This window comes from Colletotrichum aenigma (genome assembly GCF_013390185.1).
Source record: "Colletotrichum aenigma strain Cg56 chromosome Unknown KSG_Cg56_contig08, whole genome shotgun sequence".
NCBI classification, from domain to species: Eukaryota; Fungi; Ascomycota; class Sordariomycetes; order Glomerellales; family Glomerellaceae; genus Colletotrichum; species Colletotrichum aenigma.
The window spans coordinates 920,014-988,375 of NW_023500914.1; the positions used below are offsets into that span (position 1 = coordinate 920,014).

At 48.5% G+C, this 68,362-nt stretch overlaps 10 protein-coding genes across 10 annotated transcripts in view, besides 1 other annotated feature; 2 read left to right on the top strand and 8 right to left on the bottom strand.

Annotated features, from left to right (window-relative positions):
* Positions 1 to 344: 344 nt before the first annotated feature.
* On the bottom strand, positions 345 to 1,960 carry CGCA056_v011812 (uncharacterized protein; the record flags this gene model as incomplete). The annotated part of the gene is made up of 5 exons (XM_037327057.1): positions 345 to 390; positions 518 to 846; positions 896 to 1,074; positions 1,198 to 1,730; positions 1,785 to 1,960. 5 exons carry the CDS (start codon positions 1,958 to 1,960, stop codon positions 345 to 347), a joined length of 1,263 nt encoding a protein of 420 aa, XP_037174484.1.
* An 11,218-nt stretch (positions 1,961 to 13,178) lies between these two features.
* CGCA056_v011813 (uncharacterized protein) lies at positions 13,179 to 14,941 on the bottom strand (the record flags this gene model as incomplete). Its single annotated transcript, XM_037327058.1, has 4 exons — positions 13,179 to 13,885; positions 13,941 to 14,206; positions 14,267 to 14,529; positions 14,579 to 14,941. The coding sequence occupies 4 exons, from the start codon at positions 14,939 to 14,941 to the stop codon at positions 13,179 to 13,181; spliced, it is 1,599 nt and encodes a 532-aa protein (XP_037174485.1).
* Positions 14,942 to 15,532: 591 nt separating this feature from the next.
* On the bottom strand, positions 15,533 to 16,666 carry CGCA056_v011814 (uncharacterized protein; the record flags this gene model as incomplete). Its single annotated transcript, XM_037327059.1, has 1 exon — positions 15,533 to 16,666. The coding sequence occupies one exon, from the start codon at positions 16,664 to 16,666 to the stop codon at positions 15,533 to 15,535; it is 1,134 nt and encodes a 377-aa protein (XP_037174650.1).
* A 257-nt stretch (positions 16,667 to 16,923) lies between these two features.
* On the bottom strand, positions 16,924 to 18,811 carry CGCA056_v011815 (uncharacterized protein; the record flags this gene model as incomplete). Its single annotated transcript, XM_037327060.1, has 4 exons — positions 16,924 to 17,421; positions 17,470 to 17,585; positions 17,639 to 17,847; positions 18,402 to 18,811. 4 exons carry the CDS (start codon positions 18,809 to 18,811, stop codon positions 16,924 to 16,926), a joined length of 1,233 nt encoding a protein of 410 aa, XP_037174284.1.
* Positions 18,812 to 20,598: 1,787 nt separating this feature from the next.
* Positions 20,599 to 25,119, bottom strand: CGCA056_v011816 (uncharacterized protein; the record flags this gene model as incomplete). Its single annotated transcript, XM_037327061.1, has 2 exons — positions 20,599 to 22,992; positions 24,961 to 25,119. 2 exons carry the CDS (start codon positions 25,117 to 25,119, stop codon positions 20,599 to 20,601), a joined length of 2,553 nt encoding a protein of 850 aa, XP_037174739.1.
* Positions 25,120 to 30,061: 4,942 nt separating this feature from the next.
* Positions 30,062 to 31,324, top strand: CGCA056_v011817 (uncharacterized protein; the record flags this gene model as incomplete). Its single annotated transcript, XM_037327062.1, has 1 exon — positions 30,062 to 31,324. The coding sequence occupies one exon, from the start codon at positions 30,062 to 30,064 to the stop codon at positions 31,322 to 31,324; it is 1,263 nt and encodes a 420-aa protein (XP_037174487.1).
* Positions 31,325 to 33,262: 1,938 nt separating this feature from the next.
* On the bottom strand, positions 33,263 to 36,114 carry CGCA056_v011818 (uncharacterized protein; the record flags this gene model as incomplete). Its single annotated transcript, XM_037327063.1, has 2 exons — positions 33,263 to 35,892; positions 36,039 to 36,114. The coding sequence occupies 2 exons, from the start codon at positions 36,112 to 36,114 to the stop codon at positions 33,263 to 33,265; spliced, it is 2,706 nt and encodes a 901-aa protein (XP_037173985.1).
* Positions 36,115 to 41,077: 4,963 nt separating this feature from the next.
* Positions 41,078 to 42,823, bottom strand: CGCA056_v011819 (FAD-linked oxidoreductase; the record flags this gene model as incomplete). The annotated part of the gene is made up of 1 exon (XM_037327064.1): positions 41,078 to 42,823. One exon carries the CDS (start codon positions 42,821 to 42,823, stop codon positions 41,078 to 41,080), a length of 1,746 nt encoding a protein of 581 aa, XP_037173986.1.
* Positions 42,824 to 56,719: 13,896 nt separating this feature from the next.
* Positions 56,720 to 56,734: a sequence feature (Short protein (CGCA056_v011820, KAF5512475.1) was converted to a misc_feature.).
* Positions 56,735 to 58,150: 1,416 nt separating this feature from the next.
* On the top strand, positions 58,151 to 59,402 carry CGCA056_v011821 (uncharacterized protein; the record flags this gene model as incomplete). The annotated part of the gene is made up of 5 exons (XM_037327065.1): positions 58,151 to 58,385; positions 58,432 to 58,797; positions 58,854 to 58,964; positions 59,019 to 59,228; positions 59,323 to 59,402. 5 exons carry the CDS (start codon positions 58,151 to 58,153, stop codon positions 59,400 to 59,402), a joined length of 1,002 nt encoding a protein of 333 aa, XP_037174092.1.
* Positions 59,403 to 63,006: 3,604 nt separating this feature from the next.
* Positions 63,007 to 68,362, bottom strand: part of CGCA056_v011822 (Serine/threonine-protein phosphatase 6 regulatory ankyrin repeat subunit B) — a gene marked incomplete at both ends in the record, with an annotated part of 6,203 nt that continues 847 nt past the window's right edge. Inside the window, 4 exons of the mRNA XM_037327066.1 lie at positions 63,007 to 63,011; positions 63,052 to 66,289; positions 67,437 to 67,942; positions 67,994 to 68,362. The exon at positions 67,994 to 68,362 is cut by the window's right edge and continues 847 nt beyond it. Coding sequence (XP_037174314.1) covers positions 63,007 to 63,011; positions 63,052 to 66,289; positions 67,437 to 67,942; positions 67,994 to 68,362 — 4,118 coding nt within the window. The remainder of the gene's footprint in view (positions 63,012 to 63,051; positions 66,290 to 67,436; positions 67,943 to 67,993) is intronic.

Below are 68,362 nucleotides of genomic sequence, written 5' to 3' on the forward strand. Positions count from 1 at the left end.
CGCAAGAATAGCATCTTGTCTGACGAAAGAATGAGACATCGCCGGGAAGAAGCCCCTGCTGGCATGAAGGATCTGTTGAGGCTCAAAGCTTGGCTTGTTAATCTTCTTTCAATGTCAACGACTGTCATCACTTGACGGGCGGGCCGACTTGTTTCGACTCGTCGCCTCCACGGTGGCGGCGTTTCAACTCTGTAGGTTGCTTGTGTATATATCTTGGCGACATATAGACTATAGTGACAGATGGCGTTTCTTGACAAGGCTGTCTTGACGCCCTGGACTGCCTGTGCTCCGACAAAGTATCTCTCAAGTCATATCTTGTACAGCATCTCTTCCCGAGGGGCGTCTTAATAGCTAGACTGATCGTTCCAGTACAGAGTCTCATGATAAACCCTGCATATGGGTCAGTGTACGCGTGCTATGGTGATCCAGCCAAACCTTCTCGGCTTGATATACAGATGAAGCGAGCATATCGCAGGATGGAACGAGCTTAAACAGGATGTTGGCAAGGGAAACTTACTCAGGTCCGGTAGCGTAGAGTGGCCAACCAAGCTTCAAAGTGATGTACTGGATGAGGTGGCTGGCAACCTTGATCTGCCCGACATCCGTGGGGTGCCACTGTGGCGCGATATCGTTGTGCTGCAAGATGCCGGTTGTGTTGAAGAAGTGCACAAATGGCTTGGCTGGTTTACCTGTGGTAGATGTCGTGTTGGTGATGGCATCCCAAGTGATCGGGTCGCCGAGATACTCCTCCGTGTTGAAGTACTCATACACGCTGTACACTTCGTCTCTCAGATCCGTGTTTTGGCCGTAAGTATTTCCATCTTGGAAAAAGCCTTGCCACATTTGCTGGCCAAGTCAGCTTGAGGGGCTACATTGAGGTGAGACTTGTTCACACCATGATGATGACCTGTGCTTCGGGCCACTTTCCATGAACGCCCTGGATGAGTTTCTTATAACTCTCCACATAGGTAGACTTGGTGACATTGTTCGCGGCGTTGGCATCGTTGGTTCCAAGGTTGATGACGACGAGGTCTGCAGCTGGGTTTCTGGAAAAGTCCCAAGGCTCAGGGGTTTCTACATTCGTCTTGGTCAGTTGTGTGATTCTTGACAATAACCCAAGTTGAGAATCGGGAGGGAATCTCGGACTCGAGGCGGCAAAGGCTATTTGATGCCCAGGCGTTAAGGCATAACACATACCTCCCCATACCTCGGCTGCCCTCCCACCAGTGTCAGATGTGTAGAACCATTGATGGGACTGCCCTCGAGGATTTCCCCAGCAATCTTGATCAGACACACAGATGCCTGGATACGCTGTGATTGAGTACTCAGTGTTTCCGAGACCTGCACCGACGCCATACGCAAAGCCCGCCAGAGCTTCATACGTGTTGTACATGCCTGCCGATAGACTGTCGCCAATGAATTCGACCCGACGTGGGTAGTCTGGAATCCTGACAAGCTTCTCGCCGGCAGCCACATGAACCTTGTCAATCTGTACTCCATATGCCCAGTTCGTCACTCTCATCTCGAAAGTAACGGGGCTGATGGGACCTGTGAGTTCAATTCCCGGCGTCTCGGGGCTCACAAAAAGGTGCGTGGCGCCCGCCGTGACATTGGTGTGCATCCAGTCTAACCCAGCAATTCTGTAGGCAACCAGAGTGCTGTTGATCGTCTCGTTGCCGAAAGTGACAGCGACGCTCTGACCTGTGAAGCCAAACTTGATGCCTGGACCGCTGCGACATATTAGATACTCAAGAGTTTCTGTACTTTGGGGAGAGCAGACTCACGCCCACCAAGATATCATCTTGGAGTCCCAACGGCCCTTGTAGGAGATTTCTTCCGCGTCGGCATTGTAAGTCTCATACTGGCCGTCTGCTAAGTTCACTTTGGTATCCGGGAAATCAGTGATTCTTGGACGACCATTCTCAAGAATAGTTGCTGTCACGGCAGATGCGCAAAGCATGAGTGTCGCTAGTGATGGAACGAACATCATAGCTACAGGTGCCTCTCAGTCAATCGACTGGAGTTGTAGAACGAGTATCAGCTGCCTTAATCAACGCAAAGGCCATGATGCGCGCAATTGACACTTCTTATATGAATGCGCGGCCTGCAGCTATGCCTAGTTGATGTTGGCCCCTCATTGCGATATCGACTAGAGATCCGGGACGGCATAATAAGGACCGAGATGAGCGGGAAATCCGTCACTTTGGCCCAAGACTTGTTGGGGTGCATGCAGAGAGTATTCCGGCTATTCGGATCGCGAACCGCTTCCGATAGCTGATCTATTTTTGAGGGCAAACAGCGAACCGTCGCCAAAGTTGCTGAGGGATGAACACGCTAGAGGTTCTCTCAAAGTGCACGAAGTTGCTCTCTTCAAGCATTTTGACAAGACGCTTCTTGTTCTGAGCAGGTCGAAACCAAACAATACGAAACAAAAGAACCACGGCTTCGGTAACCAACAGCTGGCGAGCCTCAGTCAGCTGGGGTTGTCGGATTCGCGATTCGGCTCATCGCTAGAGATATCCGGCGGAAGGAGACACTCCGTGTCCAATTGGTGCGAGCATGTGGTCTGCAAGGTGTGATGTAATGTGGGTCGTCGGCGCAGGCGATCTCCTGCTGAGAGGGACGTGGATTCCGGGGGAACATGTGCGCCAGTCCGGACCGGCCGCACGGGGCGGGGCTTTGGGGGCACTGAAGGACGGCAGAGCCGTTGGGTTGTATTGAAGCTAGACGGGTTCACCTCTGGGGAAGTCGGCACTTTTTAGCGACAGGCACCTATGTGCCAAAGCCGTAGCGTCCGGTCTCCCTCAGGCAACGTGGTGGTGGGTTGGCCGGGACACATGGTCATCGGCCTTGTTCTGTGTGCGCTCATCGGATGGATGTGCAGACGCGCGCGTAATGTGAAAAAGCCAACCTTTCCTGGGTTGGACGTCACATAAAATCCAGGAGAGAATCAACAGATGAGGGCGGCTAGCAGCAGCGATCGTCGAGATCGAGGCTGACGCCTACGAAGCGCTGAACAAGGGGGAGGGGGCTCCCCAGAAGCAAGCGCCCTGCAAGGTCCGATGTGATGTGCATACGGGATCTCGATGATTGCAGCAATCAATCTGGCTGCCCGCGTCCTCTGCATATGACGAGGTACGGGATCGCACATTTAAGCAACATTTGACCTGCAACCGTAATGAAGGTCGTGCGTTTCAATTGGCGCTCGTCATCGGGCAAAATTGTCTTTTTCTGCATGTTCTCCTGGCATGGCTTGTTAGCACTCGACCGACTGCTGCTGAGAAGAAAGGTCCTACCAACACCAACACGAACCACCGTCAGGCCACGGAGAGTGCTGATTGTCGAGACGGTACGGAGGTGAGGTGTCTGAGCCACGTGTGAGGTGTTTTGAATATTCCGCAGACCGGTAGTATCAAGTAAGGTAGGACGCCGGTGAAGTAGAAAAATCAGGTGTTCGGCCAGCAAACACGCTACAAGCAGGCGGCGTCGAGTTCGGCGACGCCTGACGGTAGCAGGCCGTGTTCCCCGGAGGGCCGGTTGGAGGATGGAATGAAGCTATCATCCCTGCGGCAAGCTTGCCCAGCGTGACGAGTCTCAGGGAGAGGGCACTGGCCGCCTGGGTATCCCCACGGGAAAGGAACAGATCCCTTTGGACAGCTCGGTTGCCGTGGCTCGTGATTCTGTTCCAAGGTTTCGAGACGAACAGACCGGCAAGTTGCAGTCGTTCATTGATGCTCCATCAAGGTCCATGTCTCTCTTCGCAGGCGAGGTTGCGAGGTTGGGATGGGGAATTGCGGCCGAAATGAAGAAACGGTGTGAGCCAGTTCAATTTCGGGGAACTCAGAAGATGCCACCCGGTGTTCAGCGCAGCGCAGCATCGGGGACGCGCACAAGGTGAGAAGAAGAGGTTCGGCCGAGGGACATGCATCAGGAAGAAGATTGCCTTGAAAGGTTGGTGGTTTGATAGAGGAAGGCAGGTACGAAGCAAGGTACCTACCTACCTACCTTACCTTACCTTAAGTTACCTAGGGAAAGAAAGCATCAGGTGCGCCTTCCTTCCTCCCGGGCACTTGGAATTCTGGCAAGCGCGACCCCATCGTCACACCGAGCTGCATGGGCCCAGACACCATCTACTTCCTTACCTTACCTTACCTGCACTTTCCTACCTCACACTCGTTGCTCTTGCTTCCTGCCTCCTTCCGTGTAAGAAGGCGCCAATGACGGGGCCGACCTCCCGGTGTAGCTTCCTTGACCGTGTCCTCACCTTAAATATCGTCCCTGCCTCTTTTGCCTCCTCGCATCCAAGGCGACCTACCGTACGTACCTGGGGGCCTTTGGTTCTTCTACACGACTCCTCTCGACTTTGGCTGCCTCTCCGTCTCTCGCCGCCATCATCGTCCTCTCTGACTGCTGCTTCTCACGTCACCTCACCAACTAATTACCCGACAACCCCTCATTTCCTTTGAACCATCCGCAACCGAGGTGTTCGCAGTGTGCGTGGTGTCTCAGTTGCAAGATAGCGCAACGATTCCCTCCCACCAGCATCCATCACACCCACCGAAATCCCATCATCACGAGCGCCGTCAATCGCCATCCAGATAGGAAGGCCAGTAATCTCTCAATACCACCACGGCGGAATCCCGGCGCTTGTCTCGAATTAACAACAGCCCCGAGGGCTGCCACACTGTTCCTGTTTCCCTCTGCACACCATCTGCATCTGGAATCATTCTCCCGCATCCATTGCGCGACTTGATGCTGCTGGAGGCTCGACACACTGGAAACCTCAACCAACAACTCCCTGTCCTGCTCTCATTGCCGGCTCAATTCCCGTCTCGTCTTCGCCATTATTAATGGCTAATCACCCAAGACAAGCCCTACAGCCACCTCGCATCAAGTTTGCTTTTTGCGCCGCTGCAGCATTACATCGTCGCCGTCACTAGCAGTTGCGGCGTCCCAGGACGTGGGAGATCGCCTGTCAGCTGATACCGAGCTTCCTCCATTGCGCAAAGGGAAAAAAAGAAACCACACCCGCAACCAAGACATCCAACAAGTCCTCGCTTCTTCCAATTCCCGTGCCGTCATCAGGGACCGTCTTTCCTTGTGTCCCTTGCGCGCCGACGCTTTTGCGCTCTTTCCCCCCCAACAGGTCATAGCGGCCGAGACCTGGCCCGGGCCTGAGTTTGGGTCACCAAAGTCGGGACCTGTGCGGGTAGCAGAGCATCGCGGTGTTAGAGCGTGCGAAGTCACCGGTTGTGTATCACCAAAAAAAGGTCCCTGACTTTCAAGCACTGTCTCTCGGGCTCCCTCCTCCTCTTCTCTTGCCCTAAAAACCCCCCTCCTCGAATTCTATTCCAAGACAAAACCTCTTGTCTGCGACTCTTGGCTACGATCATCTCCGTCTTGCGAAATCCTCCAGCCTTTCGCGCTTTCGCAAAGCACTCGGTGCCAGCACGACGACGAGCCTATCGATCCTCCTCACCCTTCCCGGGCTCGAACTCCGACCTCCGACCTCCAGCAATGCTCTCTGTTGCCTCCTCGAGATCATGACTTTGTGCGCGCTGAAATCGCACAAACAAAGGCCGCTACATTTCTCTGCCCCAAGTAAGAGCACATGCTATTCGTCGCATCCGCAACCGCAGCTGCAGCTCTCTCTTCCGCCCCCGACTGTCGTCGACCCCCTCCTCTCCCTCGAACCCCACCTCCGACAGGCACAAGACTCCGAATTTCATCGACGCCGCTGTAACACCGCTGGGGAAGGAAGTTCCATCGACCATACCCGTCCCACACCGAGGCGCATCACCCACGAACGCTAGTCGAGCAACCGACCAACTGCGCACGGTGCGCTGCACCGAGCCATGTCGACTACCCATACGAACGCGGTGCCGGACTCGCAATTGGGGCTAAGCTATGAAGAGGTTCAATTACTGCGCCAAGGCCAGGCCGCGCTGGGCCAGGGAGCTGGAGGGGGCGGTTCGAATTCGTCCCGCGCGGCGAGCCGAGCTTCATCCCAAGGCTTGCTGCTGCTGGACAGCACCTCTTTAGCAGCGCTAGGACGGTATTTTGACCGCGTCATGAACCAAATCGAACAGCAAATCATCTACCTCAGCGAACAAAGCCAAATGTTCACCATGGCTCAGTTCGACCGAGCAGGCAACCTAATCGAAGGCGCCGACGCCGAAATACAGCGTTACCACGAAATCCTCCGGCAACTCGACGAACTCGAGCTCGACTTCGATCGAATAAGACACATCAAGGAGATTGTGAGGGGATACAGATCCAGAGTTGAAGAGATGGAGCGTGAACTTGAACGAAGTAGTGCCTCGTCTTCACGGCACAGGGAGGGGCACCACCATTCCTCCCACCGACACGGTCACTCCCACCGCCATGGCCATGAAAGCTCCCGCAGACACAGGCATTGAGTTGCTTGGCAAGCTGCGTACCTGCAGACTTGATGGCCCACGATCTCAGCTGGCAGGAAGCTTACTATATGGACGTCCTTACACTGTGCATGGGGAAAACTCGTCTGAGGATGTCTCATATTATGTTGGGGGTAAAATGTTGGTCACACGGCCGCCAAAAATCACAAAAGGTCAAAAGGCCCCTCGTCCCAAGCGGGAACACACAGCACCGCGGGAGCAGGCGCCTGAGCCACACTGATGGCGGGGCTTTCGTGTACTCTGGGTTGTGCGAAAAGACTACATCAATGATCAAGACGGAGGGCCTCGCGGCTGGATAAGATGGAATAGCCTCACGGCTCGTTGGTTTACTTTCATGGCGTTGAATTTTCTTTCCTTGTCAAGCCTCTATGTTTCGGCGGTTCATGACGACGTTTTCATCAACAACTCGGTTCTTCAAAGCTGGAAAAATACCCATCTTCCTTTGTATTGCGAAAAACAAAACTCAAGCCTCACGGCGATGTAACATGTTTCGATTCTGTTTCGATGGCAAGGCCAGCTTGCCGCTACCTAAGATGACGAGTCACGTTTTCTACTCTGTAGTGTTGGTTTTCTATCTCAGCCTGATCTCAGCCTGATGGAGGGAGGCCGGACGAATTGCCCAAGACTAGAGGCTGACGTCCAATCCCATTCGAGTTTGTATGAAAAGTAATCACCCCCTTTTTCGGCGTACCATTTAATCAGACAATTCTATCTTTCTCAACCTCTGTGTCCGCACTGTGTGCAATGAGGAGAGAGGAGGGAGATTTCTGCCCCTGACGCAGTTGGATCGCAGTTGCGAAGCGCTTAAAACCAAGGCTCGGGGAACCTCGGCTCAGAGATGGCCGGCGGAAATGTCCTCCCCTGGCTTTTTACTGAAGAATTGGGCCATAGGTCTGCTGCTGCGTTGTATCCTGGCTGCGTGTGGCGTCATGGTCAATGTTTCCTCTCAGTATCTCGTGAGGGACATAATCCTGGCCACGCGATATGGCGATTTTACGCCATTGGCCGAACTGTTGTCCAGGCATGATGACATGATGAGATGGGGCTCCGGTGATATACCTATTGGATACTCGAGTTATGGTTATTGGATGTTTCAGAGCCATCAATCATCTTCTTCTTTACTACCTATCGTCTGTTTCGTAATCTATCTCGTTGTTGTTGTTGTCGTCGTCGTCGTTGTCCGTATCATCGTCCGCCTCGAACAGGTCGATCGATTGGTTGACAGCGTCTACGTCGCTAGGCACTGCTATGTTTTCCTCATCTTGTCTCTGCAGATTGAATCTTATCCATGACTACATGTATCATTCGCTTGCGGGTTGTATGTTCCTGTTTACCGCCGGTGGCGGCCATGTCTATACTGTATTGAGACCACAGCCTGCTCCCCAACCAGCATTTCGTGCCTATTCGCAGGCTTGGCAGACACCCCTACTCCAATATCGGCAGCCTGATTGAAAAAATGCTTCATTGAACGCTGGATTGGGAGACCAGCGTCGTTGGTGCGTTCAGCTGAGCTCTCGTGCTTAGGAGCAGTGCCACTAAGCTGACAGCCTTCTCAATATGCACTCTTCTCGCCTCCCCAAGTCGATAGGATTGGTTGCCTTACCTTTAATCCACCTGGCGCAATCCTTCTTAAAGTCCCGGTATCTCTTAAAACTTTTACCAATCCTGAGAGTATGTTACTTACACCTTCATTCCCTCATCGTTCGTTTTTTTGCTATTCGACATAATGGGTCCGACGTGCCCAAACGTCAATTGCCCGGCGTTTATAGGCCTGGAGGATGTTGCGGACCCTGACATGATGGGGTTTGGAGTATTGAATCTCTTCAGAAGACGATCCAAAGCCCTCCGCTGGCAGTTGAGGCAGGTCCTTGTGGCATTTTTCATACCGGCTTTCTTATCCCATGCCATACTAGGCGTGGCGTACCTGTCTCGTACAATGCCGGATGACCAGTACGGGTGTTTCGACAAGAGGCTCGTCTCAAGGCTCGGCGCGATTTTAAAGCAATGGAGACGGCTTTGGAATTTGCTTGAAAGGCATCCCGAGACATGGACCTGGCTGAGAATGGTCAGATATGAGGCGCTACTTCTTACAATCAGCGACCAAGCACTCGTGTCAAGCATTGTGATGCTTATAGCGATGTACTCGCAGATTTGCAGCGTCTCAAATTTCACTTTTCGTATAGGCATCAGCCTGTCGTACTTTGCTGCTAGCATTCACGCATTGACTCTTACCGTCTTGAAGGATTACTTCGCTGGGCACCAGATACAAGCCAAAATCCGCTTGGGCTCAATGTTTTTCACTGCCACGTTCCAAATAGCGAGCGTCTTTCTCTACAGGATTGTCGAAGAAGGCCACCTCAACAACCATGCAGTTTGCGACATCACAAATCCTGATGCGCCTTGGAGCTACACCATCTGGGGCTCACTCGCCGAAAGTTGGTTCATTAGCTACGGCCTCTATAGCGCTATGTTCAATGTTTACGAACCTTACGCACAGTATTACATTGTTCACACCTGGGTTCTGGGTTTGTTACGCCTCGTGTACCGAGATAGCAGGTTTGAAGAGGACAGAAAGGAGCTGCTGGACCGAACAGAAGAAGAGCTGGGCCAGTCTAATGCCCACCAAATCCGCACGCTTCAACAGCATCCTCGCAAACTTTCAACGATCACGCGCGTCATCATCCCGGCCATTGCGATAGACTTTACAACATCAACGTTCTGGACAATATCGAGCTCCGTGCTGTTCACGGTCTGGGCTGCAACCATGTTGGGACAGATCTTAGCTTTTGGAAGCAGCAACAAAGTCTCGGTTGCACCCCTCCTCGAGCCCAAGTTCGGCCAGATCGTGCCAATACTGCTACTTCTGGTCTTCGTGTTCAGCTTCATAGAAGCCAGCGGTAAGTAGCTCGACCACACGTCGGGTTGAAAAAACCTGATGACTAACTCGAGATTCACAGGGACTCCTAATCTACCAACGGACGGACCACTCTAATACAAGTCACAACCATCCGACTCAAGTTCAATTTCCGGTGGTCTCGTTTCAGACTCTCCAGAGCCGAGGACTCCTTACAACTCCCCGAGCAAGGTGTGTATACTGAGCCAACAGCAGCCTGTCGCTGTGGAAGCATCAAGCATTGGGGAGCCGGGCACCATACATGTCCGTCCCGAAGGGACAGACACGCAAGTTAATCATAGTCCAGCCATTTGTCCAACTGATTTGACTCGTGAGATGGAGCTACTTGGACGGACCAACACTCTGCGGCAGGAGGCGGGAGGTAATGAGCTGGCTTCGTTCGAAGAGCTTATGGAGGCCGTTTACACGAAGGCCCCAAAGTGTAGTAGAGTTGCTGTCTGCGCAACATTAGCGGCCCAACTATGCTTTTTTGTTTCTTTGATGCTTTACTTTGACGAGACTGTTACGGCTCTTTTTGCGTTGAAAACACTCTTTGTCTACACGCGAATAGTAGCAGGGTTTGCGCGCTTCAGGGAGGTGAGAAAGGAGCGGAAGAACAGAGAAGCTGCTCAACATCGAGAAGATGAGCGGCGAGAAGAGACTGGAGAGAGAGAATAAGACCAAAACGGATTGAGATTTGGACTCGGAGGTTATCAGATTGACAGTCGTCAGGTCGTCATGGTGCATATTATGGTTGCATGAGTGAAATCATGGGGTTGGGAGTGCTAAGGGAGGAACTGAAGAGAGTTGTCATGTAGCCTATATACCAAGCTTGCTAATTCATCATCCATTACATCGAGGTATACTTCCCGTCCAACAGTCCGTCTCGCATAAGTCACATTGGTAGTCAACGTCTCCCTCGGGAGATTTTCCAATAATCTCAGACTGCATTGAAGGTAAAGTTCTGTGCTTCTCTACTGCTCATCTCCAATACCGATCCGAATGACGGTATGAATAATAAGGTCCCGAGGTCGCAAATCCGGCTTAAATGAGATGGGCTCTTGCAATATCGCACAAATACTGGCGAGGCTGTCGTGCCGACGCCAGAAATATGCTTCCAACTATTGCCGATTCTCAGAATGGATATATCAATGTTTGGGTTGAAGTGCATCTACGCAAATCAATCCCTGGTCAGCTAGCTGGCCCTGCAAGAGCAATATTATTGAATCACAGCCTGGTGTTGAGGGGCGGGATCCTCCCACTTCGCACTGGCAGCCTGCTCCAAATACCGAGAAGGAGCATGCTTGAGTAGGTAGGCTATACTTATCTTGTGCTGCTCTGGTCGTCATCTTGCATGTTGCTGTGCATGATGCTGCATGTGGACTCCCTTGGTCATGTACGTAGAGAGGAAACATCTCCTTGGGGCCAACGCATATAATCCCGTTCTCACCTCCAGAATTGAAGCGGTGATTTTCTCGACAAATCCTTCCTCCCTCAACTTTTGACAAGATGAACCTCACCTGCGGCGGCGATTGCTCGGCAATGTTGGACGACCCAACGGATGCTGACATGGTGGGATTCGGGGTAAGATATCCGCCATAGTTCCTCAGAGCCTGGCTGACGTTCCACAAGGTCCTAGCTGCGTTCATTTTCCCAGTTGTCGCATCACACTTCTTCGTCTTGCTATCATACATCAATAGCGATCCTGAAACCGGCGGACATGTTGGACCGGAGCGCGGTATTCATCCAGATCAACACAGCCAACTGGACAAAAATGTCCTCAACTGGATAAAACCGCGCGTGTCAAGATATAAAATTCTTCAAAAGCTCCAGTACCAACAGATCATTCTACCTCTCAGTGACCAGCTACTCATCACCACACTGGGGCTCATGATTGCCCTATACAGCCAAATATGCACCATGTCACATTTCACCTTTCAGGGGGGTCAGAATCTTGCATGGGTATCAGCAGGAGTTCATATGGACTGCCTCGTGGCGCTCGCAAAGTACTTTCACCAACACAAAACACAAGCCAACATTCGAACATTTTCCATGCTTCTTCTGCTTGTCTTTCTTCTCGTCACAGAGCTGTGTACCTTCATCATGTGGGATAATTATTGGGATGAGGTTGCCTCGTGCGCATTGCACTACCCTGCGCCGACCGACACGACAGTGAATAGGGCTGCTTGGCTGGCCCTCTGCTATTGGGTTGGCGGCGGCTACTACGACTCGATAGTACAGCTGCGCAATGCCACCGAGGTGTTTACGCCGGCTTATACCGCTGTCATACACCTTGCAAGACTGTTTTGCCGAAGTCCTGAAAAGAGAGAGAAATTTAGGAAGCTGGAAGATCAAGAAAGAAAGGAAGTGTGTGTCAAGTATCAAAAACTGCGCCAAAATCTCGAAGAAAGCCAATGCCCGTGGGGGGAGAAGTGGTGGCTTGCCTTCCCAGTGCTGCTTGATGATCTGTCGCAGTCTGTATGCTGGGCTATTTTCACCAACGTCAGTTTCACCGTATACAACATGATCAACTTGATCCGGGATCTCAAAGTCGACGGAGTTGATGCCTCGCCGCTCAAGAAACCAAAGTTCGGTCAGATCGTGCCCCTAATCATGCCTTTGATCATCGTCCTAGGGGTGTTCGAGGCCAGTAGTGGTATGTGAACAAACCCCCTGGAAGGAGTTTCCTACGTTGAGGATGGCCACTAATCACTTGAAAAGATAAGAATGAAGATAGCGAGAAGAAGACCCATGAGAATGGCCAAAGTTCGCAACTGGGGAGCCCGCACGTTTCACAGGGAGATAGTGCCACAACTGAACCCGACTCTGTCGCTTCCCAACAAAACGACGACGCAGCTCGTTCAGTTGAACAGAGACATGGAGATTCTACGCGAGACAAGAAGTGGGAACCTAGGTTACAGCTAGCAGATACTGCATACAAGCAAGTCCCTCTCTTTCCCCGAATGTTAATTCTTATTGCGGTGGCTGGGCAGATTGCGTTCATCGGTTGTCTGTTACACGAGTTTCGTTGGACAATCATCGCTTTCTTCATCATAAATTTCAGTTTCAAATGTGTAAAAACCTCCGTCGCGCTTCGGTGGCTGTGGAGGGCGACGAAGAGGGAATCAGAGGACTCCCAGCAACGCACAAGAAGATCGTCTCAGGAAGCGGCTTAAAATGTGGTGTTAATTACCACCTAAGACAACATTGAGTCATCTTAATATCCTATTTGGCCTGTGTGTTCTCTTCTTATGATGACCCGCGGTGTTCCTCCTATAGGGACCTCTACTATCTTCTACATCTATGTGGCAGTGATCTTCTACATCTATGTGGCAGTGATCTTCTACATCTATGTGGCAGTGGCGTGGAAGTTTCCTACTTCTATGAATCCCCGTCCAGAAGCACCTCACAAGAAATTCTACTGGCAATAAGGTCTAAGCCACCAGCCTACAATGAACAGGTGGCGGTCCATGATTCAACGTCTTCTTGGTTTCTGTAACCTTTCAGATGCAGCATAGTTCGCATCGCTTGTACTGTTACACTGCACCATGTTCCTTTGCCCAAAAGTCATAGTATGGCATACTCCAGCACCATCAGTTGTGCCTTTCGAATAAATTTAGAGAGAGGGAACTCAGAGAGCCAGAGACGACGATAGAGACGACGATAGAGACGACGATAGAAACGACGAAAGAGACGACAATAGAGATAGAAGTAGATACGAGAACAGAGATTGGAGCAGTAATATAAGCTGTAGTCATGATGGTATCTTTCGAGAGTTCTCGAGCATAAAGCTCCATGTCTGTATTACATTCCTGAGCTTAGTGCTACGACTTTGTAGTATCCGCTACTCAGTAACTGTTCACTCCAACAACTCCACTTGAACCCTGGGTATTTGTGTCGTGACTCATCAAGGGCACACCCTCATATCCTTGGTTATCCGAATGCACTTGCGCCTCCTCGAAAGTCATCTTGTACGGAGATCCCATGCCACTATTGGACCAGCCATAGCTTGATCCCTCCGCAAGCGCTTGATTCCACAGAGGCCAGTCACTGAAATCAAATTCCTGGCCCATGTCGAACCCACCCTGTTCCGGAAGAGTCCAATGAGTATCCATTGTCGAGAGTCCGGTCTCTGGCGCTGCCTTAGACCCCGTCTTCATTGTGCCGTCCAAGGACAGCATCATCATAGGTCCAGGGGCGTCTGATGTCCGTGGTCTGTGGCTCGACTCCGGCGAGCCTCGTGTCCGATCTAAGCTTCCTGGAGTTTCGGGGCTTTGTGTGATTGCCGCTTTTCTGGCAAGATCTTTGCTTCTTGCCGCGGAACTCTTGCCTTTCCTCGGCGATCGAAGCATCTTGATCGCGAAATCCTTGCAGACGTCCATGATTTTCCTCCTCTTTTTCGTGTTCAACTGACCACCTACAGCGTCCTCCATTAATGATAAAGTTTCTTCCTCGAGTTTGCGAGGAACCGGTTGCTTGAAGATGGCCTCGGCATCTTGGTGGTCTGCCTGAGCAGGGCCAGTCGGGGTTGTGTCGTCAAAAGCGAGATTGTATACTACCGCAGCTTGTTAGTGAACCAAGAATTTTCTACAGTTGCGCGGAAAGCTTACAAGGATCGGGAATCTCGGTGCTGTCTGGGAAGAGTATCCGGTAGATCTCTCTCCACTTGTCCTGCTCGGACTTGACAACCCTTCCGCGCTTCTTGCTTTTCAGCTGCTTCTCTTGAACCTCATCGAAGCCCTCAACAGACACCCCTTCAAGAACCTCACAAAGGGATTGCGACTTGAGATGCTCACGCACGTCGGCCTCTGCGGAAAACGTCATGCGACAACGCGGGCAGTTCGGCTTTTGCCTATGCGTCCTGTGCAAGTGTTCTCTGAAATCAAGTCAGCCTCAGCGATCCATCAGGTGAGTTGTCTTTTGGGGCACAACTCACTTCAACCTGTGTGTAGAGGTGAAGGAGGCCCCTCTACAACCTCTTCTCTGACCATACGTCTTGGGATCGTGCTTGAGATAAGGGCAGGCCAATGGGGGCGCCAGTGCCGGCCCTTCAAGCTCGGCAGTAGGTGGAGTGATGTCCTGTTCGCCGCATTCTTCGAAATGGAACGTTCCCCCGGAGTAAGACTTGACGCGATTGTGCTTGGAGGTTGAACGCTGCGGGATGGGGAACGGAGGCTGGTCAGGACTACGGGCAGGAAGCTGGCAAACGGTTAATTTCGAGCCTCAAATGTTACATGTTTGAACATACTTCAAATTGAGGGCTCTGGTCTCTTCCAAAATTTGAAAAATCAAAGCTCTTCGCCACCGGTGCCGGGAATGGCGCTGTCTGTTGGGGATACTGCACTGGCGCAGGCCAAGAAGCATGAGACTGGGGCTCGTCGATCTCATGCTTCACCTCCTTCTTGCCGTTGAACACACTCTTCCAGTCAAAACTCTTCTCAAACTTGACCTTCGTTGGCGATCCCATCGACTGCCGTTTGCCAATCGTCGGCGGCGTGGGGAAGGCGTCGAGATCCAGCCCCGACATTCGGCTCGTCAATCCATCAGTCTCGTCCCGGCCGGCCATCGGCGGTGTGACGGCCTCGGTCTTGATGGTAGGTGGCATTCTCATCGTGTGTGTCTTCGGTCGCGACGCTCTCTCTCACAAGAAGTTCATGAGTCGCAATTGAAAGAGAAAGCTAGCGCATTGCAACAGGGAAGCGGTCAAACACAACTCATGTTTTTATGAAAAATCAAAAGAATATCGCAACTTCGCATTTGTCACTCTTCGCGCATCACACCCCTGCCACCCGCCGGCTCGTGGTTGGCTGATTGGCAACGCAGGGCGTGCCAGCAGTGAGCTGGCGAGCCCCGCCGCCTTAGGCAAATGGGGCCCCCCCCCTCTGTGGTCTGCGGTCTGCCGCCCTCACCGTCTTCAGGATTTGTCTGCATGTGGAAAAGGCCGTTTGCTGGTTCAGCTGACGTAGGTGGTATCCAAACCGCAACCAGCAGCCAGAGGCCGCCCCCTTTGGGGCCTTGGGGGTAGTCCCTTGCTGATAAGCGGGTGGTAGCGACTGAGAGGGGAGCCTGTTTGAGGGTGGGCGAACCGGTAAATTTAATCTCACTATCGTCGTTTCTAGCAAGGGAGATCGTCAATCAATTGACATGATTTCCGAGTAAAATTATCTCTCTCCCCTGTGCACACAAATACTTGCCTCCTTACCTACCGCTCTTCGGCGTCTGCATCGACCAAGGCTTGAAGAAACCCCCCAAAAAGCTTCCTGCTTCCCAAAATCTCGTCGTCTTCTAGTGTAAGATCCTGCGGAACAGCACCTATCATTGTGATATCACAACAGAGCAACATGTCGAGAAATGGTCCCCATTGAGGTTCCTTTGGCGAACACATCGCCGGCAGCCAGTGGGGTTCTGTGGCAATCTCTTGTCGTGTGTTCCGCCATTGCTCGTTGTGTGCCTCGCGAAGCAGATATCTCGTTTGGAAGTACGCCCGCTCGTTCAGGACCTGCAGTATCCCGTCTGCGAGCACGCGCCTGATGACCTTGGGATTTGGCAGACAGCGCCTCATCTTCCACAGCCACAAGTTCTCTTTGGTGAAGCCCTTTGCAATGGTGCATCTTACTTCATCCTCGGATCTTGCTTTACGGTTAATCTCGGTATTGATGATGATATTTTGGATGTTGCCCATCCATTCGAGACATTGCTTCTCCTCTCTGCTATACCACGGAGGCCAGGCCCAGATTTTATGAAAGTAGAGAAATTCCAACTCGAAGTTCACAAAGGGGTCCTCTGGATTTTTCCAGTGAGATGACATATTTGTCCAGTAACCATCTTGATCTCCTGAAGGCTTACACCATAACCGGAGCTGAAGCCGTGAGCGAGCGCCTTGAGCGATGGATATTGACATCTGATTGATGGTGTTGTCGATCTCGTGGTAGTAAATCGCTTTAGACTTGCCGATGGGCTCAACTATCGAGCCGCTGAACCGGACGTAGTTCCTAGATTCGAAGATCATAGAGTTATCATCAGCTACTGAATCATCTTCATTGTCGTAGTTTTCCTCGCCGTCGAATCCTACCCTATCTCTCACCTTGTCGTCGTCCTTGTCGTCGTCGTCTTTCTTACCGCCATCGTCATTATCCTCATCTCTGCAATAGGAATCCCATTCTACAGTGAAGTATCGAGGGATGCGATAAAATTCTGTCCATATCATTTGCTGAATCTCTGGTGGAAGTTGAAGGAACCGCTTGAAAGATTGAGAAAGGGGTGATTGGAGAGGCCACTTGGGTGGATGGACAGGCCACTTATGGAGGCTTTGGGACAAACTGGAATTTTTGTCCATGGTGATGACTTTGTCATAAGTCAGGGCGGGAAAGCGAATGGCTGAGAAATGAGGGAAACAGCAAGTTGCGAATCTCAACTACGTCTCGCTGCCAGACTTAAACGATTCCGTGCTGCTCTTTCGGAGATGTATTTGGGATCGTGAACCTTGAGAGTTTATTTTCTACTCGGAGTGGTGTAGACAGTCAGGTGCGCGCACCCAGCTGCACACTTCTCCGGTGACAACCCGATAGAAAAGGTCTTGGAGTCAAGGTCACTCTATGACAAGTTTCCATCTCCCTGAGCCGGTGTGTAGTCCAAAGTCTGGTTCCAACATGGCACCCGAAACGCAGTGGCACCAACAGCAGCCCACTCGTAACCATTCCCCTCAACAAAAGCACTGTTCCAACCAGGCCATGTTTGCAAATTCGACTCATCGCCAAAATCGACGTCGTAGAACTCTGTGGGAAGCCAGGCGTTGCCCTCATCTTCAGGGATGTCGATGAGCGCCCCGTCCGAGATACTTTGTGATCTGTGGTCTTGAGAATCGAACTCTACCTGAAGAGTAGCCGCCGGACGCAATGCTTGAGTCGGCGACAAAGAATCTCTTGAAATCGACCTCGCGTTCGATCCGGTAGTCTGCTGCTCGTTGCAGCTTCGCTCATCCTCGGGCGTTTTGACCAATGCCTCCCCGGATTTCGTATCTTTCGCAACCAGAGGCTGTTGGAGTACCTTGATGACCAAAGTTTCGACCACTTGCATCACCTTTTTCCGTTTCTGTCTGTCCAGTTGCGATCCTATCACCCCTTCAAGCTGTTTACATACATCTTCCTCCAGCTCTTGCGGAAGCCTGTCTGTGAACGCGCTCCCAACGTCAAGCGGGCGTTTCTTGCCTGCTGTGACTGGATCTGGAGCCACGCCGTCGAAGTTGTGGTTGTAGTCTGTCGTCTCAAGTCAGCTGCAATGCTCACATATTATGGTAACGGCATCCTACATGGATCTGGTATCTCATTGCAGTCCGGGAAGAGAATCCGGAAGATGTCTTCCCATTTCTGCTGCCCCGATTTTCCCCAGCTTCGCTTTTTGCATCGCAGCTTCTCCCTTTGCGCAACGTCGAAACCCTCGACCACGATGTCTTGCAAGACGTCGCAGGGGGTCTTTGACTTGAGGTGGATATTGACGTCGTCCTGGGTGGGAAGGATGCTTCGGCAACGTGGACAATTAGGTTTCTGCTGATGGACTCGATAGAGGTGCTCTCTGAAGATAGGCGTTGTATCAGATGTCTGTTCCTAGAAACACATAGGGCGGCTTGATGGGTACTTACTTCAATCTGTGTATACTATCGAATGAAGGCCCTCGGCAACTTGGACGCTGGCCCCAAATTGCTGGGTTCTTTTTAAGGTATGGACAAGCAAACTCCTGTTCGGGAAGACTAGTCCCTCCAGTACGAGTACCTCGTGTATCATTCGCCGGCAGAGACACAGAAGGCTTCGGAAGCCCCGCGGGTTCTTTTGACTCCCCTGGGCTGTCTTGTTTGGTGGTATCATGGCTTGGAACAGCCTCCGCTGTCGTCTCGGAGATCGGGCCTGCCACCTGACGCGCACGCGGGCTCTCTTCATCTAGTAAACCAACCCCCGGCTTGATGATGGAACTTTGATGCTGCTGGTTGGTCGCTGGTCTACGAGGAAGCTGAAGTTTCAGCTCGATGTGAGAAGATGCTATCGCCGTCAGTCCTCGATGACCGTCACGAGTATTACAGGTAACGAGGGCCCATACCGTCGTATATCGTCGTGCTTTGGGTCTTGACCTTCGACCGTCTTTCCTCAGATGCAACAGGGTCATAGCCATTACATCTCTGTAGGACCCCATCTCCACGGCAAGAAAATCCAAAGACGCTCTCCTGGAGGCTGATCTGGGGATGAGGCATCGCCTCGCCAGCAAACCCGCCCGTTTTGATCCTAGCTCCGAGTTTACCTCCATAGTCGTAATCATCAGCAAGACTCAAGCCAAAGAGCCTATCCGTAATAGGTCCCGTGCGGTCGAGCAAGGGGTCAGGGTTCCTTATACTGTCATCGATTCCGGCGTCGTGGCTCGCGTACTGCAGCCCCAGGCACTTCTCAAAGCCACCTGCGTCGTCGAGGAACATTTCCAACAAATCACGGCGCATTGTGCGTGGTACAGAGAGTACTCCCAACAGAAAGGATGGTATTCTGTTGGTTGGAGGTTGGCTGAGTTGCGAAAAGGATGGGAACACAAGATCGCCTGTAACGGTTACACAACGGGCTTTTTATATTGTGAGAAACGCGCAATCCCGTAATTGTCGTTCTTCGTACATCTCAAGCCCTCGCTTTCCGACTGGTGGGAGCTTCCGATCACACCTGCACGTAGACTGGGTGTATCCAATAGCAGTGACCAGAACACAGTCTGCCAGGCGCCTCACGATAACACACATGAATCCATTCGACGCCAGGTTTCGGTGACTAAATTTCCTTTGTGGTCCTCTATATCTCTCGGCGGCGGCGGCGTCGTCGTCGTCGTCGTCGTCTCTACAACTGTCGTCGTCCTTGTCTCTACTATTGCTATCGTCGTCCCTCCTATTATCGTTTCTGCTGTCATCCTTCGCATTATCTTCACTGTCCCTACTCCAATAGACTATTTAACCTCAAGCACAGGAAAGATTGGTGGTATCGATATTCTCAAAGTTGATGGTGGCTTATAGGTCCTGATATATGACGGACAGCCGTCAGACAAAAACTCGCCCGAACGTACATCACGAATGCCAAGTCTGATGAGAGCTTGCGTACTCCGGCCAGTGACGGCACACCGGCCGTTAAGTAAGCCTTGGCGGATGCTCGCCAGCAAGGGATGAATGCAAGTGGACGCAGTCTCACCTGCAGATCAGCACCAATGTCTAGCCAGACGCCAGGAATGCGTGAAGTCCGCAATCAAGGCAAGCTGATTCCCCTCCGCAAGCACCCACACGCACCCGGGCAATCCCAGCCCGATTGCCCAGCCAGCACATTCCATACGATGGCACCAGAAAAACGCACTCAGCAATGAATTATCTCCTACACTTGGCAGAGTCTTTTTCTACAAATACAAGGCTCCGTCCCCCAGCTGAGAGCTCGAGGTCTCCATTGCCGAAGCTCAACATCTTTCTCCCCAAACTGTTCACTCTCCATATGTTTCCTTCAGAAGCCGTGCAGAATCTGCCATCAGGAGTCCAGCTGGGTACGAATACTCTCTCAGGCTGAAGAACTTCCGCCAATGTCCTACAAGGACCAGGACATGAGGCGTCGCTCCGAAAACCCGAGTAGCGAAGTTGAAAAGTCGCGAAAAAGCAAAACGAAATGCCGCCAAAAGAAACAAGAGTATGCCATGCGATGCTGACCATTCATGCCACGCCCAACCGCCACGCCGTGTCCATCAACCATCTCGGAACCGTTTCTTTTTGTCGCAAAACTCGCCAAATGCCAAGCAGTAAAAAATTAGTCGTCAAGTCGCGCTTGAGACAGTCCAACAATGTCTAGAGCGAGGGCAGCCCAAAGTGTGCCCGTAGGCAGTCTAACCTCCATCGCGTCAAAACTCCGGAATGGTGCAGACTGCACAAATTGTAGCTGCAACATCTCTTGTTGCTCATGCTGTAGAGCACGGCTCCGAGGCTCAAGGGTATCCGCAAATTTCCGTACATTCGTGAAGGAGTGGCTATACCTCGGAGACAAGCGTCTGAGCTGTCGATTCATGTGTTTCTGTAGCTGCCTGCTTTGTTCGTGCCACACAGCTTCGAAAGTGTCGAATCGCAAGGCTATAAATGAAAATGCAGACTTCGGTTGAGGAAGAAAGCAACGTTGTCAAGTGCTGTGTATCCTTGGATGAATCGACGATGTGTAGGAACAGCATCCAATCGGAGACGCAGCAAGCATTGGTTGTTCAAACAAGGTCAACAGCCAATTACTAGTGACGTCCGACCTGGCTATTGCTGGCACGGCTTCGCTCATCCTCTTCTTCCATAACATCGCTCAGGCGCGTCGGGTGATGATGTCTGGGAACGGTCTCCCAGCCCGGGGCCGCGTAGCCTGAGCCGGAGTAGTCTTGAGTGCCCTGTTGCTGACCGCCGGCTGTGGTCGTCGGAGTCTGTGAATAGCCGGCGCTAGGAGGGTTGGTCGCAGGAGTCTCGTACTCTTCTGGTCCCTCGTCAGAAACTGGGGAAGGCGGAGCAATGAAAGGAACTTTGTTTCCCTGCGAATCGCGAACAAACTGGCCCTGTGCATCAATCGTGTACTCACCTTCACTGTAACCGCCTTCGGAGCCAGCACCGGTGTAGCTCACGCCTTCCTGGCCTGCGTCGCCAGATGGATAGAAATTGCCGCCAGGGCTCGAGGTGACAGGCGGGTTGGCCGGGCTTTGTGAGTACTCGCCCGTGTAGCCGCTCTGCTGGCTGCTGTAGTCGGTCTGATACCCGCGCTGCTCACGAGAGCTGCCGTGGCGACTGGGTACACCTTGGGTCATGGGGACAACTTGAACACCGCCCACAATAGTGGGCTGGCCGCTCTGCAGAGACTGCGTTCTTTCTCTCTCCTCGTGCTCACGGCGTCCAAGCTCTTCCCAAGCGCGACGGGCCTCCTCCTTGGAGATCTGAAGCTCCTTCTTCATCTCTTTGACGCGTTCATCGTTAGCCGAGGTGACTCTCTCCTTCTGGATGGCGGCCTGAACGGCGTTTTCTCTAGCACGTCGTTCATCTTCAAGGGCTCGCTCCAGCATGGCATTGACTTCTTGGCTTCGCTCCAGCTCTGCTCTGGTCTCGAAGAACCAGCGCTGGAACTTGCGTTCGGAACTGGCACGGAGACGCTGCAACTCGACGACAGCATGGAACAAGTTTGCACCTGCAGCGGTAAGGTCGGTAACCTGACGAGAAAGGGCCTGGTTGACGGGGTCGCGGTCAATATCCTGGTTGTTTTGCTCCAAACGCCTGATCCAGAAGCTAGTCAGACCCTCCCAGTGGGCAGACAAGGTCTCCCAGCGCTCGAAAGCATGGGGGAAGGAGTTTCTGGGTCTGGATCCTGCGACGGTCGTCTCCTGGCCTCCCTGAGTGGCAGTTGCAGGCTGCTGCGTGGTACCGGCCTGAGGGTTGGTGCTGTACGGTTGCTGGCCGACGTGAGAGCCTGATGTTGTGCGGGTATGCCGGGTTTGAGGCTGTGTTGTCGCCGGTTGGCGGGAGGTTCCTCCCGCAACAGGCCGGGACTGTGGGGTATCGGTGGCTACGGGTCGCCGTTGGGAGGTGGGGTCTGGCTGGGGCACGCTGGCAGCGCCACCAGATCCTCCTCCGGCAGCGCCAGTAGCGGCGGCGGCGGCAGCGCGGCGCTCCGCATTCCGTCTCTGAGTCTCCTCCAATAAACGGGCTTCCTGCTCAGCTCGCTGTCTCTCCAATTGCATCTGCTCCTGCTCGGCTTTCTGTCGGGCGGCCTCTCTGGCAGCTCGCTCCTGCATGATCATTCTAGGACCACGGATTCCGGAAGGCGAGCTGGTCGGGTTGGGTGCGCCAGTTGGGCGGCGAGAAGGAGTGGACGCATTGCCATTGGAAGCGGCGGCGCCGCCTCCGATAAGGTCAGCCATGGATGCGCTTTCCTCGATCTCGTCGGGCGTGAACGGGTGGGGCTGTCGGAGCGCTTCCTCGAGGGCAAAGAGGATGGCGCTGCGGGTGTTTCTGGAGACGCGATGAGGTCGGTGAGACTCGCGTCGTTTATTGGGAGATGAGGATGATCGGTCTCGGAAAGACGGGGCTTCGTCCGAGGATTCTTCTAGAAGAAAGTCCTCGCTCAGATCCTGCGAGAGAACTCTTCGTGTACGGAAATTTCGTCTGTCTTCGTGGGCGACGAGTCGGGGATAGTCGTAGTTAAGGGGAGCTGCAGGCGCAAGGGCGGGCGCGGGGGCAGGTGCAGTCGCAAGTTGTGGTTTGGGACTGAAACCAACCGAAGCAGCTTCAATGTGTACTTGGCGGGTTGACTGTGGGGTGGGACTCGGGGTCGCTTCGAATCGCGGAGTACGGCGAAGGGTGCGATGGGATGAAGCTGGAGTCGAGGGTCTCTCAGCTGGATCTGGAGTAATGGTTCGCGATTGCCTACGCAGCTGCTGCTGGCGCTGGGGGGTAGGGTTCGTGAGGTCGTGAATTTCGTGACGGTCGTTAGAAGGCGTGGGGGAATTTGGGTTCGTCAACTTCGCGACGGGGCCCAGGTCAATGATCTGACCTGATGCGGCGGACAAGGTGAAAGTGTCACCACCCAGGTGGTGATTGAGGGTCGTCGATGAGTGATGTAAGGCAGGCGAGGGTTGGCGAGACCTGCGAGAATGCTGATCTTGGTGTTAGCAAGTACCGAAGAGCAGCACAGCACAGCACAGCGCACGAAGGTGGTGTGGGCTCCTTGGGGGTAACATGGAAAAAAAAAGGTGAGGTTGGAGGGAACAGGGGACAACTCACTTGGTAGGTTGGTATTGTGCTGATGGAGTACACAGATACCACACCCAAAAAAGTGAATTAATAAAAGCGGTCTGCGCAAGCAGGCAAGATGCTGCTTAGCAGAGGAGAAGTGAAATCCGGAGTGGTATGGATCCTCTGGTAAGACGTAAGGTAGAGAGGGTGGTGGGTGTGAGAATGCCACCAGCCGGGAGAGAGAGAGGGTCGAGGTCGAAGCGGGAGGAAATGGGAGAGGCTGGCGTCAGATTTGGGAAAAAGAGGTGGCTAGGCGAAAAGGCGGCTTTGGGGGCGGCCAGTGGAATCGAGTGGAAGATTGGTCGATGCGCGCTGAGCGAATGGATAAGGCGCAGATAAATAGGATTGATGATGTCGTCGGGGCGATAAATGGAGGTCTTGGAACAGTGGTTTCTGGAGGAATAATTGCCCGTGGTGAAGCTTTTTGTTGGATGCGCCAGCTCGACCTCTTTTTTGTTGTGGTTGTCGTGATGCGAAGTTTGGTGGTTTCGTCAATGAGAGAGTCGGGTGAAAGGTGGGAGTGAGAGGGAGAACGCGCGCGCAAAGCGGTAATCGACGCGTTGGGTGGAAAAAGAAAAAACAACAAAAGATTGTGCACTTCTTGTTTCCAATGTGCACCTGTCTTGCAGTGAGAAGCATGAAAGTCTCAGGCAAGGCAGGCGTGATCAATTGGAAGAAGTTGGCAGGTAAGGTAGGTTGTTTCCCAAACAGCACCTTCCCTCAAGTTCTGTCAACTCCAAAAGCCAGGTGGGTGGAGGGCATCACGCAGGAGCACCCAGGGAAGGTACTGCCAACCTAGAGCTCGGGCAGGAGGGAGGGACGGGAGAGGGGACTTGGGACTTGCGGTTGCTGCTTGGACTTCGAGGTTGGGTTGCGTTGTGGCAACTGCTGCACCAAGATGGATTGAATCTCTCTCTGTCTGCCTCTCTCAGTGGACAGCCAGCAAACATGCAGCAACAGACGGATGTCCTCAAGCCCAACAAGCAGTCAACCAGAGCAGCCCTGGAAGGCGCCTCTGCAACTTGCACCTCTCTCCTCAATTGATGATTCCGACCTGATTGTCAATGTCTCGGGCTGCGTTGCGCTGGGAGGTACTCGTCCTCCACATTCACACCCACAACCGCAGAGTCAGTGCCGTACAGAGAGCAGCACGAGACGGGATGGCTTGAGTGGCTGCTGCCAGTCAGGTTTGCTTGCTGCCCAGGGCCCTTTTTCGGAGACACAGACCTATGGTAGCTCGCCCAGCAACACCTCCGTCTGGTCTGACCTTGGTCAGGATGCAGGTGTCGAGGTCATTGACGGCGGGTTCGAGGGCGTCGCGTGTCGTCGAGGTCGGGGGGTCGCGGCAATGGCAGAATCAAAGACAAGGTAAGGTCGACTATGATGCAAGTCTTCTTTTTTCCCCTTCGAGACAAGAGCAGGGCAGAAACGACGGGGAACCGAGACGGGGACGTGGATGGGCACACGCGCGGGTTGGGACAGGTGACGGGTTTTAATTGTTTCGGCAGGGCACCGGCACCGTACCCAACCCATCATCTCGCGTCGACTATTATTACTCTGGCGGAGCATCTCACTCCCATACACTAGGCACGGCATACGGATAGCTTTCCCTCTCGATTTCTCTACCCGCCTTACCTCACCTTGCGGACAAGACCAGGTATCCCACAGCGAGAGGTTGGCAGCTCGGAGACCTCGAGGTGCGGATAGGTCAATTGGCATGGGCAAGACCTGAAGCTTCCAAAAGGACCCGCCGCCGTCAAATCAAGGCCTGCAGCAAATTTGCAGCTTCGTGCAGCAGGCAGCTCGCAGACAAGGTACAACACACGTACAGCAAGACGCATGGGATGTGGATCGACGAGCTGGTTTCTCTTGCGCCAGCTATTGGCAACGCCGTCTTGGAAGATGGCTGCAGCATTCAGGATTGGGCGGCTTAACGGCGCCGTCTTAAGTCTCTTTGCAGCATGGCTGTCCCCGACTATCGTTGCCATTGCGCGCATGGGAATCGCGGATACGCATGCTACGGTAGTTGGATGGTGGTCCATCTTAGCCCAGCCCAAATCTGCCATCGCGGCCACGCGTGTGCGGTCCAGGAACATCCCGTCAGCTGAAGGGAAACCCTTGGGCAAAAGAAACTCGGCGCGAACATGGGCTGACAGTCGGCCGTCGGGCATTGGGCGCCATTTGGGATGGACGGATAAGCTGGAGGCGGCGACCTTTGAGTGCGACCGAAGGACGAAATTGGAGCTGCTCGCCTCACCTGTTCTCTGGCGCAGTGTCCGATGAGCCGTGACAGGGGCGACGGCAAAGGCAGGGAATCTGCCTGCGCTTTCGCAAGAACTGAGCCAGTGGGAAAAAACCGGGGGGCTGGGGACGCTGGTGGATGTGTGGTCACTGGTGTGTGCCAGAGCCGTGTCCGTGGCCGCCGCGCCGCGACATGGTTCTGGATGTGGGAAGAGCCAGCCCCGGCCGGAGTGGGAGAGCAAACGCAGGAAACAAGACCGGGCAGGCTGACTTTCCACCATTGAGTTGGCCTGTCTCGACTGAACTTACCTTGGCCCGACCGCAGCCGCGAAGATGGCTGCAGCCAGTCTCGCGGAGTCATGACATGTTCCTGAGCCGACGAAGTAAGGGGCAGGCGGTGAGAGGTGCTGAGAGAGCAAGAGATGGAACGAAAGTGAATGTGAAGAAAAGGTGTGTGTGAGTCTGAGTTGTCACTGCGTCAGGTCGTGACGAAACCCACTCCCCATTGCCAATCACCCGCAGTCTGGCGTCCCCCTTCTTCAGCGATCCCGATGGGCCGGTGTGCACCCAGGAGTCCCCCGTCTGGAGCGCTAGCCGGGAGGAGTACAGAGGCTGGTGCCATTCAGCGGGTTGGGTGAGAGGGGAGGTCATAGGTATCTGATCTTGGAGCAGAGCAGGTCCCTGGGTCGATATGGGATCAGCTGCTACGGATAAAAGTTCGTATTTTTCCTGGTTAAGGAAGTAGTCACCTCCTCCTCCTCTATGACTGAAAAACTCAGTAAATCGTCTCAGTAGGGCGCGGGCGGTCATCAGCAAAGTTCGTTTGGAAGATGGGGTGCAGCGCGGCCTGCATAAGGCGTTCGTCCGTCTGTTGCGCTTGTGCTTTACAAGGCACATGCATTGAAACATGAATCGAACCTGGGAGAAAAAGCGAAGACGTCGAACGGAGATGTCGAAGGAAGAAGAGCCGAGTTCTTTCAGCTTTGAAGGTCAAGGCGAGGGCTGAGTTGGGTTGCATGGAATCATCTCAGGAAGGAGGGGACATGATTGACCCCTTCCAAAGTTCCAAGCTCACCTCACTCATGGAAGCTGCAGCACAGGCCACCTCCAGCCTCAACTTGGATTTGGTAAGCCTGGACTTGCCTGCCACATCTGATTGACTGGCTGACCTGCTGGCTGAGGTGGTGCAGCCAGGCCAAGGAGGTGAGGGCCCGTGCTCCAGAGGAATCAAACTTGGAAAGAACGGGTCGCTCCCGAAGACGGCCCCCTGTTCCTGGACTTGCCTCCCAAGCCAATCACGGCCGCCGTTGAGCCACACTGTCGATTAAGCTCGCAGTCAACCGCGTGTGCCTGAACCACCACCTCTACCTTTCTGCTGGGGCATTTGCCAATCTTCGACAGAACGTGATGCAACGCCTCAACGAAACATTGCAAACAACGTTTTTGGGGGCTACTTTCTTGGGGGCCAGAGAAAACGACAAAGATGTCGACGGATCCATGTCAAATACTCCCCAATCTTCAATCTTGGGCTCAGAGATTGGGTCCTGCCGTCTGGGACCATCCCTTCTCGGCGCATCTCGTCGAAATTCCGCCGTGAGCACATGCAAAGTCCTTGCTCAATGGATCGAGCGAGAAAATCTTTCGATCCAAAAATTGGCATCCATCTCGAGCTCCGAGACGACCCTGTTGCGAATCGTCCGATCTGACCAGAGTAGTCAGGTACAGCATTCTTCCACCGCTGAACCTGCCATCAAACGCAAACGCATTCAGCCCGACGAAGCTGAAAACTTTGGAGACTTCGGAGCACGTACCGCCATGGTTAACACGATCGGCGATCTTCTTCAGCCCTCTCCCACGAGGCATCCCGCAGTGGTATGAGAGGGCAACGCGCGTTGATGGCTGCCGAGCGTGGACCTTGATATCCAGCCCAAATCGGCATGTGCGAGAACCTGCGCGGGCCGCGAGCCATTCGGAGAGCCTCCCACGACCGCAGCCCGCGATCCCGCGCCGCAGTACACTCCGGGTCGAGTCGGATGCTGCCTGACATCTCCCTTCGCAACGGCCAATTGGGGTTTTCCGAGTCGACAGGCTGAGTTTTGGTGCATTCGAAACAAGTAAACGAAGGCTGCTATCAAGGGATTGCAGGGAGAGACTGGGAGCTTAAACCCAGGGGACCTGCAAGAACCCTGGACAGGGGTCCACGATGCTCCCTAAAAAGCCCTCAAGAGAACACAAGGATACAATTGACCCTGATCAGGGGCTCAAGGGTCACCAAGGGTCACGGAGTTCCAGATGCGTGCAAGAAAAAGACGGGAAAGCTGCTTACCTCTTCGCAGACTCCCTTGCATGCGGCCGTTCTCCACAGTCTTACATCTTCGGGAGCCTACGAACACTACCTTAGAACAAAGATACATCCCTAGCTCGTGAAAGCTGACAAAATCCCCTCGGTATGCGAGGGACGATCATCCCCTGTTGATCGACAAGCTCTGTTGCCCCCCCATCGAATTGCCGAGTCGGGAAAATCCAGGAAACCGCCATCTCGCATGGGAAAGCTCTCGAACAAGGGACAGGAGCCTCTCAGTGTCCTGCCTGCACACCACCCTAGACTGAGACGATCTCCCGCATTCTGATGTCTAAGAATATGGCCAGTGGAGGGGTCTTTACTCACTGAGCGTCGAGCATCTGTCAAACATCCTCTGAAGATCAGATTTGCAGCGTCGGAAAATACTCCTACGCGACCTATGACATCAGTCGTTGGCGACATGCTACGGAACCCGCTTTCGACGGCAAGAGGCGTACGGCAAACGGCATGACGTACTTTGGCAAATTGCTGAGACTCCCGCTCCGGTCAAGGCTTTTTCCCGCCTGCAACATTTCATATGGGCGCCAGGCCTTCTCCGCCTCAGCCTGGTTTTCGCGCGGCACCCGCAATCCAACCGATCAACCCACACATCAATCAGCTGTTGTTACATCCGGTGGCTGCCGTTGCCCCAGCACGCCGCATGCCTACGGACCGCAGCAAACGGCAATGTCAAAACACACGGCCCGCAGAATAAGATTGTCGCCAAACAAACAGATTCAAGGGAACGTGCTTTTCGTCATTCAACGTTGTGGCCACTCTATGGCTGCCCATCCCCCAGCTGAAGCCCCAGAAAAGCAGAGCCACTGCCAAACGGCGATCTTTCCCTCAAATTCAGATCGATATCGTTTTGAGGCTTAGAAGGAGTATCCCGTACTGTCTTGTTGAGAGACTGCGAGATAAACCGACAGACCGTGGAAAGAGGTCCGCTGGTTGATTCTAAAGCTTCAGCACAAAGATCACGCCACGCAATATTGGCTGTTTCACTGTCTTTTCGAAAGTTCTGCTGTTTTGAAAACAGTTTACACAGGCAGAATGCGCAAACTTTCGCTTCAATCAGTTTTTGTCAGCTTTTTGTTTGCCTAGTTGCCTCTTTTTGGAGCCCGGCGTATGCTCTGGGCAATCTAGGCCGGCCTTCACAAGTCTGCGCCGGTAAACGAAGGTCGAGAAGGACCTCCAGCGTCGCAGTGGCGCCACCGACTCGGATGGCAGAGTGCAGTCGCCGTGGAGGTGAGACATCGACAAGCTTTGCACATTCCAGTCACTGGCTTCCACATGAAGAGTTTTCTTCCCGACTTCCCGCCGGCCCCCAATGCAGCCTCGAGTCAAGCGGCAACAAACTGCAGAGGACCGGTACTGTTCATTCGTTGAAGAGGGCACCCGGTTATCCGGCGGACGGAAGATTCGAACAATCAAGGAGGCGGGTAAGAGATCAAGTGATTGAGGCTCCGCAAACCAAGCCCCGCCTCCTGCCTCTTCCTTGCGAAGCTGAAGCTAGCATGGGTTTCCATCGTCAAGCAGGCCTCCGGATGGGGCAATCGCGATAGCCTCTCTCGAAAAGGATCGATCCTTTTCAAAAGAGTTTCCATTCATCACAAACGACGAACCAACGAGAGTTGTCGAAAGCGCTTTTGTTCCCACGTTATGGAAACTCGAGCAATCCAGCGACCCAAGTCATGCCTTTTTCAGACAGTTGTGCATTCCGTCGAGTCGGAAGTCAGCGTGCCATTCCCTGGAGCCGTCGAGGCCCCCCTCTCAGCTTCCGATGCCCACCGAGCTCCGTATCAAGTACACCGGTAAGCAGTCCGGACTGGCAAACGCACCTGATTGGCCCCGCCGCCTTCCGTCACCGAGCATGCATATCGCACGAGGGATAGAACACCAAGCGAGGAATGTCTGAGAATTGCAGGGGATGGTCTGGTTGTCATAATCAGCCACCAAGTGGACCAAGAGCCCTCGACGAGACCCAGTGGATCAGTCTCCTGCATATTTGTCTCTTGTTGTTGTTCGCCGTTGGGTGGAAGGCGTACGATTCGTGCTGATGGCAGACCGTGACAGAGGAGGCATACATAAAGTTTGTTTGTGGCAGGGAGACAGCCGCTGCCGGATTGTGCATATATCGTTGCCTCCCCGTCCGTCCCCCTCGCGTCCTCCGGCCAATATCTCCATCGTGGCGTCGTTATCCAGAGAGCTTGCAACAGCAGTGAACCAAGCCGTCGTTGCAGACGTCGGTCGCAGTCATGTCTTGTGTCCCCCCTGAGGACATGATTGGGTATGCACAGGAACTCGACATGACAAGAGCCTCTTTTTCCTCTTCCAGACCTGCGAGTATGGAACGACAGACCAAACTCGCTCATCTCAAGCTCGTATCAAAGTATTACGGCTACGCAAATTTCTCATATCCCCGACCAGACGGCACTCCAAGTCGCAACCCCTACCGAAGAGCCGGACAGACGTACTCCTCGGAGGATCTCAGCCAGGAAGAGTACGACGAACCGTCCTGTCCCCAAACACCAACCCGTCGAGACCGCTCATCTATCGGCTCGCAAAGCTCAGACGGGTCCTCTGCACCCAGCCTCATTGACGACCGGACCGATTCGGAAGTCTCACTCGACGACGACTACCAGTACCACGCCTCCGCATCACAACTGTGGGACTCGTTCTGGCCTGCTGAGGAAGACCCAAGTCGGAAAACACCAGAGACGTCTAAGACGCAGTATCCTGCTTTGATTCCTTCACCGCATATCCGCCGAGCAAAGAAGACTGGCTGCATTAACTACGAAGACTACCCGTTACCTCCCCGGCCTGTTGAATACAACATCAAAGTCAACAACCCAGCCACTCCTAAAGATAACCTCATGAAGTCACCCCAGCCACGTCCAACAATGTCATCACCTCGAGCGCATGATGTCTCTCTTGCATCACCCTACTCTCCTCCGGAACCACGCCGCACAATTCGCGCCGTGCGCTCCTCATACAGCCTCTTTCCACGCACTCAACCACCACCATCCTATCCTCCTCCTCCCCCACCTCGCCTTGCACAACCGCCAAGCCTTTCGAACCTTCGTAAAGGCACACGACCACCTCCAATCCATCTGCACTCGCTGCCAGCACCTACTGTGGCACCAATGCACTCCCCAGCAACAGCATCTCTTTACTCGCCTCTCTACTCGCCCCTCTACTCCCCTGTGCCGTCATTTACCCGCCCTCACACATCCCACGGAACATATCCCGCGGATGCCATGTCCCCAACAGACTTGTCACATCCGCGCTCTGCTCCTCTTCCTCCGCCAATCCAAGTTCATAGCACCACTTCAGCACCCAAGAGCTTCTTCGACTTCGACTCGGACTCTGATTCAGATGATCCGGAGCCGGAGCACACGATCTCCCGATTCGTGAAGACGCTCCACAAGCGGACGGCCAGTGAGGCGAGGCGAAGCACCAAAGGCGCTGCTTCCGCGGATGCCCAGCTGCGCCGTGCCCGCGCAGACACGGCGGAGACAATCCGAGAACCCGAGGGACAGCAGCTCTTCATCGAGAGGCATAAGAAGGGCTTCGGCCGCATGTTTCGGGGCAGATCTCACGGAAACTGAAGCTGGATTCAGTGTTTCCAAAATTGTACGTTTACATCCATGTCTACACGACTACAATGTGGTACTATGAAAGGCCGCAGATGAGGTTGACGGCATCCACATGACGGCGCTTTTGCTGTTTCTTCATTCCGCGAGCACAGCGTTTTCACTTTCAGTCTTCTTTGTATCGTTGATTTTTGCTGCATTTCTTTTGTCTTATCATGTTTATGCTCATGCTCACGCCTGACGTTGTTATTATTATCTGATGTTACTCTACGATTCCGAAGAAGGGACGCGGGAAAGGTGTGTGTCGTTGGGGAAGAGACGCTAGCCGAAAGGACCCTGGAGTTTCTTCCCTGGCATTGCTGGAAAGCTTACACGGAAGGGATGGCCCTCTCAGGAGATTGAGGAATGACGGAGGGCGGGACAGGCAGGCTGAAAAATTCTACGACTCAGACACGAATGTTCGAAACGAGTACGAGGACGTCAACGGCAACGGCAAGAGATGAGAACATGCAAAAAAATGGTGAGAGAGATGATATGATGAAGGTACGGCAAGAGACGGAACTGGGACCTTTTTTTACGAAAGAAACACGGCCTTTGAGTGAAATGACACACAAACCTCACGATCATGCGAGAGGATGAGAAGACATCGATTAGAGGAAGAAATTTTACGTTTTGAAATGATGCATGATTGGTTTCCCCAGTGTTCAGTGTAGTGCAAATCAGACACAGAGTAATTACAACAATTACAAAACTTGTTCGTGTTTATCGTGATATGCGTAGGTTGATGGCGGCGGAATGGTCTGATCAGGCCAACGATTTACCTCTCTCACGATCGCGTCCCACTCGGGAGTTCCCTCCTGTGCATCGAAACATCGCCGTCAGGGGCCGATGGAGAGACTCTCAAGCGGGAAAGCATGGACGAGCAAAAGAGACAGAGGCTCAACGAGGTCGACCTCGCCACACCCCACAAGGCCCCCCCATTCCGCGCGCCCCTCCTACCCGACGGCCGTAAGTTAGGAAGTGAGGGCAAGTTGCCAGAGTAATTCCGATTCCGTCCCGTGAGGCATGTTCACCTGAACAGGGAGGCAACGTAACGTAGCGCAGCCGGGGGTCTAGACGGGGCTCCGTGGGAAGTTCCGTGAGTGGGAGGCATTCGAGATTTGGAAAAGAACCAAGGTTTCCAAGTTTTCCAAGTTTTTTCTTTCGAGTTTGTGCTAGGCGGGTAGTGTCTACACATACGTATGTAATCCGTAGCCTGTTTTTAAAGCGACTATTTTATATCCTACTCTCGCTTTCGTTATCGTTATTATTTATCATGGTCGTCGTCGTCGTCGTCGTTGTCGTTATCCTTATTACTACTCCTATCGTTCTCTCTATAATCACGAATCATAGGGAACACTGCCCGACGAGCAAAACTCCTTTCTTTCAATCTTCGTGGACTGGGCCGAAAAGGTGTTTAAACATTCTTTTTGTGTAGGTCTAGGCTCCCCCTTCCTCCGGTCTAGCGACCGCGCGAGGAAAAGGGGGAAGGCTTTCTAATAGCTAGGATGACACGACGGCAGCCTGGTGTCTAAACTGGACGATGTGAATACATGGGGGATATAAAAAAAACATGTTTGAAGCAACTCTTTGAACAGATAAATCATTGTACCCGTCGAAACATCGATATCGTATCGTAGACTCCGTGAAACTCGTGAAATAACTCCGGTCCTGGTGGACGAATGCTTTCCCAAATAACGCCTCTTCCTTTTTGACCTGGGTGTAGAACGCCGTTGTCCCATGCTAGTAGCTAAAACAGATGATATAGTTCGCGCGCATATGTACAGATCATGTTGTGTTTTTTGCGCAAGATGGGAGATGAGTAGGTTTGCTGTAAATCAGATAAATCGTCGCTTCTTTCGTCTCGTCGAAACAGGGGGCCATTAATGCATTATAAATGTCGGGAAAATTTCTTCATAGCCCGGCGCGGAGGGGCATCCTCTCGTGGAAAGACTTGCGCTCGGTGAACCGCTTCTGCCGCCTGACACCAAGACGGCGCTCGTCGCGGCCGGGCCAGTAGCCGAACATCCACGTGCTCTGCGCGGATGCGGGCCCGGCGCCGAGGCGGTCGCGCAAGTCGGACTTTGCGCGGGGCGGGGTGGGCGAGCGGAAGACGGGGTCGGCGGCGTTGTCCTCGTTGGCGAGGAAGGAGAAGATCTCGGCGGGACAGGTGACGGCGTGGGGGAGGCGGTAGTAGTTCCTGCCAAAAAGGAGGGAGACGAGGGCGCAGAGGTAGAGGGAGAGCAGGGCGAGGATGACGGCGAAGACGGGGACGACGGGGAACATGCGCACGCCGCCTTCGGGGACGGCGGTGAGGGCCATGAAGAGGGCGCCGGCCATGGCGGGGAGGAAGGCGAGGAGGGATGTGGTGAGGGAGATGGCGGCGACGCGGTAGTGGCGGTTGCGGAGGGCGTGGAGGGTGGTTTGGAGGGGGAGGCAGGCGGCGTAGTCTGCGAGGACGGAGCGGGAGGCGGGCGAGCCGTCCTTGGCGCCGAGGTCGGCCCAGGGCTGGAGGATGCGGAGGTGCAGGTCGAGGGACTGGAAGGCGAGGTAGAGGAGCAGGCCGACGAGGGAGGGAACGAAGGAGTAGAGGAAGTTTGCGGGGGAGAAGGCGCCGGGGCCGGGGGCGGCGGGGAGGCGGGGGTCGAAGCCGTTGACGAGGGCGGTGGCGTGGAGGAAGGAGACGACGTAGAGGGCGGCGAGGAGGACGGTGGCGGCGACGACGAAGAAGAGGACGGGGGAGGTGCGCAGGCACCAGGGGAGGTAGAAGGTGCGGATGTAGTCGTCGCCGTGGCCGTCGACGATGAGGTTGGAGGTGATGGAGCGGCGGTCGGACTCGTTCTTGGTGTCGTAGTGCAGGTCGTGGGGCAGCTGGCCCTGGGAGTGCTCGGTGCCGAGGCCGTACCAGGGGGCCTCGTTGGAGTTGGTGTTGTTGCTGGAGTCGGTCATCCAGTAGCCGAGGCGGTCGACCATGCGGTTGCGGAGGATGTGGCGGAGGTGGGCGCGGTCCTCGGCGACCTCGGAGCCGCGGTAGGAGTCGCGGGTGTTTGACTTGCTGATCATGAAGGAGAAGTCGGCGATGGAGCGGGGGTCCCACATGAGGCCGGTGACGCGGTTGCGCCAGTAGAGGGCGAGGAGGAGGAGGGCGGTGATGACGAGGAAGTAGAGGCCGACGAGAGCCCAGATGGTGCCCTGGACGGCGGTCCAGTACCAGACCTCGGTGTGGATCACGGTGAAGGAGGCGCTGGCGAGGGGGATGGTGAAGGCGGAGAGCCAGAGGATGGCCAGCGCGATCTTGACGTGGACGGGCCCGGCGAGCTGGGGGAGGAGGAAGGTCTTGGGGTAGAGGTTCTGGAAGAGGGCGTTGCGGCGCTTCAGGGGCTCGTCTTCGGCCATGGCGGCGAACGGGAGGATGCGCAGGGTGGCGGCCGTCACGCACTGGGCGTAGACGAAGATGACGGTGGCAAAGAGTTGGGGGAGGATGCGGAAGAGGAAGTACTTTGCGCTGTAGATGGTCTCGCCGTAGGTGAGCAGGCCGGGCTGGATCGGGGAGTAGATGGCTGCGAGCATGAGGGCGGCGATCATCAGGATGCAGAGGACCATGAGCACGATCATCGACGGGAGCCGCAAGATTGCGGGCTTGTAGGTGAGACGGGGATACAATTCGCGAGACTCGTCAACAGTATCCAGCTTGGTCATACCCGGGAACACCGACTCCTTCTCGCTGATAGGCAGCCACTTCAACGACGGCTCTGCGCCGAGCAGCCTCTGGTCCTCGCTCGGGCGGTACCGGGAGTCGGCGGACTGCGGCGGCGACATGATGCGGGTGCCGAGGGACATGCGACCGGGCTGCTGCTGCTGGGACGGGGGGCGCTGCATCGAGTTGCGGGTGAGGGCCGGGGCCATGGGCTGGAAGCCGGTGTCAGGGTCGCCGCTGATCTGGGGGCTCTGGTCCTGGAGGTCGTCCGGGAGGTAGCCGGCGGCGCGATAGTAGCCGTTGCTGTTGTGGTTGTTGTTGTCGGTGGGGGACGGCACGCTGGACGGGGGCGAGAAGTTGTGGCCGTGCTCGCGGGTGAGGGCCTCGAGGGCGTACTGGATATAAGGGGTGTCGTCGACGCCCGGGGTGACGGAGCCGTTGGCGGCGATGGTGAGCTCGTCGCGGAAGCCCTTTGCCCGGGTGCGGTTGGTGACCTCGTCCATGGCGAGCTGGGCCTCGTTGAAGCGGACGGCCGGCTGGGAGGTGTAGGGGTCTTGGTTGTTGGTGAACATGTTGCTGCTCATAACCACCGGGGCGGGAAACTGCTGCTGCTCTGGAGGACGGCTGAAGTTTTGGAGATGGGCGGGCGGCCGTTGCTGAGATGGGGGCGATGGCGCGTGAGGGACGAAGGAGGGCGGCGGCGAGAGGGTTTCTTGGGGGCTGGAGTCTTCTTCCTCTACGCTCTCATAATGCCTTCCCGTCGCGTGGTGAGGGCGCAGAGTGTTTGGCGTGGATGATTGTTGTGAGGGTGTCCTGGCAGACCAGTATTGTGGCGGGTAGTGGCCGCCTGTGAGGTTGTCGTCAGTATTAAGAACAGGGATGCGTGGTGTTGGTTGTGGTGGTTGGCGAAGGAGAGTGAGAAGAGTAGGATATAGGTAGGGAAGTGAAGGAGAGAAGATGAAGGTTAGAGGTGTATGGGAGATGTAGACATACGGTGGTTTTGTTGCATGAATGGCCTCGCCTCGGGGTGGGCGTTATTATCTCGAGAATTATACATATCGTCGTTCATGGGGAGTCTAGCAGATGCGTCTGATGAGCCTCCACTTGGAACGAAGCAACGAGCCAATTACCAGCGACAGAGGCGAAAGAAATTGGTGTGATGGAATGGGGGTGTTTGCATGATGCAGGCAGAAAAAGAGGAGGGGAAGGGGGCGCAATGCATCGTGGTTGGGTCATGTTGTGGTTTTGGTCGCGGAATTGCAAGTGGTTGGGGAGAGTTCGTCGTCGAGCATCACGACTCTCGAGTGGTGGTTTGTCCCCTCAGTCTGGTCGAGGTGGCTGGAGACCGGGGTGGCGTTGCATCCCAGCCACCGAAAACCCCCAAAACTCTGCGAATCCGCCGGGGACCCTTGCGGCTGTGGCTCTGGCCCCGCGGCCGCTAGCCTGTAGCGTCCGGGGACGCAGGTACCAGAAGGGCAAGAAGAGGACCGGGAACAGGGGCACTCACCTCGATTTGTCGGAGCATCAAAGAAACTCACACAAAGAAGGAAAATCAAGGACAAAAGGCCTCGTCTCAGTTTGATCACAGAGACTCGAAGAGAGGAAGAAATGGAACGCAAAAGACGTTGGCCGTGGTGGCAGCCGTTCGTCCCGTCTTTGTATTGTGCAACGGGCCACCAGCAGCCAATCCGGAGAGGATACGAGGACAACATGCTGCAAGTCCAGCTGTCCTGCAGCTCTCTCCCAACCTAAAAAAAAAAAAAAAAAAAAAAAAAAAATAAGAAAAAAATACCTGCCTTGCTTTACCTTACCTTATGCCTAACACACCCAACACCGCCAGATGCTCTTTTCCCTCGGTGAAACAAATCCTTCAATGTGTCCCCTGCCCTGCTGTGCTGTGTCTGTGCCTGACGCTTGACGACAGCGGCGGCACCATCAGCACCTCAGCAGCAGCACCGACGGATTGCCCCACCAACGGAAGCAGGTCCCCACACCCGCTGCCACGCTCGGTGCGAGGCCTCGGCGGAGGGGCACCATTCAAAGTGTTTTTTCAGTGGCTGGGATGCAGGGGCACCGGCCCCACCCTGCGCCAGAGCACTGGAATCGCCGACCCCGGTGATGTGATGTGATGCGATGTCATGTCCGTCCCTCCTTCTATCCGTACATGAAGTTGTTGCCCCTCGTTTGCCCTGATTGTGAAACCTGCGCGACGATAACGAGAGAAAACATCATCGGCCGTGACTCTTGAGTCCTGTCGTCTGACGCGGCTATCAGGCACGCACCCCTGGTTGTCTGAGTTTGACAGCACCGCCAGATTGGGTTCGTCTGTACTACTCGCATGCGAGGCGGGCGGGAGCAGAAGAAACAATCGACATTTGAGGCTGAGGCTCACCGCCAACGAGACCGTACAACATCAGACGACAGCTCTGGCGGTCTGCACCGCGTTGCTCTAGTGAGCAGTCTCGAGCCTAGGACTCGCATCATGGACATCGAACCCCTCATCTGTGATTTTGTTCATTATCCCGAGCTATCAACTGTCACTCCCCCACCTCTCTCGTGGTCTCCAACACGAGGGGCCATTGTCCCAGACCCGCGGCTCATGCACGCTCACCGAGGGTCAATAACCCATTTCTATCCTCATTCAGCCCCCCTCTGAAGAGAAGCCCAGGGCCCTCGTCGTCTTCGGGCTGTTTTTGGCGTTGCTGCCCATCCACATTCCCCATGTGGACCTTGTCGCCAGTGGATATCACGAGGGTCCAGTAAATCAATAGGGCTACGCGAGTGCATCCCCAAATGTCCCCCACCATCGCCCACAACTCATCACGAATTCTCCATTTGTAACCAACCTATTGTCGGCCATTTCTCAAGCAACACAGCTTCAAAGCGGGTCGGTTAGCTCAGTTGGTTAGAGCGTGGTACTAATATATCATCTTGATATGTTCTGTAATGCCAAGGCCGGGAGTTCAAGCCTCCCACTGATCATTCCTTTTTGCTTTCTCCGGGGTAGAACTATCTATTTTGCTTCATGAAGCCATCGCGACTTCACTTTCAGGCAGTGGGTCCTCTCCAAAGAGGTGCATGAGGTGTCAGCTCAGGCGGTCAGCAGACTGTATGCAACCTGCCTCACTTGTCTCATACATAACGCAATCGACACCGAGACCGTAGACGTTGGGCAGTGCCGAGTAAATAGTGCCCTAGGACCAGCAGCCGGGGATCCCGGCCAAGTGCTTGCAGAGGGATTCAATGATGTAGACGGCAATGTCCTTGGTACATATCGCAGCACTTCTGTGGAACGGCTTAACACTTGGTTGTGACAGCAGACTTGATTTGGCCCAGGGTGTGGGGAGGGGGGTTAAGCGTATTTGCGAGGAGGTGTACTGCCATTGGATGTGCGGATGCCTCACATCATTTTCGGTCTTCTTTCGCACCACTCGACGTTGAATACCTCTCGATTACCGGCAAACGGCCTGACAGCATGGGAGCACCTCCGTCAGTGTGGCGCCCAACCGCGAGCCATAATCCAAATCGCGAAGTTTCGCGATTCCATCTTACTGGGCAGTTGCGATAGAAGCGGGTCACTCGAATGATACCTCGCATGTGTTGTTGTATCATGTCGAAACCGAGCTTCAGCTTTGATTCCCTTTATAAATGTCGACTTGTGTCCGGTAGAATTTCAAGTGAAATGAACTGCGACGTTTCCACTTCCACCACAAGACATAATGTCGAATACGCAAGTGCACCAAGGGCGGTTCAGGAGACTAGTCAACCGTCAAAAGCCCATCCAGCTGTTCAATTTCATCAAAGTCAAGGTTCTCCGGCTCAGACATCGGCACGGAAAACCGTTCGGAACATCTCCTACATCTGCTCAAGATTCTGCGGGTCACAGCCCGGTGTTTGTTGACCAAAACATCCCGAGGACTCGCAACACGAAACACGAAACACGACTTAACTTCTCTGGACGATAGTGAGGCGAACAATGAACAACAAGGTCACGACAGGCTATCGAAGCCAACGGCTAGCCAACCATATTCCAGCAAGAACATCCACGAGCTCATCGAATTCGCTGGATTGAAAGCGGCTTCCATCCAAGGTTGTATTGGCACTGCATCTCCGAAAGACGCACCCTTCTTGGAATTCCAGCTCGTGTTCGGGGCCGGCTCTCCAAGTAGCAACATACACTGCTACAGAGCTAGGGCCCCGAGGCAAGTTGGTCACACCAACGCTTGGGAATATGCAAACGACAGCGATTTGTGGTCTCCTGAAGAGCAGCCGCTGAAGCGTTCGGACCGCAATACTCTGCGACCGGCTGATCGTGCTCTTGCTTGTCCTTACCTCATGCAAGACCCCACAACATAAGAAAGTCGCCAAGGGTGTCGCGGTGCTGCATTTCACGATGTGTCCAGATTCAAGTACGCAGTGGTTATTTTGATAGCCCCTCCTTTTCTGAAAGTTATCTAGCAAATTGGCGCTGACTGTGACAATCACCCTAGAGAACATCTTTACAGATGCCACAGACAGAAGCCGCATTGCACAAAGTGTGGTGAGCCATTTGTCGACGAAGCCAGTCAAGCAAACCATGAAGTTTGTTCGTCAGACTTTGTTGACTCCGTTTCGGAAAGGTTTCTGCAAGAGTTCAAAGGATTCAACAAGGAACAAGAGGCAAAGCTCAAAGACAAGAAAAGGAAGCGTGGTGGTTCAAAAGTGGCGAAATGGAAAGACATCTTCGACATTCTCTTCCCGGACGCCATTGAGGTACCTTGTCCTTGTAAGTTCCATCTCGCGCAAGCTTCGTTGCATGTGTGCTAACTGAAGCAAGACTACAAGACACCAGCTTTTCAGCAATTCCAAGACAGTGCTATTGAACGACGCGACACGATGCACGACTTAATCAACAATCTATTCAAAAATCATGTGTCAGGCAGCATAGCACGTTCTCAGGTGGAAAAGATGAAGGGCCCCATGACCGAGGAAGACTGGAGCAAAATGAAGGAAATCTTCCGGAGTTTTGTGCTCAGTGACGTCAAGGCCTCGCGAACGACAGCCGCAGGTGACATGAACCAAGGTTTTTCCAAATCAACTGAAGCCATCGAGAGCCAGATCTCTGTGTGCGGTTCGTCAAAATCCTCAACTTCTCACCAAGTTCCTCGTGCAAAGCGGGATGCGCGACCGAGCAACATGGGGGATGCCGATCACCAGAATAATCCATGTACCGTACTAAACCTAGATCATCATCGAACGGAAGCCCCCGACAACAGTCAAGAACCGGATTTAGCGGATACCTTGCCTAGCAATGGCATAGACCTTTGGCTAGCGGACGTTGGAGATGTGCTCGGGGTCTCAAATCGACGAAGTTCACCGTTTCAACCCGACCAAGCGGGCACATCCAGTAAACCACAACCAGCACATCAATCAAGCCAGCCTAGTCAACCAAGCCAGCCAAGCCCACCGAGTAGATCTTGCCCAGCAAATCAATCTAACCGGTCTAGTCGACAAAGCGAACCAACTCAGAGCGGGACAAGTGCCGACAAGGTCAATTCTGCCCGTGAAGTTCCTTCATCTACCCAGGAAGCTGCAGAAGATGCAATTCATACACATCAGGAAGCTACTGCCGAGACTTGTGAAGAAACGGTCTTCAACAACCTCAACCTCACTCCTGAAGAGTGTCTGGCGGCAGCCCTACAACAGAAGACACCTTGGCGAGGACCAGAATACGACTCGTCTCATGACTGAGGTCATGTACACAAGCTAAGAAGACACCCATCCTTGGAGGATAAGTCAATACACAAGTCGGAGAAGTTCGATAGTTACCCTTGCTCTTTCAGAAAAACTTTAGATTCGTCAGACTGAGGTCGACAAGCCATTGAGTGTACCTGATATCCATTCTTTGCTTGATATTTACATCAGAAGTAACAGAATCATGTGACGGTTGAATGGCTTGAAGGCTTAAATGAAGCTTACCCTACTGTCTTGTAATCCAAAGTGAGCCAACGACAAAAACGACCCTCATTCTGACATGCTGTTCTTCATATCGTTCAGCCGTCATTAAAAGCCCCATAACATGATGCCCGCGCCTCTTCATCCGTCCACCCCACACATCTCCAGCAGCTCAACAACCCGTCCGGATCAACTATCCTCTTGACTTCCAACAACCTCCCGTAGTTCTCCCCAAACATGACTTCTTCCCACTCACTCATGAACGGGTTAGCCTCGTTCATATACGAGAACCCGCCCGGCGTAACCTCCCGCTGCCTCTCCGTATTCGCCTGCATCTGCCTCACGACCCCCACCCGCTCCTCCAACGTGCTGTTCCACTCCCAAAGCGACGGTTGTCCAACGATCCACAGCGAGTCATACCAGCCCGGATGCACTGCAGACGGGTTGAGTGCGTCGGGGCGGAAGAGATAGGGCGAGTCGACGGGGATGTATGGCGACCCGCCCTGTTCGATGATCTCACGCAAGAAGCCCTTGAGTCCGACGCGGAGGGTGTCGTTGGTGAAGATTGCGACGGGCACGAGGCGGGTGTTGATCAGCCTGAGGTTGCCGACGGCGACGGAGTCGGCGAGGACGTGGTCGGTGAAGAAGCTCAGCCAGTTCGGCGCGATGGTGATGTTGACGTGCCCGCCATGCGCATCCGCAAAGACGATGAGTTTCGACAGAGACGCCTCCGCATCCTCGACGGTAGTCATGAGCGGGGAGACGTGCACGAGGGAGTTGCCGTATATGTGCCCGCCCCAACCGTCCTCGGCAAGAGCCACTGCGGTGTCGACGAGCAGATCCATCCACCCGCCATACGCCTCCTTGTCATCCGGGGGAATGCCGATGTCCGCGACGGCCATGGGCACCACCGGCTCGACAACATGGCTTGACTCCAGAACGACGCCGAAGGTACCTCCGCCTCCGCCCCGGAGTGCCCAAAACAGCTCTGTGTTCTGACAGCGGTTGGCCATCCGCGTAGTGCCGTCAGGCGTGACGACGGTGGACTGGATAACACGATCGACACCAAGACCATAGACATTTGACAGCACCGAGTGACCGGCACCCTGGACCCAGCCGCCGGATATCCCCACGGTCGGTGAGTATCCGCCGAGGATGGTCCGGCCGACTGTGTCCGCGAACTCGTAAGCCTCGGCGGAGCTGACGCCGGCGCCAGTAGTGATGACGTCGAAAGATTGCTCGTCGGGACACCCTTCCGGGATGAAGTCAGGTTCATGGCGCACTTGCCGCAGGTTTCGCGTCCAGAGAAGTAGAGAGCCCTTCATGCTGCTGTCCAACACAAAGCTGTGCCCACTGTTCTTGATGGACAACTTCCCACCAGTCTTGCGAGCCCAGTCAAACGCCTCGACGACGTCCTCGGCTTCCCTCACCTCAAGCCACCATGAAGGCAGGTTGCCCAGCCTGCAGTCGACGCCATCCCATGCGCCGGGATTGAAAGGGTCCGCGGTGTTGAGAACACACTGCTCCTGCGATAGGGGGTCGGAGGCGCAGATGGTGGATTGTTCGTACATGTAGGCGGCAGGGACGCTGCTCCGGTAGATCGGTGAGTGGTAATTCTCCTGGCGCTCCGCGCATAGCGATTCATTCCGTAGCCTGGCGGCGCCTTGGAATGAGGTGAAGCAAGCGAGGGCGAAGGGCTCGGCGTTGTGCACGCGGCCGCCTAAAGTATCGTTCAGAGTATCGATGCCATCGGTAAGTTCGGAATGGCTAAGAAGTACCGCGGCAGAAACTGTCTTGTACGACACCAACAAGCCATACAGCAATAATGAACACGAGATTTGCATGATGATAGAAACGATTAGGTCGGCACGGCCTCCCAGGATGTCACGATAATGCTTCATCTATCCGGCCATCCGGCGTACTTGGACAGACGAGCTCTCGTCAAGCTACTCCGAATTTTTGAATGAGACCGTCCCCGCTTCTTTGCCTCGTCGTCACTGTGACCCTAGAAGATGCAGTATGCAGCTTGATAGCCAACCAGGAGTGCCGCGCCCAGGAGGGTTCACTTCTGCGCTGACCTTGAAATGCAGTCCCGTCAATTCTGGATGTTCAACATCGGTACTGCGTCTCTCATCGCCAATCATCCATTCTGGGCCAACAGACCTATTTGTTGACGATGAAAATGTTGAAATTCAGTTGAGATCTTATCACGGCTCCGCGCCAGCGAAGTATCGTAATGGTACTCTGCGACCTCCAAGCATTGAAAATATCTATGCTGCACGGTGTAGAACACTGGTCTTGCGTTTGGCTCGTTCTAGCCCACTGTCTTAGCGGCGTAGTCGCGGAATTACCTTCCTCTGACCATGTGAATTAAGCAATCTGTGATCTAATACCGTTTTCTGGCCTCATGGCGAACCACCTGTTGTTCAGTTGCTACTGTCCGCCTTGTTAGTGCCTAAAAGCAATTCTCACTCATTTGCGTTTGCCTTACCTAAAACCCCTGTTAGTGCGCGATTTATTGCCCCTCTATGCCACTTTTTGCTATTAATAATAACACTATTAATATTAATTAATATGTTTTTAATATAATTTAAGCTTTTTAATACTATTTAGAGCGTAATATAAGTATAATTTTATAACATAAAAGTAAAATAATAATAATTTAAATTTTATATAACTAATATAATTATTAAAGTTAGTAGTAATATATAAATATATAAATATCGTTTTAAAGCTAGAATTTCTACTAATAAAGCTAGTGATAAGAAAATCTTTTTTATTTATATTAGTTTTCTAAGAAGAAGATTATAAGAGAGAGCTTATATTATATTAATTCTAATTTAATCTAAAATATATTATTTATAATGAAATAATTATAATAAAAAGTTTTAGCTAATTATAAAAAGGTTAGCTAAATCTCCTATTAGCTTTAAAAAAAGTAAGATAGACCTAATTAAGAGGAGTAATAATAATTTTAACTTTGAAAATAAAATGAATATAATAAGAAGAAAGTTTTATATTAATAGTAATATATATAAACCTATAATTGAAGTTATTACTTAATAGCTTTAGTTATAAATAAACTTTATAGATAAGTAATATAACTTATTAATACTAAAAGTAATAGATAATAATACTAATAAATTTAAAAAAGATATAATAGCTAGAAATTAATAATATTAAAGCTATTATTAAAGCTACTACTAAAGTTATTATTAAAACTGCTATAAAGCTACTAATTAATCTTATTACTAAAGAGGATAACTTATTTAATAAATATTTATTACTACTTCTATTATAACTATTACTATTATTACTACTTCTTATAGAACTTTAAGTTTATATAGAGATTAAAATTTCTAAGAATAATATTAAGATATAGCTAGATATCAAAGTTAGAGAGATTAAATAAGAGAATATAAATAACTAAACTAAATATATTATTTATAATATAATTAGAAATTTCTACTATAAATATACTTTTTAATATTATAATTACTTTTTTGTATTTAACTCTATTTAAGTTACTTTTTTCTTTAGTTTAAATTATTAAATTATATTCTCTAAAGAGGTATTTTATATTAACTACTAAAAGTTTAATAACTAAAACTTATAGCTATTTAAATATTAAGGATAAATTAGTAATACTATTAAGAATAATAAAAAGAAAAACAAGTTATTATAAGTTAAGATTATTACTTTTATTATATTAAAACTACTTAATTAATATATATTAATCTCTATAAGCTATTATTATAAGTCTTAATAGTTATCTCTAATACTATCTAGTATAAGTTCTATTTAAATAACCCCCTTAATTAGAATAATACTATTTTAAAACTTTATTAAGATATTTTAATAACTTAATATAACTTTATAAACTTTATATTAAAATAATAACTTTATTAAGTTTATTCTTATTAAGCTTAGTAATATTAGTAAACTATTATATTAATAGAAGTAATAAAGTAATTTATTATTCACTAGTAGGTTATAATAAAAAAAAAAACCTAAGATATATATTAAGCGATTTAAGCCCTCTATAAATATAAATTAAAAGTTAGATACTTTAATAATTATAATATTATTATTAGTAACTACTATATTAATTATCTTTTTATTTTATTAAGTTTAGTTATTTATCTGTAGATCTATAAATAATATATTATAACTTAAATAGAAGTTATAACTAATAGAGAAATAACTATTAATAAGTTTCTAGAAAATACTATTATTAATATAACTTTGTACTATAATAAGTACTTTTATAAGAGTAAATCTAAACTTTAAAGTAAAGTTATACTGAACGTAAATAGTAGTAGAAGTAATAAAAATAATATTAATGAGCTTAATTTACTTTCTTTAGTTTCTATATTACAAACTAAATTAATATATTATTATTATTACTATTCTATAACTTTATACTACTAATTTATCCTTATTATAAGTACTATACTTTTATTTAGTTATTATTATTAATACTATTATTAATAAAACTACTATTAATACTACTACATACTAGAAAATAGGATTCATTAATTTAATCCTTTTCTCTACTTATTCCTTAGATTAAGCTTATATTATAACTTCTTTATAAATATCTAAAATATCTATAAAGAATAAAAAGGATTCAAATTACTAAATAAGATATTAATCTCTTTACTACTCTTAATAGTGTTCTATAAACTTATTTCTAACTTAAATCCCTTTAAAAAATACTAACTAATTAGTTTAATAAGAATAATATCCTTATAAGTATTATAGAAATAATTAGAAGTAAAATTAAATAATTCCTAATTAAATAAAATATTGTAGATTTAATAACTAACTATAGTTTATACTTACCCCTTTATAATATTAAAAACAATAGATTTTTAAGTAGATAATATAATACTTTTAGATAGTATAATACTTCTAGCTAATATTATTAAATAAAACCTTTAAATTAAAGTAACTAATAATATTTATTCTCTTATTATTTCTCTTACTTAATTACCTAATCATAATAATAATAGTAAGCTTTAATAAATAAAAAGAGGTTTTTTCTTATTTCTTTATATAAATATAAAGATCTTAACTTTAATAACTAATAGTAATTAATTTAATAAATAAGATATGCTTTTAATACTACAGCTAAAAAGAAATACATTATAATTAATGCGTTATAAAGCTAACTAACTATTAAGATTAAAGTATTTTATTTTATATTAATATTATATTCTTTTAAGTAAAAAAGCCTTTAATAATATTAAAGTTAAATATAACTATAACGTAAATGATAAGCAAGCCAAACAGACAAGCGAGCTGAACACCCAACCGCAACCACAGCATCTTCTTACTTCTACCACACGTCAATCCCATAATAATAATGGCATCAACATAAAAAGAAGCTTAAGTGGTCCTAGCAGTCCAAGATATCAAAAACACACTAAGTCTCAGTATCTGAGAGGCTGCCTGGATCTACTCCGTCCCAGTTATAACGTTATACGATCGATTGAAGGGGAGATCATCACAACGCGACACCACGCCTAACTCGCGGAAATTGACTACGCTTGAAGAAGAAAAGCTTGTTGAGTATATTCTCAACCTGGATTCCTAATCGTTTCCTCCTCGGATTAGTGGTGTTGAAGATATGGCTAATCGACTGCTTGCCGACTGCGACGCGCCCCCAGTTAGGAAGCACTAGGCTTCAAACTTTATTAAGCGACAACTATAGCTCCAGACGCGCTTTTTTCGTAAGTACGACTATAAGAGGGCCTAATGCGAAGATCCAGACGTAATAAACATATGGTTTCATCTTATAGCAAATATAATTGCAAAATATAGCATTATGGACTCTGATATCTATAACTTTAATAAGACTAGGTTTATAATAGGCCAGATTGCATCTGGGATGGTTGTCATAAGTGCTGAAAGGCGTTTAAATATAAAAATAATGCAGCCTAGCAATTATGAATAGGTTACAGTTATTCAGGCTATCAGTTCGTCAGGCTACAGCGTTCCGCTATATGTTATTATTGCAGGCTAATATCACCTCTCCACCTGGTATACTGAAACTAATCTACTATGCAACTAAGTTATTATAATATCTAAAAATAGATAGATAATAAACAAAAGAGGCCTAGATTAGCTCCAGCACTTTGATCAGCATATAAAACTGCATGCAAGTGGCAGATATCACCTCCTTATTATTAATAGTCATAAAAGTCAGCATGCAGCTGACTTCAAGATATATTGCAAGGAAAACAACATTATTACACTTTATATGCCAGCTTATTCCTCTTATTTACTTCAGCCCTTAGATGTTAGGTGTTTTAGGCTACTGAAGAAGGCTTACAGCTGAGAAATTGAGGAAAAGATGCAACAGGGTGATACCTATATCATAAAGGAGGACTTCTTCCCTACGTTTTACAGAGCATTAACAAAAGCAATTACAGAAAAAAACATTCAGGGAGGATTTAGAGGGGTTAGGCTTATGCCTTTAAGTGCAGAGAGTATGCTATCTAAGCTTAATATAAAGTTACACACTCTAACGCCTCTAGGGTCTCTCCTAACAACACCCCCTGCGTGGACTTCTCAGACGCTAAACAACCTAACAGAGGCGTCTTCTCAGTCTAAACTTATTAAGAATTAAATCTCACGCTATCAAAATAGCTCACCAACTTCAATTATTGAGGCTGTTAAGCATTTATCAAAGGGGGCGCGTGGATTTATGCATAAGATTGCCTTATTGAGGTCTGAGGTCCAGATACTTCAGGAAGAGAATAACCTACTTAGCCGACATAGGAGGACTAAGAAAACACGTCTTAGATAAGGAGGAAGTCTTACTGTAGCTGAGGCAGAGGATATTCAGTCGCAGAGAGAGGCGATAACTCAGATCGAGGAGGAAATACGTTGGAGTAGTGGTCGTCGGCCAAGGACTGAGACAGGCTAACGGCAGTGTGGCGTCTGTGGGAACACCAGTCATAATGCGCGAACATGTCAATTTGTTGAAGAAACGTCTAATAAAGAGGTTTCTGAGTAGTTTTAATTGATTTATAGTTTTTGTGGTTATTTGATGATTATATTTATAATGTGGTTGCAGTTAGGTGTTCAGCTTGCTTGTCTGTTCAGCTTGCTTATTATTTACGTTATAGCTTTTTAAGATTAATAGTAATATCTTTATCTTAATCCTTAGTAGTAATACTATTAATATTATTATACTCCTTAAAAGTATACTTAAGTATATTTTAGATATAGTAAATAAGGGTGTTAGATAAAGTATTATTAATACTATTAATAGTTTTAATGATAAGGTAGATCTCTTAGAGAAAAGTTATATTAAGGTAATAAGTAAATATAAAGGTAATATAAGCTTTTACTTTATTAATTAACTACTAATAAAGGATTTTTCTAGTAGTAACAAGCTTTTCTTTTATAAAGGGTATAGCTAGCTTTATTATTATTATTAGTATTATATATAGCAGTAACTACCTTCTTTTTAAAAGTAACTTTTTTAAGTTTAGTAGAGGTTTTAAGGGCTTTAATATTTATAATAGTAATATTATTATTATCTTTATTATTATAGTTATTATTAGGAGTAGTAATAGCTTTAGTAGTAGCCTTTTTAGTAGCTCTTTTAATAGCTTTTTTAGTAGCTTTTTTAGTAGCTTTATGCTTTTTATAATACTATTTATAAGACTTCTTAATAATATTAAGCTTAGTATTTATATCAATAGTATTAGTAGTAGTTTTATTAATAGTTTTAATAGCTATATTATAAATAGCTTTATTATTAATAAGGCTTATAGTCTAAATCGCTTACTTATTAAGCTTAAAGCTAATAATATATTTTTTATAGTTATTATTATAAGTATTAGTATTAATAAGTATAAAGGTATAATAGAAGCTATGGAGGTATTTAATATCCTCTAGAGATATATTATAGTTCACTATACTAATTAAGCTAAAGTGATATTTAGTAGCTTTATTACTAATAATATTATTAGCTATTTTAATATTTTTATTAATAATAGTATTTCTAGTAAGGTTACTATTATTAAAATTAGTAGTAATAAATTTTTAGTTAAACTAAAAGTATTAGCCTCTGAGAGAAGAGTTGAATATAGTAATAATATAGCTATTGATAAAGAAGTAGATAAAAGAGAAGTTATTATTATTAACTTAAGATTACAGTTATTTTTATAAAATAATTATAAAAGTTATTATATAGGTGTAGATTAGTAATAGGTGTAGATTAGTAATAGTAAAAGAAAGGAAAAAATAGTAAGCTTATATTAATTAGAGATTTTTAAAGTAAGTAGTTAAAAATAAGTTTTGTATTAGTTTTAAGGAAAGTATAACTTAAAAAGGTTACTCTTATTTCTTTTTATTGACTTTAAGGTTTTTCTTTTTAAATATCAAAGTTAAATAAAAAGTAATAATAAAAAGATATACTAATTACATAACTATAAAATAAAACTTTTAAATATTAAAATTAGTAATAATCTATTATTTTTAAATAATAATATTATTTATTAAAAGTAATATGTTTTGTCGGCTTCGTCTTCTGAATCATGCAAATATATGGGATAGACCTCTATCTCGTCGATTTCATTTCCTGAATCTGGCTCTGACAGTATGCAAGAACCTTTACCGAGAGATTTGGATACCAGCTGTGAAGAACTTAGAGCCGAATAGCAGACTCTGCATCCCAAAGGTTGAGGTTTCTGCACCAGAAGGCTTTCATCCAAAGTCGGCGTTAGGTTTCTCATAGATCTCAGAGGTGCTGCTTGCGCGGTGTTTAGCTCCAAGGGCGGCGCTTGCCCACTCACGAGGGTCGAACAGCTTCTGCTGACCAAGCTATCTTTTTCTCCTATTATCAAACCCAACAGACGAGACATAAACAAACTAGGATCTAGCGCTTCAGGCCTTCGTCGGTTTCCACAGCTACTACTGTCCTCGCGTATATCTGAAGCCGCCTTTTGCCGCTAAGTCCGATCGCTATTATGTTGACTCCTCTTGACTTTAGTACCATCCGTAGACTTTAATGCAGTGACGTAATAGCAGCTGTAGTCCTTCTTGATATTGCTTCTATAGTGTTTCCTGGAGTCACTTCTGGAATCAGTATTCTCGCTATTCCAGCTGTCTGAGAAATTAGCCTATTAGAATTAATAACCTATGGTTCGTATAAGCTTAGGACTATATAAAGATGGCTGGTTGAACGAAACGAGAGAAAGGGAGAAAAGGAGAAAAAGATTATAAGGCTTATCTTATATAGTGGAGACTGTTTCTGTCTAAGCGAGGTATATTGAGATGCTGATGAAGCTTCAGTTATAATACGCCTGTGGAAAACTTAAATATTTATATTATTGAATTTTGTGAAGAAACGCATAAATTTGCGTTTCTTCTGATAAGCAGATTAGCACCCCTAGCTTGTTGCTGATGTTATAGGTGCAACTAGCTACTTATATAGCAGCACTTATTTGCGTTTGCCTTACCTAAAACCCCTATTAGTGTGCGATTTATTACCTCTTTACGCCACTTTTACCTATTTATACATATTAACGCTAAAAACGCATTAATTAATATAAATTATTATATAAATTAATTATTAATAGCTTTAAAAGAGCTTTTTTTACTAGAATTTATATACTATCTTTTTTTTTATCTTTACAGAGTTAACTCCTCTTAAATATATATATTAAAATATTATAGGGGGCTAGAACTATTATTAAATATATTAGTTTAAAACTTATAATATTATTATTATTTATCTAGCAGGTATTATTAGTAAATTAATATAACATAGTTTATCAGTCAGCAATAAATATCAGTTAGCAACAAACTTTTTCCTATCCACATAGTGGGTGGTATTTACTATTACACAACCACAACACATTTAATTAACTATTCCTCATTACTACTCAAATCATTTGACAATTCCACATCCTTAGAACAGGTTCTCGCATTATGACCAGTCTCACCACACACACCACAGCGTCTCCAAGCTGGCTAGGCTCTCTTTAATGGAACCCCCTCCTCATCCTCTTGAGGTGCTGGATGTTTCCCTCTTTGTTTCCCTCTTTGTTTCCCTCTTTGTTTCCCTTCAAGCAAAACCTGAGATTCCTCTATACTAAGTGCCCCTCTAAGCTGGACCTATATTCTTTTAGCCCTCTAGCGCTTAGCAAGTGCTATATTTGCATCCTTAAAGGTATAAAGCTGATCAGTTAAAATAGTGATTAAGTGTGTTATTACTTATGCACCTTTTAATAATTGCTTAACTACAGTAATAATTAGTGTTAATAAGCTTCTTTTATAAATAGAGATATAACTTTTGATAAAGTTAGACTGTGAGATAGTTTGTTATGGGTTAGAGGGTGTTTATAACTGCTAAGGTGGTGGTGTTAAAGGGTTAGCTATAAGAGGTGTAGGCGTCTGTAAATATATATCAAGCTTTTTGATGATATAGTCTAGGTCTTATGGTGAAATTCTAGCGCTTTAGAAAGCAGACCTGATGTTTTCCTTATTAAAACCCTTGTTGTGGGCCTATTAGAAGGCAATAAAGAACTCTGACTTAGTGATATGATTTATAGAGGCTCTGATGAATAGGTTGATTTTATTACTATATATGCGTTTTAAAGGTAAATAAAGGGTAATATCTAATAGCTATAGTAGATATAATAAGTATGCAGGTATACTAATAGTTATAATATTATTCTGCTTATAATAATTATTAAATTTAGCTGATAAATAGCTTTTATAGCTGTTAATAATAAGCATCTAGTAGGCGCCCTCTGTTTAGTTCTTAATATATTTATTAAAGTGTTTAATCCAGTTAAGGCCTATCTGATTGTCCGTCTATCTATTAGCTATAGGTTTGATCACCTAGTTGCCTAGAAAACCTAATTCTATAGTCTAACTAGTAAGGTGATATACACCCTTAACGATTATAAACAGAGGGATACACCACCTGCCTAAATTAATATATTTAATAACTATAGCCTATTCATAATTATTAGGCTGGACAGACTTTGCTTTGCTATATCGATCAGTATATATTACTACTATCAACGCAGTAATTATACCTATCATAAAGCTAGTTTTATTGAAATTATATAGGTTCCCCTCTTAGATGCTATACTTAGCCATTATGTTGCATAATAGCGCAAACCACTTTGATATAACCTTAGGATCTTCTTAAAAAGCCTTTTAATAATCATATAGATAATTAAACTTAGTTTTCAGAGCAGGCTGTAAGTCCACAAACCGCCTAGCCTATCGCTTACTAACAGGCTTACTATTACGCACTCACAGCAGGAGATTAGCTATATCTTCCACACTACTGAGGTGTAAAGGAAATCCTTTAGAATCCTATTTAATAATATATTAGAGAAGTGTTTTCTCTTTGATTAGATTAAGTTTATATCATTAGGGTTAGTTAGGTTTGCGTTAAGGTTAATTATTTATTCTATAGCGTATAGAATTTTCAGGGACACCATAAGTCTTTATAGCACGCAACACACTTAGCTTTTAGCCAGCGGCGCAGGCTGATCGGATCGCCTTAATAGCTAGAAGTATCTTATCTTCTTATGTGTAAATTGGCATGATGGTTGCAGAGTAATTACGCGTCGAAGCTTTAAGTGGTTTAGTGTAAACCACGTTTGGGAAAAAGTTTGTTGCTGACTAATATCTGTTGCTGACTGATGAACTATGTTATCTTAATTATATTAAATCAAATAAGTAACTTTATTAAGGTTAGATTATTATTATACTAAGGAGATTTATTTTATAGTTATAAATAATTTTAGCTATATTTGAAAATAATAATTTATAAGTTTATTAAGTATTACTTTTAGTAGAAAATCCCTTTTATTAGATAGAATATTCTACTTATAAGTAATAATTCTTATATAAAATCCTATTATCAATAATATAGTTTAGTTCTTATTTCTTACTATTATCTACTTCTATAAGCTTTAATAGAAATATTCTCTAGTGAAATAGGTTTTCTTTTAATTTAGCTTAGATAGCTAAATAATTAAAAAGACTAAATATATTCTCTAATAGCTGCGTATATTAATTTTATATATTCAAGGGCTAATAATATATTTAATATAAATAGGTTTATTCTTTAGGATATCTATTTATTATTTTATTATCTTAGTAGATAAAATCTCTATCTAAGTTTTATTTAAACTTTATTATTTTTTATAAAAGCTTATATTTATATAGCGTTCATTATAATTTTTTATATATAAAATATTAGCTATATTAATTAAAAATAAGGTTTTCTTTAGTATATTTACTATAAAATAGTAATATTTATCTCTAAAGCGTTTTTATATATAATAATATTAAGAATACTTTAAGGTTTAAATCTTAATATAACCTTATTTAGTAAGTAGCTAATTATTATAATAAAAATATTATTAAGATTATACTATAAAGAAAGTAATATCTCTATTTACAAAATATTAAGGAATTTAAAAATATTGGAATAAATAGTAATCTTAACTATTTAGTTTATTTATTTATTTTAGCTATCTATCTAGAAGTAATATATTATTAATAAAAGAAGTTTTGTTAATAAAGTATTAAAAACTACTATTTAAATAGTAAATATAAACTTAAAGTTTTTATTATTAATAATATAATAAGGAATGTTTTAATTAGTAATCTAAAAACATTTAAAAAATATTTTTATTTATTTCTTTATTTTATATATATTGTTACTAATAAGTAATAATATTTTTTTAAAAACCTTATATATAACTATTACTAATATATTTAGTTTAGAGAAGTTAGATAATATTAATATTATTCTTAATGAACTAATCTTTAATATATTTATAATAAAATCTATTATTATAATGTTATAAACTATATTTATAACTAAAAGAAGCTAATATAAGCTTAGTAATTTTCTTTAATTAATTTAGTTCTGTTTATAATAACTAAAATATAATATATATTGTTTAATAAAAAACTATATATTATTAAACTAAAAAGTTTAAAATTTAGCTATTATTCTATTGATACTAAAATAATATTTATTACTATATATAAAATAAAGGATTATTTATATGAAATATTATAAAATATAGAACTTTTTTATACTATTAATAAAATAATAGAAAGAAAATCTTTTAGCTAAATGGTTTATAATATTATTTAATAATATTTTAATAATTATTATTATCTCTTAGCTTCTTTTAGATTTACTTTTAAAAATTATGATTATTAATTTAAAGCCAACTTAATTTAGTTAAATTACTAAAAGATTTTATCATACTTCTTATTATTTGTATAATTATTAATAATTTTAGTAATACATTCTTTAGAGATCTTTAAAATAATATCTCTTTAAAACTTTAAAGTTTAGGTTTTATCTAAAAACAAAGTAATATTTATAGCTTTATTGAAATTGTCTTTACTACTATACATAATCTCTAAAAGAATATCTTTATTTTTAAACTTATTAAAATTACTAAATACTCATTAAATAAAGAAATAAAATAAAGTATTAAGTATTATATCAAGCTTTTGTTAAAATATAAATAATATTTAAGTTAGATTAAGAGAAATAGTTAGTAATATTAATTAATTTTAAATTACCTTTATCTAAATCTATAATTCATAGTAATGTATAAATAAAGATTTTTTATAACTATTTAATTTATTAAAGTTTAAATTAAATAAGAATTAGATTATATAAATATTTAGAGTTTCTTTATTATTTAAATAATTTTTATAACTTCTACTTCTATTATTAAGTAATATTTCTCTAAAAGAAATATTACTTTATGTCACGGGCTAGAGCCCGGCCGAGATCTCCGGCTTTGCCGGGGCAGTTACCGAGATCCGGCTCCGCCGGATCCACTATTCTACCGTGGCACACCGCCTAGCCCGACCACGTATCTCCGTAGCTAGGCGCCCACTCTTGTAAAGTCCTTCTCCTCTTCAGCTTAGAATAGTCAATCAACGGCACCTCTACGTTGAACAAGCCTAGGGGCCAGCCCCTTACACTTTAAATAGAAAAAATATAAATAAAATGTATTTCTATATAATATTTTATTTTAAAATATTGGTTCTATTCTATAATATATCTAATTAGAATATTGTAAACCTAAAGCTTTTTTTATTAATATTTATTTTAAAAAAGAGAAGTTTATTAAAATTATAATAATATTTTATAACTTTAAAATAGAAATTCTTTTAGAAAATACTTTAAGATTTATATTTAATATTTACAAATTTAAAAATTATATTTTAAACCTTTTATATACAAATTAGTTTATTAAACCTTATAAAAAAAGTGTTATTTATCAAGTTTTGTATTAAAATAAGCTTTGTTTTCTTATAAAATAATAATAATAATATTAAACTATAGAATATTATATTAAAAATTATTTAGCTATTTTAAGATATTTCTTAAAATTATAAAGATTCTCTAAAGATTTAAAGTTATAAAATATTATAATTTAGTTATTAATATATTAAATCTTATTGTTATTTATAGTATAACTAAAAAGTTTAAGTTTTATAAATGTAATAAATAATTTCTTTATTAAAATATTAAATTAATTACTTTCCAAAATTTTAGATATAGTTATAATATATTTAAAATAATCTTTACCATTATTACTAAATATTATAATATTATTAATATATATATATAGATAAAATTTTAATAGTTATATAGTAAAACATGAGACGGCTTGCCTGCCTTCGGAAATGGCGGTCCTGACATGCCATTTTCGGCACCTGCCACATCGGGTAATTCTCGGCCACGCGATCCCTCGCCGTTTTTGCCGTCCCATAAATGAGCGCCTGCCCCGCCCAACGCGCCGACGTACCTCGAAGTTCCCTTTGTATCTTTTCCTTCTCGCAGCTTCGCCCTGCGCCACTTTCATGTTCCTTCCGCCCGCCTCAGCCACATCCACATTCTACCACAACGTTCGCCCTGCGTCAACATCCATTCAACTCCCACTCGCGATAATAAACCACACGATGAACCACCAGCTTTTCCCAACACCAGTTAATGCCGGTGCTTGGATAGCCAAGGTATCTCTTTTCCGTTACCTCCGCCCGTTATGCCGATGCCAGGTGCAGCGTGCCCCGCACAGCAGGCTCCGGTGCTCTCCTGCTGGAACAGTGTTGCTAATTTCCTCAGTGTATTGCCGTTTATGGTAATCTGGTCTACCCTCGTCTGCTGCCTTACGCCTTCTCGATTCCGTGCATTGTCGATGTCAACAATTCCTAAGTACCCGAGGGAACGCCTAGCGGGCCCGTCGCCCGTTCTCGAGGGTTCCCCTTACCGTCCGTCCATGCCCACCTCGCCTTACCATCCGACCCAAAATGGCCTCTTCTGGTAATTTGAGGACTCAGGGGGGATCATAGGATGAGCTACGGAACCATACAACGGGCCAACGCTGGTCCGAGGTGCCACCTCAGTTCTCGCGACTGCTCCGTTACAGCCGCCCAGGAGTGAAGCCGTGGGTGCCTCGCCTTCCCTCAGACCCAAAATTACCTCTTCTGGTAGTTTGACAACTCAACAGGGGTCGTGGGATGCGGTACGGGATCATGCAACCATGCAGTGGTGGTGTGAGGTGCTGTATCAGGCTACGGTGATGTCCCTGAATGTCCATACTCGGGCGAATAGAGGCAGGGCTTGACCGAGTAATCGCTGTCTTTAGTAATTTCCAAGCCTTCAACCTTGTCAGCAGTTGAGAGTTGGCAAAGAGGGCGAGAAACACCACATGTCGCAGAGATAGGCACCCAGCTAGGCTGGTGGTCGAGAAAGGATAAAGTCCGCCTCGCTGAGGCCCCCCTGGGCTTCAGGGACGCATTGGTCAGGGGCTACAATGGCTTATGCTAACAAAATTCCCTTGTTGGGTAATTCACGTCTCGACTGTAGCCTGGGCGTCCGGCTCACCTACCCCTCGCGAAGTGCCACCGACGATGACAGCCTCAAATAAAGCACGCCAGCCTGGCCATGTACGCCCCGCGGCTCCGCTGTTGAACGACAGCCTGGACACGTCATCCTCGAGATAGCCTGCTTCTCGGTGGCTTGGCTCATGTAACGTCGACCCAGACCTGGGATATGGTTCGCAAAGAAGTCTTCTATCCGAGACCCCGAAAATCGACTGATGCTGGCAGCATGTGAGCCAGTGTACAACAATTCGGAAACCGCCGCAAGGAGTCGCAGAGCTTGCCCTGATATGCTGTCTTCCACTGGCCGGGATCACATTTCTCGCAGCACTCTCGCAAGGAGTCGCAGAGCTTGCCCTGATATGCTGTCTTCCACTGGCCGGGATCACATTTCTCGCAGCACTCTCGCAAGATGAGGAGCAGGGGCTCGCCAACGAGATTGCCCCATTGGAATGCTTCCAAGCCGTGGGCAGGACTGCCGGTCCTTGAACCTGGACGTTCATAGATCGATACCCAGCAAAATGGACGGTCAGATGTTACGCCGGCGCATTGGGTAGCCGCTAGGCTGGCTTCCTAGGCCACAAAATTGCCTGAAGAGGCAATTCTCGTCTCAACCATGCCGTTCGAGTCTGCCTGGTTTGCCTCCCACAAAGGGGTGCTAAGATGGTATACGAGACGGAGGTTGCCACGAAGCTCGAGCACAGCTCGAAGTGCCGGCGCAATATTCCCAAGACGATCAACAGCTCCGCTACAAAGGCTGCCTCATCCCAATAGCTTGAGACTGTTGTACGGCTTCCGAGGTAGCATTCCCAACGGATCGTGCCCTTGGCCCTGGAGAATCACGGCGCACTTCCCAGGAGAAGCAGCAGCTGACCTCTCTCCCCCATGTCAAGGGGGCGGTCGTTACGCCGGCTGACAGGTTGGTCGAGCTCGATGGAGGGTCGGGTTCAGCCAGACTGGCCTCCCTCGGTGCAACTACAAGTCCGAGAGTTTGCATCGATGGATGGGTGCCTGTCTTGCTCCGCCAACTATGATTCATGCCGCTAGGACCGGGCCTGGTTTGCTCTGAAGGCGGATATAGGAGCTGCAAGCTCCGCTCTGGTTTGGTGAAGGGGCGGTTTGACCCGACTGTTGTATCCAGAGATGGGGCCTTCGGCTCGAAAGAAAGCCTATATAAAGCCTTCCCTCCACCCCTATTACGGTAGCCGACTGATTCTATACTGCTCATACTCAACCTCATTGTTTCTCTTTCATCGAGGATGGCTCACCCCAGCTTCAGAAAAACGCATGACGTGCAATCCTTTGCAAAGCTCTACCAAGAAAAGGAGCGTAAACAGAAGGAGCGCAAACAACAGAAACGTCAACGACAGCTCGAGGAGCAGCAAAAGCACCAGCAAACATCAACGAACTTGTCCACAGTGCTCGCAACACCACTCGAGCAAGATGTCGGAGCTCTCATTTTGACAGAGACTCGGGCTTCAGGCTACGCATCAGGTACGCCCACATCACGTCCTAATAAGCATTGACTTACAATAAGCAGGTGGTCTCGCTAACTCTTTTGCTGGTATTGACGACCTCGAATTCAACTTTAGCGAGGTCTTCGACACAGCCGAGTTATATAGCGATACTCTGGATGACATCGCACACACAACCGAGCCTTTTGCCCTGATCTCCGAGATCGGTGGTGTCACAGCGGAAATTACGAAACCCATCTTGCCAGATGAGATCAAGTCTTTGGAATCCTGGTCGACTTGCACTCCTGTACTAGCCCGGCCTCCCACAGAACCGAGTTCGCAAGAAGTGGCAACTGCCTCTTCACGAAGCGAACAGCCCCTGGCTCCTGACCTGGTCAGACGTTCAACTGAAAAACTTCGCCTAACAAGTTGTCTTAGCGACATGAACATAGGTGAGTGACCAAAACCGCAAACTGGATATATTTAAGACTGAAACAAATATTCACAGATATTGCTGGATCAAAAGAGAGGAGCGAGAGCAGTGACACCGGGGAAAGCTGTGATAATAACGGCTCAGCTAAAGATGATTACGGCAGCTCTTATGATAACGACACTGAGAGTCAGAGATGTCCTCAGCAGTTAGCGGTTCCAGGACCCAAACTTACGAGTCCAGAGTCGTTGGGGATCACCACATCACACATCCTCACCAGAAGCACCTCCGTGGCGCCCGACTCCACGGGGAGTCCGTCATGCGCATTAAGCCCTATTACCAGTCTCTCCGTCAACGCTGCCGCCGCTTCCTTGGATATGGTGGAAGAGCCTCAAACAGACATTTTCGCGCTTCCTACTCCATCCTCAGATCACGCCGCCGTCTCACAGCAAGGTGATGACACCATCACCAGCCGGAGGAAACGAAGTTGTGGGGCAATCGAAGACAGCTGCGAGAGCCATAATCGTCGCTTGCCTAAACGACGCAGGTCACGAGATGCCAACATGGGGACAGTATCACAGGCTCTTCCAGCGAGGACTTTACGCGCACTACCATCTCGAGTCTTGAAAGACAAGCCAGACAAGAGAGGCCTCATAACCCAAAGCGACAGACAACTCCGGCGCTCCTCTAGATCACAGGCACGGTCTCACGCAGCTATCTCTATGAACTGTGATAAGGACCACCCGCACCTTGATGGACTACCTGCACTGGACATGGACCATGCTTTGAGAAGAGGGAAGCGGATGGGAAGACTACAGAGGCGATCGCCAACTACACCGGAAGTTACTTCACCTCGCCTCAACCACTCTTCAGGGGAGCCTAGTCCCCAAAGGTCCGGACAAGCTCTCCTCCCACCTGTCGCCACCACAGCAGACCCATCCTCAACCACATGTCACACCTGTGGCTTTTCTGCAGAACATTTGCTGCGGATGAGTGACACCGTCCAGGCTCTCATTGGGAGTGGCGTTAGCAGTGAAAGGGGATTGGACATGCTTCAGCTGTTCCTTGGGTTTATTAGTGATTATGCCACGAAGAAGCTTCCACACAGCACAACCAGCATGGGAAACAGCAACCAAGAACATGTAGCGGAGTCAACTGTTGGGCTGTCAAACCCTGAAATGGTTAAAAATGACGAAAGTTTAGACGACGACTCTAGAGAAGACAGCGACGGCGACAGCGAAAGTGAAAGCTTGAGTTCTGATCGTAGCGACAGCTCAGATAGTCCTGAAGAAAAGGGTAAACGGCCTCAGCGTCGCCGTTGGACACCTTTGGACGAATTACGTCTGCGTGCATGGATTCAAGAGGGAAAAGAAGGGTCTTGGATTGCTGGTAAATTGCAGCGAAGCGAACAGGCTATTGTTCAACACTGGGCGATCATGAGTAAGCAGGTTAAGAAGACGACAAGAAAATAAATAAATAGTATTTTCACGGAGCGCATTAGGTGTTCAATACTTCCATTCCTCTATTAGGCTGCTTTTCTCACTCCTCAGTCTCAGCTGTAGATGTTGGTTTTGAGTGTTACAGGCGAAGGCAGGGTAATCGAGAAGTCGCCCTCCATTTGAAGTTGCGTCCTTGTACCATCAACCTTTCCTCCCAAGGCTTCCACCACAATATCATTTCTCAACACCCTTGCTTCTTCTGAGTCGCGTTCTTGTCTGCGCGGGCAATGCGACCTGTTTTCTCTTCTGTTGATGTCGCCATAATCTCACGGCATGCTGGCGCTGCAGCTCCTTGTTGCGGGCTGATCTGTGTTAGATTTGCGCCTCTATAGATGCGGCGAGAGGGACGAATTGGTTGTTATCAGTGATGCTGTTGATAAGGGGCCGGTGAATCTGGGAGATCGCGAAGTCAAGTCACCCACTTTTGGGCCCCCCTCACTGGAATCATCTAGATGGAGCTGAGGCGGCTTTTTTTGTGATGGCTTCGCCAACGGCTTCGCCAACCCAAAGTGGTGGGCACCGTTCCGATAAACGGACCATGGAACATAATCTAGACGATCAACTCCGTTTCAGACGGTGGATGTGCCGTCAGACGCTGGAAGGCTAGTCTTGCTCCTGGGCGTGATTCTAAAAAGAACACCATGGTCTCAGGCATCTACTTTGCTGCCTGGGCGCTTCCGGCTGAATCCTATCTTCGCCACAGTGATAGGCTGTTGAACCTCCTCAGCTTCGCCCTGGAAAGCAAGATAATGCTCTCCGCTTCCACACTGCCCTCTGCAGTAAACCACTGCGTAGCCTGATTATTCCCTATGTACGAGAAGCAAATGATTCGACATTATTGAGTTTCGCGCGTGTGAGGCGATTGGAAGCATGCCTGTCACGAACAGGACCCACTCTGTCACGACTCTAACCTGTCCCAGCATCTTGAAGGTTAGCCTAGTACTTGCGGGGCTTTCAATATTACTAGGCCCCGCAAGTACTATGCTAACCTTTCAAGATGCCGGGACAGGTGCTGCGTGAAGTGGCTTGATTAGTCTAGCTACGAACGCTGGGCGCGCCTGGCTACGAAGTGGTGTGGCCGATCCCTTACGTAAAGAAGCCGGCATTGGCCCGGGGCCGAGTTCCGTCTTGCAGGTGCAGACACGTCTCGACGTGATGGACGTGGAGAATAATTCGATCTGTTACTGGGTTGCTTACGTTAACAGCCTTTGAGGCGCACAACAGCTGATACGACGCCTCAAGCCCTGCCGCAGTGGTTACCGCCAGTAACCCTTCTGTCGTCACAAAATATGTGCATGGGGGTGTTGACGCACGTACCAGCAATTGACCAGTGTCAGAACGACAGCGTGGCTACCAGCGAGTAAAGGCATAACTATCTTGAGTGATTTTTTATGTAAAAAGAAGGATAAGTGGCCAGTTGGCCAGATCCATCGAGATATGCTACACTACATGAAACAGATGCAAAGAAGCCATATTGAGGTTAGGAAACAATAGCCGATGCATAGTTGAGATGCTTGACTCGGTTATGCAATGTGGACCTGACAACTGTCAGGATGACAGCGTGGCTACCAGCGAGTAAAGGCATAACTGTCTTGATTGTTGTCTGTATTCAAAGAAGGATAGATGGATAAGTGCCAAGTGGCATCAGTTATCCAGTTCTGATACAGTACATGAAACAAATACAATAAAGCAGTATTGTAGCTAGGAAACAATTTCTGATGCATCTAGTGAATGTCTGAGTCAGATATGCAATATAGGTCTGACAACAACCAGCATAAGGTCGGCATTGGCCAGTAAGCTGTTAGAAATTTAGGAGCTGACATTTGGGGGGGTTGCTGAAGGCGAAGGTGTTACCCAATGCCCTGAAAGGAGACCCCTTCAGACGTTTCTCCTTTTCAGTAGCAGTGGTGTTGAAAAGATTGATGAAGATTTTGAGGGTGCTGTGGCCGGGATCGTTATGGGAAGGATGCCAGGTTTGACCAATATAGGGCGGACAGAACAGAATCTTGTCTCTTCGAGCGGCGTCTTATCAGCTGAGAGCTTGTGATTTGCGGGAGTAGTAGGAGACATCTTCCCCGAGCGGCGGTTGGTGATTGCTGAGGAAGGAAGCTGTTCCTTTGGATGCTCCCCTAGCGGTCGGGAGCGGTCAGTCGGCACCTGCAAAGGAGGAAGCAGCTGGCTTGGCTGGGTAATGAAGATACTTTTGAGGAATGGAAGGAAAGGTCCGTATTCTTTTCCTTCTAGTGACGTAGGACCTCTAGAAGATATGAATAGGAATCACACGTTCATAAGGAAATTAACTGGATCGCATACCTAAATATAGAGAAAGGTGAGATACTAACACAGCAACGATTAAAATTGAATTAAACCAGCATCTTATAATATACATAAGTCGCAGAAAAGTCTTCTTAGACCAAAGAAATCGTCCCCTAAATCATAGGTAATATCAACCATAAACTGGTCCAACTCATGCGGCAACATGAACCAGAACGCCTGAAAACATAACCCATCCATACAATCATAATGAGAAAGACGCCTCATCTGAAGGAGAATATCCACAACCTCCTTGTTAGATCTCCACACAGCCCGCATAAATGGGCTAAACCCATCGTGGTCTCTGACGTTTATATCAGCATTATGGGCGTTGGCGAGTAACAACACTACCTCAACGTGCCCTTTGATAATAGCCCAGGATAGTGGGGTCCGGCCAGTGTTGTCGCTAGAGTTAATGTCTACCCTCCCTGTATCAATGAGCATTTTGATAATAGCTTTATTACCAAATGAAGCTGCCCACGATAGGGGTGTTCGGCCGGAGGTATCTTTCGAATCGATATCGACCTTGCCTGTGTCGAGGAGCATCTTGACCACGGCCTCATGACCATACTCAGCTGCCCACGATAGGGCTGTTCGTCCGGAGGTATCTTTTGAGTCGACTTCTGCTCCGTTGTTGAGGAGAATCTGGACGATCTCTTGGTGGCCTCTAAATGAAGCGGCTTGGAGAGCGTTGCCATAGAAGCCACCCTGAGCGTTGACGTCTGCTCCGTTGTTGAGGAGCACCTGGACGAGCTCTTGGTGGCCTCCAAATGAAGCGGCTTGGAGAGCGTTGCCGTACCTGCCACCCTGAGCGTTGATATTTGCTCCGTTGTTGAGGAGCATCTGGACGATCTCTTGGTGGCCTCCCTCTGAAGCGGCTTGGAGAGCGTTACCATAGAAGCCACCCTGAGCGTTGATATTTGCTCCGTTGTTGAGGAGCATCTGGACGATCTCTTTGTGGCCTCTAAATGAAGCGGCTTGGAGAGCGTTGCCGTATTTGCCACCCTGAGCGTTGATATTTGCTCCGTTGTTAAGGAGCATCTGGACGAGCTCTTTGTGGCCTCCCTCTGAAGCGGCTTGGAGAGCGTTGCCGTATTTGCCACCCTGAGCGTTGACGTCTGCTCCGTTGTTGAGGAGCATCTGGACGAGCTCTTTGTGGCCTCTAAATGAAGCGGCTTGGAGAGCGTTGCCGTATTTGCCACCCTGAGCGTTGACGTCTGCTCCGTTGTTGAGGAGCATCTGGACAAGCTCTTGGTGGCCTCCAAATGAAGCGGCTTGGAGAGCGTTGCCGTATTCGCCACCCTGAGCGTTGATATTTGCTCCGTTGTTGAGGAGCATCTGGACGAGCTCTTTGTGGCCTCCCTCTGAAGCGGCTTGGAGAGCGTTGCCGTATTCGCCACCCTGAGCGTTGATATTTGCTCCGTTGTTGAGGAGCATCTGGACGAGCTCTTTGTGGCCTCCCTCTGAAGCGGCTTGGAGAGCGTTACCATAGAAGCCACCCTGAGCGTTGACGTCTGCTCCGTTGTTGAGGAGCATCTGGACGATCTCTTGGTGGCCTCCCTCTGAAGCGGCTTGGAGAGCGTTACCATAGAAGCCACCCTGAGCGTTGACGTCTGCTCCGTTGTTGAGGAGCATCTGGACGATCTCTTGGTGGCCTCCCTGTGAAGCGGCTTGGAGAGCGTTGATATAGTGGCTACCCTGAGCGTTGATATTTGCTCCGTTGTTGAGGAGCATCTGGACGATCTCTTGGTGGCCTCTAAATGAAGCGGCTTGGAGAGCGTTGCCGTATTCGCCACCCTGAGCGTTGATATTTGCTCCGTTGTTGAGGAGCATCTGGACGAGCTCTTTGTGGCCTCTAAATGAAGCGGCTTGGAGAGCGTTGCCGTATTCGCCACCCTGAGCGTTGACGTCTGCTCCGTTGTTGAGGAGCATCTGGACAAGCTCTTTGTGGCCTCTAAATGAAGCGGCTTGGAGAGCGTTGCCGTATTCGCCACCCTGAGCGTTGACGTCTGCTCCGTTGTTGAGGAGCATCTGGACGATCTCTTGGTGACCTCCTGCTGAAGCGGCTTGGAGAGCGTTGCCGTACCTGCCACCCTGAGCGTTGACGTCTGCTCCGTTGTTGAGGAGCATCTGGACGATCTCTTGGTGGCCTCCCTCTGAAGCGGCTTGGAGAGCGTTACCGTACCTGCCACCCTGAGCGTTGATATTTGCTCCGTTGTTGAGGAGCATCTGGACGATCTCTTGGTGGCCTCCCTCTGAAGCGGCTTGGAGAGCGTTACCATAGAAGCCACCCTGAGCGTTGATATTTGCTCCGTTGTTGAGGAGCATCTGGACGATCTCTTGGTGGCCTCCCTCTGAAGCGGCTTGGAGAGCGTTGCCGTACCTGCCACCCTGAGCGTTGACGTCTGCTCCGTTGTTGAGGAGCATCTGGACGATCTCTTGGTGGCCTCCCTCTGAAGCGGCTTGGAGAGCGTTACCGTACCTGCCACCCTGAGCGTTGATATTTGCTCCGTTGTTGAGGAGCATCTGGACGAGCTCTTTGTGGCCTCCCTCTGAAGCGGCTTGGAGAGCGTTACCATAGAAGCCACCCTGAGCGTTGATATTTGCTCCGTTGTTGAGGAGCATCTGGACAAGCTCTTGGTGGCCTCTAAATGAAGCGGCTTGGAGAGCGTTGCCGTATTCGCCACCCTGAGCGTTGATATTTGCTCCGTTGTTGAGGAGCATCTGGACGAGCTCTTTGTGGCCTCCCTCTGAAGCGGCTTGGAGAGCGTTGCCGTATTTGCCACCCTGAGCGTTGATATTTGCTCCGTTGTTGAGGAGCATCTGGACGAGCTCTTTGTGGCCTCTAAATGAAGCGGCTTGGAGAGCGTTGCCGTATTCGCCACCCTGAGCGTTGACGTCTGCTCCGTTGTTGAGGAGCATCTGGACAAGCTCTTTGTGGCCTCTAAATGAAGCGGCTTGGAGAGCGTTGCCGTATTCGCCACCCTGAGCGTTGATATTTGCTCCGTTGTTGAGGAGCATCTGGACGAGCTCTTTGTGGCCTCCCTCTGAAGCGGCTTGGAGAGCGTTACCATAGAAGTCACCCTGAGCGTTGATATTTGCTCCGTTGTTGAGGAGCATCTGGACGATCTCTTGGTGGCCTCCCTCTGAAGCGGCTTGGAGAGCGTTACCATAGAAGCCACCCTGAGCGTTGACGTCTGCTCCGTTGTTGAGGAGTATCTGGACAAGCTCTTGGTGGCCTCTAAATGAAGCGGCTTGGAGAGCGTTACCATAGAAGCCACCCTGAGCGTTGATATTTGCTCCGTTGTTGAGGAGCATCTGGACGAGCTCTTTGTGGCCTCTAAATGAAGCGGCTTGGAGAGCGTTGCCGTACCTGCCACCCTGAGCGTTGATATTTGCTCCGTTGTTGAGGAGCATCTGGACGAGCTCTTTGTGGCCTCCCTCTGAAGCGGCTTGGAGAGCGTTGCCGTATTTGCCACCCTGAGCGTTGATATTTGCTCCGTTGTTAAGGAGCATCTGGACGATCTCTTGGTGACCTCTAAATGAAGCGGCTTGGAGAGCGTTGCCGTATTCGCCACCCTGAGCGTTGACGTCTGCTCCGTTGTTGAGGAGCATCTGGACGATCTCTTGGTGACCTCCTGCTGAAGCAGCTTGGAGAGCGTTGCCATAGTAGCCACCCTGAGCGTTGACATCTGCTTCGCTCTTTAACAGGTCTTCTACCGCAGACACAATCCCTGCACACGCTACATAGTACAATACTCCAGTCTTATCTCTCTGAGAACTTTCATGTTCTTCTTCCCATGGTTTGTCTGGCTTATAGAGCCGGTAGGAGATTTGTGGAGAGTCATCATCTAAACAAAACTCTCTAATGAGGTCACGGACCCTGCCCGTCTCAGCTTGGACAGCATGGGTCATCCAGTATTGTGCAGCATATTGTGCAAGTGGGTATAATTCTCTGACCCTTACCGACGAAAGGTTGTGGTCCAGCTCCAAAAGGTATGCAAGGCAAACCTCTGTAATAGAAGCTCTAGCCTGTGCCGCCATGAAGGTCCTGGAGATATCCTGCTGTAGTCGGTTGGATATGAGGTATTCCTTCACCGAGAAATGCGCGAGCTGAAGCTCCTTCACTCCATTATCTCCGCCTTCACCTCGAGTAACAACAGCCACTAGGCTTGAGCAGTAGACAGAGATTTCGTCCGGTTGTGGCATTCTCTTTGTGGCGTCAAACCGGGGCCTTTTTTCGGTGACTACAGCAATTACGTCGACAGCTTCTTCAACCTGTAGTGGCCGTTCGGAAAAGGCAAGAAACTGCAAAAGTCGCATCGCCTCCGGTCTGTATTGATCCGGAATCCCATTTAGGACCCTCCCATACGTGTCGTCTAGCGTTCTTGGCAGCGAGTGCAGTGTTCGGCTAAGGCTTTGCTGACTGGGACACTTTTCGAGAGCTTCGAGTTGGCACGAAACCCAGCGAAACCTATCTGGTTTAGCAACAGAAATCAAGAATGTTGGTCTTATCTCACATTCCATTAGCTTTCTCCATCAGATGGCTTTCGATCTCATTTTGGATTGATTTATGTGATCGCCACCGTTTGAATCCTTCGTAGTTTCTCACTGTTCCATGAACATATGCACGTATATCTTCCGTAACAAGGTCGCTCTGGAGGATAATCTGATCGTCGACAAATCTTTCTAATGATGATTTAATATCGTGTTCAGGGCGACTTGTGATAAGAAGGTGGATGTTTAATTGTGGCGAGTGTAGAATGCTTTCAATCCAATGTAGCAATCCTTCGTTCCTCGGGCCTGTTCTCGTCTGGCATTCGTCAAGTGCATCCAGGACGACCCATACTTCGCCGATCTGTTGAACCATGGCCTCAAAGGTTGTGCTTAGCATGTCGATATTCGGCTGTCGTGAAGGACTTTTACAAGAGGAGTACAGTGCGTTCAGGGGCCCTTGAACATTCTGGCTGTTGCGGTACAGCTGAGCGATCAGTGACCGAATCGCCTTTTCAAGCGACTGCTTGCTAGTGTCGGTGAAGTCGAAATAGAAGTAGAGAAGGCTTCTAGTATAAGGCTCAGTGCTACGGAGGTCCTTGACGACGATGGAACTCAGAATTGTCTTCCCACAGCCGGGGATACCGTAAAGCCACAGAGAGGACTTTTGCGTTGTTTTCCATTTTGAGTATTCTTGGCTGTCGAGGAACCACTGACCTGTGCCTTCATGGCGTTGTTGCAAGGCCTTGTTATCATTTGTTGATGGATCCGGCGGGGAGAGCCACTTCATGACTTCCTGGAAATGTAGATCCTGTTGCATGTCTTTTGTGGTTGATCGGATTTGGGAAACATCCTCACATACTGTAAGGAATATAAGTAATGAAGCTTTCAATGTGATCATGAAATACTAACACTGCATGATTTCATCGGCTCTTGAGGATCCTTCTACATCATCGCCGTCGATCACTTCCAGTAGTTCCTTTGCGAAAGCGGCGGCTGTTGCTGCGGAATAGTTCTGCCAGCGATCGTTCTTGTGGGTGTCTGCATAATCGCAGATTCCTCTGATCACAAGGCAGGGGAAATTATCCATCAGACCAGCTGCCTCCATCTCAAAGCAAATGCACTTGTCTCCAAGTCGTCGTACTATGTCGTCCCGAGAAACACCGTCCTTTATGACCGAGTTGCCGGAAGCAATGAGGCCATAGTGAACTACGGGATCGGTGGATCGTCGTTGTGGTCGGCCTATTTCCTTCCCAGCATCGCAATGCTCACAGGCTCTCG